General features: G+C 45.7%; 1 protein-coding gene across 2 annotated transcripts; it reads right to left on the minus strand.

Moving 5' to 3' along the window:
- Positions 1-37,453: 37,453 nt before the first annotated feature.
- Positions 37,454-41,039, minus strand: LOC140385532 (neuropeptides B/W receptor type 1-like). 2 transcript variants are annotated; one of them, XM_072467775.1, is made up of 2 exons: positions 40,857-41,039; positions 37,454-40,629 (listed from the first exon to the last, which is right to left on the minus strand). In XM_072467775.1, exon 2 carries the CDS (start codon positions 40,134-40,136, stop codon positions 39,135-39,137), a length of 1,002 nt encoding a protein of 333 aa, XP_072323876.1. In that variant the 5' UTR covers positions 40,137-40,629; positions 40,857-41,039; the 3' UTR covers positions 37,454-39,134. The 2 variants fall into 2 exon arrangements, with proteins under 2 accessions (XP_072323876.1, XP_072323877.1); XM_072467776.1 differs by lacking the exon at positions 40,857-41,039 and adding an exon at positions 40,749-40,847.
- Between the last annotated feature and the right edge of the window lie 31,050 nt (positions 41,040-72,089).

Consider the following 72,089-nt stretch of genomic DNA (forward strand, 5'->3'; position numbering starts at 1 on the left):
GGTTTTACAAATGACAGCATTGGCACATTGCACCAATGATGTGATACATTCCAATTTCTGGGACAGCATTGGCCCTTTATGTCCACAGTATTCATTAATCGTATTCATGCTCCACAAAATCCCCTGTTCCTTCAGCTTAGACCCAGCAAAAAATCTGGGACAAGGATAAACCTGACACAAAGCCTCGACTCCCAATTTTCTCTCACCCTTTGCACCATGTGCACCTGCTCCCCAACATATTAGAGTAAAATTTCTGCTTCCATGTCTCTTTACCTTTAGATGACAAATATAATCACCATATCAATACTGATGTGCAAATATGCTCTTACATTTATTGTCAAAAGGTGTCACCAGAGCTCTATTCATGATTCAGTTTACATTTTGGTTCAGTGCAGTGATAGTGCTCATTCCTAACACTTAGACTCACTAAGCTTCTAACTTAAAGGCACAAATGTTACCACTGAGGCAATACTGACTCCTGTAAAAATATTCTAAGGATAACGAACAAAACTATTATGCACAGGGATGTAAACTCGAAAGGATTTAGTATTAGGAAACTCATTTATGGAGTGGTATGGGATTGTAAAATAATGGATGGCAATGGTTACTCTAATTCTGCCCCTTTGATTGATTCAGATAGAAGACGCAATAATCAGGTCCACAATCACTGCTTTTATTCAGCTAACATAAGATATATTATCAGCTTGTATGAATGTATAAAATAAACCAAAGGAAACGTACTGGGGAAAGTGAGCATTCCGGTTATATTGTTCTTTTCTATATGGCCTAGATCAATGCAGTAAAAAGGGTGCTTTCTAAATATGAACTTTAGTGGTGATGGTGCATAACAGGCAGTGGGGGAGAGATTAGAAAATTAGGTTGAAAACCCAAAAGAACGTGACAAATCTGAGAAAAAATTCATCAATGTGCATCACTTCGGACAAAGTAAGAAAATCATGTCATCGCCAGGAAACTGAGCTAGAAATTACCTCCCAGTTTGCCCTTGGGTGTTAAGCTGACTGCAACCCTGACACAAACCGTGACTTGATTGTATCAAACTGCCACAGGACATGAATCTGCACTTGGCAGATGTGTCAAGCAGGGGACTTACATGTTATTTACTGAGGTAAAACTTTCATTGCTTTCCTCCCGAACAGAATAAACCAATCCTTTGGATGGGGGAGTTCTCCACAATCATGGAACATCATGAAAACTTTCAGTTCTTACACATAACCACATTACCTACAAAAAATGCAAGGATTTACAAGCACCAGCAATTTTCAGCCTCCGATGTATGATTGGCAGTAAGGTAAATAGAGAAGCGGAAAGCCTTAGATTACAGAACAAATAGATGGGCTGGTTAGATGGGCAGAACAGTGGCAAATGAAATTTAACCCTGAAAAGTGTGAGTGATGCATTTTGGGAAGACTAACAGGGCAAGGGAATACACAATGAATAGTAGGACTCTGGGAAGCACAGAGGGCCAGAGGGAATTTGGGGTGCACGTCCATAGATTCCTGAAGGCAACAGGATAGGTAGATAAGGTGATAAAGAAGGCATCTGGGATACTTGTTTTTATTAGCCGAGGCATAGAATATAAGAGTAGGGTGGTTATGGTTGAGCTGTACAAAACGATGGTTAGGCCACAGTTATCAAGTGCTGTGTGCAATTCTGGTTGCCACACTATAGGAAGGATGTGATTGTACTGAAGGAGGTGCAGGGGAGATTTACCAAGATGTTGGCTGGACTGGTGAATTTCAGATATGAAGGGAGGCTGGTTACTCTGGGGTTGTTTTCCTTAGAGCAAAGAACAAAGAACAAAGAACAAAGAAATGTACAGCACAGGAACAGGCCCTTCGGCCCTCCAAGCTCATGCCGACCATGCTGCCCGACTAAACTACAATCTTCTACACTTCCTGGGTCCGTATCCCTCAATTCCCATCCTATTCATGTATTTGCCAAGATGCCCCTTAAATGTCACTATCGTCCCTGCTTCCACCACCTCCTCCGATAGCGAGTTCCAGGCACCCACTACCCTCTGCGTAAAAAACTTGCCTCGTACATCTACTCTAAACCTTGCCCCTCTCACCTTAAACCTAGTAATGACCCCTCTACCCTGGGGAAAAGCCTCTGATTATCCACTCTGTCTATGCCCCTCATAATTTTGTAGACCTCTATCAGGTCACCCCTCAACCTCCGTCGTTCCAGTGAGAACAAACCGAGTTTATTCAACCGATCCTCATAGCTAATGCCCTCCATACCAGGCAACATTCTGGGAAATCTCTTCTGCACCCTCTCTAAAGCTTCCACATCCTTCTGGTAGTGTGGTGACCAGAATTGAACACTATACTCCAAGTGTGGCCTAACTAAGGTTCTATACAGCTGCAACATGACTTGCCAATTCTTATACTCAATGCCCTGGCCAATGAAGGCAAGCATGCCATATGCCTTTTTGACTACCTTCTCCACCTGTGTTGCCCCTTTCAGTGTCCTGTGGACCTGTACTCCTAGATCTCTCTGACTTTCAATACTCTTGAGGGTTCTACCATTCACTGTATATTCCCTACCTTCATTAGACCTTCCAAAATGCATGACCTCACATTTGTCCTGATTAAACTCCATCTGCCATCTCTCCGCCCAAGCCTCCAAAATATCTAAATCCTGCTGTACCCTCTGACAGTCCTCATCGCTATCCGCAATTCCACCAACCTTTGTGTCGTCTGCAAACTTACTAATCAGACCAGTTACAGTTTCCTCCAAATCATATAGATATACTACAAACAGCAAAGGTCCCAGCACTGATCCCTGCGGTCGCAGCCCTCCAATTAGAAAAGCATCCTTCCATTGCTACTCTCTGCCTTCTATGACCTAGCCAGTTCTGTATCCGCCTTGCCAGCTCACCCCTGACCCGTGTGACTTCACCTTTTGTACTAGTCTACCATGAGGGACCTTGTCAAAGGCCTTACTGAAGTCCATATAGACAACATCCACTGCCCTACCTGCATCAATCATCTTTGTGACCTCCTCGAAAAACTGTATCAAGTTAGTGAGACAACCTCCCCTTCACAAAACCATGCTGTCTCTCACTAATACGTCCATTTGCTTCCAAATGGGAGTAGATCCTGTCTCGAAGAATTCTCTCCAGTAATTCCCCTTCCACTGAAGTAAGGCTCACTGGCTTGTAGTTCCCTGGATTATCCTTGCTACCCTTCTTAAACAGAGGAACAACATTGGCTATTCTCCAGTCCTCCGGGACATCACCTGAAGACAGTGAGGATCCAAAGATTTCTGTCAAGGCCTCAGCAATTTCATCCCCAGCCTCCTTCAGTATTCTGGGGTAGATCCCATCAGGCCCTGGGGACTTATCTATCTTAATATTTTTTAAGACGCCCAACACCTCGTCTTTTTGGATCTCAATGTGACCCAGGCTATCTACACACCCTTCTCCAGACTCAACATCTACCAATTCCTTCGCTTTGGTGAATACTGATGCAAAGTATTCATTTAGTACCTCGCCCATTTCCTCTGGCTCCACACGTAGATTCCCTTCCCAACCTTCAGTGGGCCAACCCTTTCCCTGACTACCCTCTTGCTTTTTATGTACGTGTAAAAAGCCTTGGGATTTTCCTTCACCCTATTTGCCAAGAACATAAGAACATAAGAACTAGGAGCAGGAGTAGGCCATCTGGCCCCTCGAGCCTGCTCCACCATTCAATGCGATCATGGCTGATCTTTTGTGGACTCAGCTCCACTTTCCGGCCCGAACACCATAACCCTTAATCCCGTTATTCTTCAAAAAACTATCTATCTTTATCTTAAAAACATTTAATGAAGGAGCCTCTACTGCTTCACTGGGCAAGAAATTCCATAGATTCACAACTCTTTGGGTGAAGAAGTTCCTCCGAAACTCAGTCCTAAATCTACTTCCCCTTATTTTGAGGCTATGCCCCCTAGTTCTGCTTTCACCCGCCAGTGGAAACAACCTGCCCGCATCTATCCTATCTATTCCCTTCATAATCTTATATGTATCTATAAGATCCCCCCTCATCCTTCTAAATTCCACCGAGTACAGTCCCAGTCTACTCAACCTCTCCTCGTAATCCAACCCCTTCAGCTCTGGGATTAACCTAGTGAATCTCCTCTGCACACCCTCCAGTGCCAGTACGTCCTTTCTCAAGTAAGGAGACCAAAACTGAACACAATACTCCAGGTGTGGCCTCACTAACACGTTATACACTTGCAGCATAACCTCCCTAGTCTTAAACTCCATCCCTCTAACAATGAAGGACAAAATTCTATTTGCCTTCTTAATCACCTGTTGCACCTGTAAACCAATGTTTTGCGACTCATGCACTAGCACATCCAGGTCTCTCTGCACAGCAGCATGTTTGAATATTTTATCATTTAAATAATAATCCCTTTTGCTGTTATTCCTACCAAAATGGATAACCTCACATTTGTCAACATTGTATTCCATCTGCCAGACCCTAGCCCATTCACTTAGCCTATCCAAATCCCTCTGCAAACTTCCAGTATCCTCTGCACTTTTTGCTTTATCACTTATCTTAGTGTCATCTGCAAACTTGGACACATTGCCCTTGGTCCCCAACTCCAAATCATCTATGTAAATTGAGAACAGTCGTGGGCCCAACATTGATCCCTGAGGGACACCACTAGCTACTGATTGCCAACCAGAGAAACACCCATTAATCCCCACTCTTTGCTTTCTATTAATTAACCAATCCTCTATCCATGCTACTACTTTCCCCTTAATGCCATGCATCTTTATCTTATGCAACAACCTTTTGTGTGGCACCTTGTCAGAGGCTTTCTGGAAATCCAGATATACCACATCCATTGGCTCCCCGTTATCTACCGCACTGTTAATGTCCACAAAAAATTCCACTAAATTAGTTAGGCACGACCTGCCCTTTATGAACCCATGCTGCGTCTGCCCAATGGGACAAATACCATCCAGATGCCTCGCTATTTCTTCCTTGATGATAGATTCCAGCATCTTCCCTACTACCGAAGTTAAGCTCATTGGCCTATAATTACCCGCTTTCTGCCTACCTCCTTTTTTAAACAGTGGTGTCACGTTTGCTAATTTCCAATCCGCCGGGACCACCCCAGAGTCTAGTGAATTTTGGTAAATTATCACTAGTGGATTTGCAATTTCCCTAGCCATCTCTTTTAGCACTCTGGAATGCATTCCATCAGGTCCAGGAGACTTGTCTACCTTTAGCCCCATTAGCTTGCCCATCACTACCTCCTTGGTGATAACAATCCTCTCAAGGTCCTCACCTGTCATAGCCTCATTTCCATCAGTCACTGGCATGTTATTTGTGTCTTCCACTGTGAAGACCGACCCAAAAAACCTGTTCAGTTCCTCAGCCATTTCCTCATCTCCCATTATTAAATATCCCTTCTCATCCTCTAAAGGACCAATATTTACCTTAGCCACTCTTTTTTGTTTTATGTATTTGTAGAAACTTTTACTATCTGTTTTTATATTCTGAGCAAGTTTACTTTCATAATCTATCTTACTCTTCTTTAAAGCTTTTTTAGTAGCTTTCTGTTGCCCCCTAAAGATTTCTCAGTCCTCTAGTCTCCCACTAATCTTTGCTACTTTGTATGTTTTTTCCTTCAATTTGATACTCTCACTTATTTCCTTAGATATCCACGGTCGATTTTCCCTCTTTTTACAGTCCTTCCTTTTTGTTGGTATAAACCTTTGCTGAGCACTTTGACCGCTTGTTCCCTCGTAGGTTCCATTACATACTGTTCTAGGAAACTATCGCGGATACATTCTATAAACTCCTCCTCAAGGCTGCCTTGACCGACCTGGTTAAACCAATCAACATGTCGATTAAAATCCCCCATGATAACTGCTGTACCATTTCTACATGCATCTGTTATTTCTTTGTTTATTGCCTGCCCCACCATAATGTTACTATTTGGTGGCCTATTGTTTACTCCTATCAGTGACTTTTTCGCCTTACTATTCCTGATTTCCACCCAAATGGATTCAACCTTGTCCTCCATAGTGCCGATGTCATCCCTTACTGTTGCCCGGATGTCATCCTTAAATAACAGAGCTACACCACCTCCCTGACCATCCACTCTGTCCTTCCGAAAAGTTTGATACCCTCGGATATTTAACTCCCAGTCGTGACCATCCTTTAACCATGTTTCAGTAATGGCCACTGAATCATAGTCATAGTCATAGCCAATGACTTTTTGTGACCCCTTCTAGCCCTCCTGACTCCTTGCTTCCGTTCCTTCCTACTTTCCTTATAATCCACACAGGCTTCGTCTGTTCCCAGCCTTTTAGCCCTGACAAATGCCTCCTTTTTCTTTTTGACGAGGCCTACAATATCTCTCGTTATCCAAGGTTCCCGAAAATTGCCGTATTTATCCTTCTTCCTCACAGGAACATGCCGGTCCTGAATTCCTTTCAACTGACACTTGAAAGCGTCCCACAAGTCAGATGTTGATTTGCCCTCAAACATCCGCCCCCAATCTAGGTTCTTCAGTTCCCGCCTAATATTGTTATAATTAGCCTTCCCCCAATTTAGCACATTCACCCTAGGACCACTCTTATCCTTGTCCACCAGCACTTTAAGATTTACTGAATTGTGATCACTGTTCCCGAAATGCACCCCTACTGAAACTTCTACCACCTGGCTGGGCTCATTCCCCAATACCAGCACTGCCCCTTTCCTAGTTGGACTGTCTACGTATTGGTTTAAGAAGCCCTCCTGGATGCTCCTTATAAACTCTGCCCCGTCTAGGCCCCTGGCACTAAGTGAGTCCCAATCAATATTGGGGAAGTTGAAATCTCCCATCAGCACAACCCTGTTGTTTTTACTCTTCTCCAAAATCTGTCTACCTATCTGCTCCTCTATCTCCCGCTGGCTGTTGGGAGGCCTGTAGTAAACCCTCAACATTGTGACTGCACCCTTCTTATTCCTGATCTCTACCCATTTAGCCTCACTGCCCTCTGAGGTGTCCTCCCGTAGTACAGCTGTGATATCCTCCCTAAGCAGTAGCGCAACTCGACTACCCCTTTTACATCCCTCTCTATCCCGCCTGAAACATCTAAATCCTGGAACGTTTAGCTGTCAATCCTGCCCTTCCCTCAACCAGGTCTCTATAATGACAACAACATCATAGTTCCAAGTACTAATCCAAGCTCTAAGTTCATCTGCCTTACCCGTAATACTTCTTGCATTAAAACATATGCACTTCAGGCCACCAGACCCACTGTGTTCAGCAACTTCTCCCTGTCTGCTCCGCCTCAGAGCCACACTGTCCCTATTCCCTAGTTCTGCCTCAATGCTCTCACCTTCTGACCTATTGCTCCCGTGCCCACCCCCCTGCCATACTAGTTTAAACCCTCCCGTGAGACACTAGCAAACCTCGTGGCCAGGATATTTATGCCTCTCCAGTTTAGATGCAACCCGTCCTTCTTATATAGGTCACACCTGCCCTGGAAGAGCTCCCAGTGGTCCAGATAACGGAAACCCTCCCTCCTACACCAGTTGTTTAGCCACGTGTTTAGCTGCACTATCTTCCTATTTCTAGCCTCACTGGCACGTGGCACAGGGAGTAATCCCGAGATTACAACCTTAGAGGTCTTGTCTTTTAACTTTCTGCCTAGCTCCCTGAACTCCTGCTGCAGGACCTCATGCCCCTTCCTGCCTATGTCGTTAGTACCAATATGTACAACGACCTCTGCCTGTTTGCCCTCCCCCTTCAGGATGCCCTCTACCCGTTCGGAGACATCCTGGACCCTGTCACCAGGGAGGCAACATACCATCCTGGAGTCTCTTTCACGTCCACAGAAGCGCCTATCTGTGCCCCTGACTATAGAGTCCCCTATTACTATTGCTCTTCTGCGCTTTAACCCTCCCTTCTGAACATCAGAGCCAGCTGTGGTGCCACTGCTCTAGCTGCTGCTGTTTTCCCCGGATAGGCTATCCCCCCCGACAGTATCCAAAGGGGTATACCTGTTCGAGAGGGGGACAACCACAGGGGATTCCTGCACTGACTGCCTGCCCTTTCCGGTGGTCACCCATTTCTCTGCCTGCAACTTGGGTGTGACCACATTTATATAACTGTGATCTATGATGCTTTCCGCCACTTGCATGCTCCCAAGTGCATCCAATTGCTGCTCCAACCGAACCATGCGGTCTGTGATGAGCTCCAGTTGGGTGCACGTTCTGCAGATGAAGCCATCCGGGACGCTGGAAGCCTCCCGGACCTGCCACATCTCACAGTCAGAGCACTGCACCCCTCTAACTGACATTGCGTCAATTAATTAGTAAATTAAAATTAAAAGTTTCAAAAAATTTTTTTTTTAAAGTTACTGTTAACTAACTGTTTCGTAGCACTAGATTTCTACTATAAATGTGAAAGCTAAATATAGTACTCTCCGATCTCTGGATTAGATACCCCTCTAAATTATAATTAAGTAATGTTGAATTAGTTACCAATGCTTAATTTTTAAAATTTAGTGTAGATTCTCAACCAGCCACCCAGGTCACAGCTTTTCTGTGATGTCACTTCAGATTCCCCCCCCACACACACAATTTGAAAAGGTAATAAAAGTAAAAATGAGTAAAAATCACTTACTGAGGTGAGGGTCTTAGATGTTCTCAGGTTCTCTCCCTGACAGGGACTGCTCCTCCTCCTCCGCACGGCTCCCAAAACTAGGCCACGATCTTTTTAAATCTCCTCTCCGACTCGCAGCTCCCGCTCTTTTAAAATCTCCGCTCCGACTCGCAGCTCCTGCGCTTTTTAAATCTCCGCTCTGACTCGCAGCTCCCGCGCTTTTTAAATCTCCTCTCCGACTCGCAGCTCCGGCTCTTTTTAAATCTCCGCTCCGACTCGCAGCTCCCGCGCTTTTTAAATCTCCGCTCTGACTCGCAGCTCCCGCGCTTTTTAAATTTCCGCTCCGACTCGCAGCTCCTGTGCTTTTTAAATCTCCGCTCTGACTCGCAGCTCCCGCTCTTTATAAATCTCCGCTCCGACTTGCAGCTCCCGCGCTTTTTAAATCTCTGCTCCGACTCGCAGCTCCCGCACTTTTTAATTCTCCGCTCCGACTCGCAGCTCCCGCGCTGTTTTCAATGTCCCGGCTGTCTCTCCTCTCGCGCTGTTTTCACTGAAAAAGCAGAGAAGACTGAGGGGAGCCTGATTGAGGTGTACAAAACTATGGAGGGACATGGATACGGTAGATAGGAAGGAACCTTCTCCCTTTGTAGAGGGATCAAAAGCAGAGGGCATAGATTTAAAATATGGGGCAGGAGATTTAGAGGGGATGAGAGGGAAGGTTTTTTCACCCAGAGGGTGGTGGGAATCTGGAAGGGTGGTAGAGGCGGTCACCCTCTCAATATTTAAGAAGCATTTAGATGAAATACCATAACATACATGACTACGGACCAAGTGCTAGGAAATATGATTAGAATAGAAAGGTGCTTGATGGCCGGTACAGCCACGATGGGCCGAAGGGCTTCTTTTTGTTCTGTGACGCTCCATGACCCTATCTGCTCCTATCTCCTCCAACCATGCCTCTGTTGCTCAACACTCCTTTTTTATGTTGAGTGTCTTCATGGGAGAAGACCTTTGCGTAGTAATGAGCCAGATTTACTGGCCCTGACACCGACAGGCGTTATTGTGGGTGGGATGGTAAAATCTGGAGAGCTGTTGGCAAGGATTTTCCTATGTTCATCGTGGTGGGCTTAATGGCAGGTGGGGGGGGGGGGGGGGGGAGGGGGGGTTGGAGGATGCTTCGAGAGATCGACAAACTGATCTCACAATGGCATTAAATGTCATGGTGGGTCACATTTCCCACCAGAGGCACGGTGTGAAGCCGATTCAAATTCTCCACTAAGATGCACATGAAAGACCTACCACAATCGTCCCCCCCAACCCCTCCCCCTCCATACCCCCATCCCTAATCATCCGCAACACGTGCAAGAAATCTTGCTGGGCCAGAACATGTCTGGATTAATGTGCCTTGTAAAAGTCAGGACTTTCTTGAAGAAAACCTTGGACAGCTCATGGAGATCCGATAAGTGGATGCAGATCTCCAGTGATAGGATCCTGGAATACCATGTGCAGCACTGGGTGGATGGAGCATCAACCACGTGGATCTTCTCCATGCAGCAGCATTCAGGAAATGATTTTCTGATAATCTTTATTATTGTCACAAGTGGGCTTACATTAACACTGCAATGAAGCTACTGTGAAAATCCCCCAATCGCCACACTCCGGCACCTGTTCGGGTCCATTGAGGGAGAATTCAGAATGTCCAATTCACCTACCAACACGTCTTTCAGGACTTGCGGGAGGAAACTGGAGCACCCAAAGGAAACCAACGCAGAGACAGGGAGAATATGCAGATTCCGCACACAGTGGCCGAAGCTGGGAATCGAGCCTGGGACCCTGGAGCTGTGAAGCAACAGTGCTAACCACTGTGCTACCACAGTGCTGCAGCTTTGCCTGGGGATCAAACCATCATCCAGGGACTTTGCCTGGACATCAGACCATCATACAAGGAATATTTCCAGGGATCAGATCCTCCACCTATAGGTGGCAGGCTGCAAGAGGTACTGTTGGACACATGAGAAGGGTCTGTTGGGGGAGTGTGAAGCAACAAAGAAGGTTAGGAGAGGAATGAAGAGGTTGTGCGGGGATTCAGGCTAGAGGGAAGCTGTGGAGGTTGAGGGTGCTAAGGGAAGAGGGAATCAGGGGGTTTCTCAATTTTATCTGGAATGGAGTGGGAGGGTGGGAAGGGCAGTGGTGGGTTGCGGGTAGTGGGCACATGGGGGGTGGTACTTGTCCAGGTCTGAAGAGGTATGAAGGGTGCAGAGGTCTGAAGAGGTTCAGAGCAAGGGGTTGATGGAGCCAATGGGGAAAAACTGAGGATATCCATGGAAGGAGGCTATGGTGAGGAATAAAGGGGGCAGAGGGAGCCGGTAGGGTAGGAGGGTGAGGGTGTGATGTTGTCGCACGATGGGGCGCCAAGGGTTCTTGGTGGAAACATTGAGATGGACACGCATTTGGGGGGTGGGCAGGATGAGAGTGGGCAAGTGAATGCTAGCAGGAATGGGACTCTTCTGGAGGAAGGGGGCATTCGCGTTAATTTGCACATTTCCCAAGGTGATGGAGAGAGTTGAAAGGTGATGGTGGGAGGTCAAATATTATGAATGGCGGGAGGGTTAGTGCTTATGGGGGTAGGGTGTGGGTGACTGGGTGACGGGGAAAGGTGTCCAATCTATAATAGAACATCATTACCACCATTAGTGGGATGGTCACAATTATGCGTAGCCTTATGGCGGAGATCTTGAGGCTTTATGGGAGTTGGGCCGTAGGAGTGGACAAAGATGCAGGTCATCTCAACTGGAAGACTGAAAGGCATCCCCTGCATATATCCTTCACAATGGTAGAGCCCTGGGGCACATGAGAAGGCCAAAGGCTCAGCGTACAAGGGAGAGTGCTTGCTCATAGCATGCAAAGGACCTGGTAAATTCCTTTGCTTGCCTGCAGATGCCTCATTCTAGGGATGGGGTGTTGCCAGGAAGATGAATTCGGGGGGAGGGAGTGCGATAGAGAGCACTGAGCCGTAAGCACCACAGCTAAAAGAACACATTGGAGATTATTAAATTGGAAGTGACTTTATTGACAAAAGTTTTATATTTGTCGCATTCAATTGTACACCCATGCAACCAGTTGTGATTTTAGTATTTCATAATTCTCCATGATGCCTTAATCCTGACACTCGACGGTTCCTCACCGCGTCACGGTGCACCCCCCGGCTGATTGAAGGTTATTTGAAGCGACTGTGGCTGATGACACAATTCCAGAGTCCAAAGACAACAACACCCATGCAGCGACAACGGTATGATCAAGATGTCTGGACCGCTCTGGAGGGGCCATCCAGTATAGCGCCAGAAGAGTATCCACATCGTGGTAGCCTGCTGTGTCCTCCACAACATCACGCGGCAGAGGGGTGAAGTGCTGAAGGAGAATGAACAGCAGGCCTCGTCCCACGAGGAGGATGCCAGGGAGGGTGAGGGTGAGAAGGACATGGAGCCCGGTCAGGCACGGGAGGCTGCACAACGCGTGCATCTGGCCCAGCACACACCGGACGCTTTAATCATCTCCAGGTTCACCGACCAGGGTTCATTTAAATATATGTTCACTGGGTTCACCTGGTGCCCAGGACTCAATGGCCGTGTTAGTGCGCCATTTAGTACTTGTCCTCAAAAACGTGGACCAGGCCTAACGGCACCTGGGGGGATGTCTCCAGGCGATTGGAGACCACCGGGTGGTCGGGGACGGGGTCAAGGCAGGGTGCCATCCTGGCTCTCCTCCTGCCGTCCAGGCACCTTGGCACTGCCAGACTTGCAGGGGCACTACGAGCATGCCAGGCTGTAAGTGCCAGGGTGTACGGGTGCCAGGTTGACAATGTCGGGGATCGGGCCCGGGTGATCATACCTGGTAGATGGGAGCTGAGGGAGGTTCTCAGGGGCCTCCCTAAGGTTTGGAGAGTGATAGGGGGTTGAAAGCGGGACAGGGTCTGAGGGTTGGGGGGGGGTGGAGGGGAAAGATTGGGACAGCCTTCAAAAATGGCACGCCAATCTGCGAGGAGCCTTTCCTGCTGGCGAGCTTCAGCTCGCCCGTAGGAAATTCTTCTAAGTGCTGCCTCGGTGGAGAGAATCTGCCTGAGGCCAAAGAAAAGGGCAAAGTGCCGTCGGGTGTTGAGATGTTTCTCGACACTGAAGGCGTGTTTCTCAGTGGCTGGAGCCACTGTTGGCCAGCGGTGGGATCTTCTGGTCCTGCTGCTATCAATGGGATTTCCTATTGATCCCGACCCCAAACCACCAGGAAACCCACAGCAGTGGTGCACTATTGGTAGGATCAGAAGACCCAGTTGGCATGAAAAGTCTGAATATCTCACCCACTTACACTATATATACCTTAGAGGTTTGTATAGCGTTGTTATAAGCACTTGTTCAGGGGACTTCTGGAGGTGGCATATAGGAGTAGTCGCACACTTTATTTTTAGCCCTTTCACAATTTTGGGGTGATGTTTGGATTTAAACTTGAATAATTCAATGAGATAAGGTACCCACACAAGAGAAATGCCCAGAAGGTCCATGTCAAAGAAGCCAGCAAGTAAAGGATCATCAATGGATTCGGAAACCTCTCAAGGCTCTTCTGCCAAGAAAATGGCAGAGGCCACTGGTGCGACTCAGGTCACTTCACTGACGATCAAGATGCTTACAGGCACCATGGCAGTGGAATTTAATAAACAGCGGCAGGCTGCCTCCAAAGTCCTCCACAATTCAATAGAGGTGGCCCTAGCTCCCATTCGGTTAGCTCTGGCGAAGACTGATGAGACAGTAAAGGCACCTGGTGCAGGGGTACAGGGCGTGGAGGCAACTCTCTTAAAGCAGAGCGATCAAATTGTCTCTGAAGGCTGAGATGTCAATGGTGGCCTGTGATAATAAAACACTTGGGCCAAGGTGGATTGATTTGGAGAATCGCTTCAGGAGACGGCACCTTAGAATTGTGGGGCTGCCGGAGGAAGTGGAGGACCAAAATCGGACTGATTTCAACCCGAAGATGTTTTGGAAGATGGTGGGGGAGGGTGGATCAACGTACCCTCCTGAGTTGGATCATATCCACTGATCACTGAGGCGGTAGCCCCGTTCCGATGAGCCACCACAGGAAATCATTGTAAGGTTCCATAGCTGCCAGGAACAAGTCCTGAGGTGGGTGAAGGATCACTGAGACTACAAATGGGAGGGTTACACCATCAGGCTCTTGGATGTGGGGGCAGAGTTGGCTAAAAGACAGGTGGCATTTAACAATGGCAAGGCTGCATTATATAAGAGTGGAGTGTGGTTTGGGGTGGTATACCCTCTACAATTCCAAGTGACTTATGATTCAAAAAACTATTATTTTGATACGCTGGAGGAGACTGATGCTTTTGTTAGAAAGCATGGGCTGGGGCCGAATTAATTGGAATTCGTATGGGGCCTTGGTATTATGGGGGAGGGCATGTGGTGATGGGGACTTGTTGGAGTTTCTTGTAACAGTTTTTATTTTATTTTTCTTGTGTGGGATGGGTGTTTTTTCTTTGTGTATTAAAGTTGGACATGGGCAGGGGGCTGGTTGTTATGGCTATTCATTTTATTTTAATCCAAGCGGAGACCGCCCTGCTAGCTGAAGAAGGTAGCTAACCGGATCAAAGTGGTGGGGGTAACTGCAGCTCATTATTTTAGTGTAGTTTTAGATCATGAGCTGAGGGCTTATATTTTGTTTGGGGTTAGGGGTAGTTGAGGTCAGGGTTAGGGATTTTTATTTGCCTTTTGGCTGTTTGTTTGTGTATGTGGTTGGGAGGCAGGGAGGTGGGAGTTCGGGGGCAGGGAGGGTTTATGGATGGTAACTACAACTTGTTCTTTGTTCTGTCTTGATGGGGGGGTTTGGTGGCCATCTTGGGTGGGCTTGATGCCTGTACTTTCTAAGCAGTTGTTGGATTATCTCTCTTAGTGGAAATGGTTGACTCGGGTACAGAGGATGTGGAAGGCCCGCAATTTGGCTGGTCACTTGGAATGTAAGAGGGTTGAATGGCCCAGTAAAAAGTCGACAAATTGTCCAGCAATGCCCGGTGCTAGGCCCCATACTAGATAATGTGGCGGACATGGTTCAGCTGAGGGTCCGTCTGGGTCAACTGTGGATGCGCGATGACATGACGGTAAAATGGAGGACAACGTTGACCTCCTCTCCTGGTGCCGGCATCGGTGATCTGGTGGGAAGGGGAAGGTGGCGCAATGCATCCGCATTGGACCTCGGCCTTCGCCAGGCAGACAATCTGTCCGGTCATGGCAGCTGGTTGGTGTCGGTCCATTCTCGAGCGAAAGCTCGTGGTGGCTTTCAGAGCCTCTGTTGCAGTGGCCGGCATCCCTGCAGGATTTGACCCATCATCAGGGGGAAGCCTCCTCCAGTCATGGAAAAGCCGAACGGCGGTTGGACGGGAGGCCCAAATGTAGGGCAGCCATGCCTGGGGTTGCTGGACACCCTGCTCTGCGCGCTCCCGGAAGATGGTGATCTCAACCGTTCGTTGCAAGAACAAAGAACAAAGAAAAGTACAGCACAGGAACAGGCCCTTCGGCCCTCCAAGCCCGTTCCGACCATGCTGCCTGACTAAACTACAATCTTCTACACTTCCTGGGTCCGTATGCCTCTATTTCCATCCTATTCATGTATTTGTCAAGATGCCCCTTAAATGTCACTATCGTCCCTGCTTCCACCACCTTCTCCAGCAGCGGGTTCCAGGCACCCACTACCCTCTGTGTAAAAAACTTGCCTCGTACATCTACTCCAAACTTTGCCCCTTGCACCTTAAACCTATGCCCCCTAGTAATTGACCCCTCTACCCTGGAGAAAGGCCTCTGACTATCCACTCAGATTATGCCCCTCATAATTTTGTAGACATCTATCAGGTCGCCCCTCAACCTCCGTCGTTCCAGTGAGAACAAACCAAGTTTATTCAACCGCTCCTCATAGCTAATGCCCTCCATACAAGGCAACATTCTGGTAAATCTCTTCTGCACCCTCTCTAAAGCCTCCACATCCTTCTGGTAGTGTGGCAGCCAGAATTGAACACTATACTCCAAGTGTGGCTTAACTAAGGTTCTACACAGCTACAACATGACTTGCCAATTCTTATACTCAATGCCCTGGCCAATGAAGGCAAGCATGCCGTATGCCTTCTTGACTACCTTCTCCACCTGTGTTGCCCCTTTCAGTGTCCTGTGGACCTGTACACCTAGATCTCTCTGACTTTCAAAACTCTTGAGGGTTCTACCATTCACTGTATATTCCCTAGCTGCATTGGGCCTTCCAAAATGCATTACCTCACATTTGTCCGGATTGGATTGGATTTGTTTATTGTCACGTGTACCGAGGTACAGTGAAAAGTATTTTTCTGCGAGCAGCTCAACAGATCATTAAGTACATGAGAAGAAAAGGGAATAAAAGAAAATACATAATTGGGCGGCACAACATATACAATGTAACTACAGAAGCACTGGCATCGGATGAAGCGTATAGGGTGTAGTGTTAATGAAGTCAGTCCATAAGAGGGTAATTTAGGAGTCTGATGACAGTGGGGAAGAAGCTGTTTTTGAGTCTGTTCGTGCGTGTTCTCAGACTTCTGTATCTCCTGCCCGATGGAAGAAGTTTGAAGAGTGAGTAAGCCGGGTGGGAGGGATTAAACTCCATCTGCCATCTCTCCGCCCAAGTCTCCAAACGATCTAAATCCTGTTGCATCCTCTGACCGTCCTCATCGCTATCCGCAATTCCACCAACCTTTGTGTCATCTGCAAACTTACTAATCAGACCAGTTACATTTTCCTCCAAATCATTTATATCTACTACGAATAGCAAAGGTCCCAGCACTGATCCCTGTGGAACACCACTAGTCACAGCCCTCCAATTAGAAAAGCACCCTTCCATTGCTACTCTCTGCCTTCTATGACCTAGCCAGTTCTGTATCCACCTTGCCAGCTCACCCCTGATCCCGTGTGACTTCACCTTTTGTACCAGTCTACCATGAGGGACCTTGTCAAAGGCCTTACTGAAGTCCATATAGACAACATCCACTGCCCTACCTGCATCAGTCATCTTTGTGACCTCTTCGAAAAACTCTATCAAGTTAGTGAGACACAACCTCCCCTTCACAAAACCATGCTGCCTCTCCCTAATATGTCCATTTGCTTCCAAATGGGAGTAGATCCTGTCTCGAAGAATTCTCTCCAGTAATTTCCTTACCACTGACGTAAGGCTCACTGGCCTGTAGTTCCCTGGATTATCCTTGCTACCCTTCTTAAACAAAGGAACAACATTGGCTATTCTCCAGTCCTCCGGGGCATCACCTGAAGCCAGTGAGGATCCAATGATTTCTGTCAAGGCCTCAGCAATTTCCTCTCTAGCCTCCTTCAGTATTCTGGGGTAGATCCCATCAGGCCCTGGGGACTTGTCTACCTTAATATTTTTCAAAACGCCCAACACATCGTCTTTTTGGATCTCAATGTGACCCAGGGTATCTACACACCCTTCTCCAGACTCAACATCCACCAATTCCTTCTCTTTGGTGAATACTGATGCAAAGTATTCATTTAATACCTCGCCCATTTCCTCTGGCTCCACACATAGATTCCCTTGCCTATCCTTCAGTGGGCCCTCTCTTTCCCTGACTACCCTCTTGCTTTTTATGTACGTGTACAAAGCCTTGGGATTTTCCTTAATCCTATTTGCCAATGACTTTTCGTGACCCCTTCTAGCCCCCCTGACTCCTTACTTAAGTTCCTTCCTACTTTCCTTATATTCCACACAGGCTTCGTCTGTTCCCAGCCTTCTAGCCCTGACAAATAGAACATAGAACATAGAAAAATACAGCACAGAACAGGCCCTATGGCCCACGATGTTGCGCCGAACCTAGATTAATGTTGTCCTAGATTAATCATAGATTATCATAGAATTTACAGTGTAAAAGAGGCCATTCGGCCCATTGAGTCTGCACCGGCTCTTGGAAAGAGCACCCTACCCAAGGTCAACACCTCCACCCAACACTAAGGGCAATTTTGGACACTAAGGGCAATTTATCATGGCCAATCCACCTAACCTGCACATCTTTGGACTATGGGAGGAAACCGGAGCATCCGGAGGAAACCCACGCACACACGGGGAGGATGTGCAGACTCTGCACAAACAGTGACCCAAGCCGGAATCGAACTTGGGACCCTGGAGCTGTGAAGCAATTGTGCTATCCATTTTCTTTTTGACGAGGACTACAATATCTCTCGTTATCCAAGGTACCTGAAATTTGCCATATTTATCCATCTTCCTCACAGGAACATGCTGGTCCTGAATTCCTTTCAACTTACACTTGAAAGCCTTCCACATGTCAGATGTTAATTTACCCTCAAACATCCACCCCCAATCTAGGTTCTTCAGTTCCCGCCTAATATTGTTATAATTAGCCTTCCCACAATTTAGCACATTCACCCTCGGACCACTCTTATCCTTCTCCACCAGCACTTTAAAACTTACTGAATTGTGGTCACTGTTCCAGAAATGCTCCCCTACTGAAAGTTCTACCACCTGGCCGGGCTCATTCCCCAATACCAGGTCCAGTACAGCCCCTTCCCTAGTTGGACTATCTCCATATTGTTTTAAGAAGCCCTCCTGGATGCTCCTTACAAACTCTGCCCCATCTAAGCCCCGAGCACTAAGTGAGTCCCAGTCAATATTGGGGAAGTTGAAGTCTCCCATTACAACAACCCTGTTGTTTTTACTCGTTTCCAAAATCTGTCTACCTATCTGCTCCTCTATCTCCCGCTGGCTGTTGGGAGGCCTGTAGTAAACCCCCAACATTATGACTGCACCCTTCTTATTCCTGATCTCTACCCGTATAGCCTCGTTGCCCTCTGAAGTGTCCTCCCGTAGTACAGCTGTGATATTCTCCCTAACCAGTAGTGCAACTCCGCCACCCCTTTTACATCCCCCTCTATCCCGCCTGAAACGTCTAAATCCTGGAACGTTTAGCTGCCAATCCTGTCCTTCCCTCAACCAGGTCTCTGTAATGGCAACAACATTATAGTTCCAAGTACTAATCCAAGCTCTAAGTTCATCTGCCTTACCCGTAATACTTCTTGCATTAAAACATATGCACTTCAGGCCACCAGACCCGCTGTGTTCCCTGTCTGCTCTGCCTCAGAGCCATACTGGTCCTATTCCCTGGTTCTCCCTAAATGCTTTTACCTTCTAACTTATTGCTCCGGTGCCCACCCCCCTGCCATACTAGTTTAAAACCTCCCGTGTGACACTAGCAAACCTCGTGACCAGGATATTTATGCCTCTCCAGTTTAGATGCAACCAGTCCTTCTTATACAGGTCACACCTGCCCCGGAAGAGCGCCCAGTAGTCCAGATAACGGAAACCCTCCCTCCTACACCAGCTGTTTAGCCCCGTGTTTAGCTGCTCTATCTTGCAGGTCCACATGTGTCTCAGCCAAAGGTTTGCATTGAGCTGCGGGATCCCGAAGGCCGCAGGCAAAACAGTCTCAGAGAGTCTCGTTTCACATGCCGCCAAACTCACAAGTTTCAACCAGTTTCCTTAACCGGGCCAAGAAATTGCTGGTCGATTTGCCCTGGGTCTGGGTGATGGTATGGAAACGAAAATGGTGAACGATGAGGGGGGTTTGGGGTGAAAAAGATAACCCTCAACGGCCACCAAAAAGTAAAAAGACAGGGTATCGAGTGCATCTTTGTGGGTCAAGTACTTGATAATGCTATAGGTTGGTCAGCCACAAGCCATGATCAAAACTAATTGCCTTTCATCCCCTATAATCACAGTAGTTCATCATAAGTTTGGTGTATTGTTCCCAGTCATCTGTACCTGCCTTTAAATAATTCCAGCTTCTCAATGTGGGGCATCTCTGCGGGTGGGTTGGAGGTCATCGGAGGCCTAAACGAGATAGTCCGGTTTCGCAGCACTCGGTGCTCCATTTTACCCTTGTCACCAGTGTAGTATCCACTCCAAGAGAATAAGCATGAAACGGCAAGTAGGATGCAAACGATACTCGTTTATTGACTATTCACAAATCTCCATTGCCCAAGAGGACTCTCACCCCCACCCCCCCCCCGACCTGCACACAGGTCAGGGTTTCTATGTGAGGGCTCCCCTCATTAAAGAGCAAACCCCGCCCCATTACCAGGGAATTTCATATTCTGTGGAGGTCACAGGGAATCCGAATGGTCCACAGCCGTGGCCTCCATGGAGGTTACAACAGGTCCTAACCAATTTAACAGCAGCCCAACATGGCACAAACTCAGCTTAGATCATTGGCATGCTAAATTTTTCAACACTATTCCTGCCTTGTACCTGCCTTAAATGTGCTCACTGAGCAAGTGTACAAGCTCTCTCTCACTATTTCCTGGTTTAGGTGTTTGAAATAGGTGGTGGTCTTTATATCATGAAGCTTGGCCAACTTGGTCTCTGAGCTATCGTTACCCTATGCTTTCACATTGGATCAACCCAAACAATGTTTGCCTGTCTTCCAGAATATGGAGCTTAATTAGCTTAAAAAATGTTACCAAATATCTCCTCATTAAATCAGAAATGCTACCTTACAGCAACAAAACAAGGTTAGTGGTATCCTGATGCTAATGCCATAAATGGAAAAAGTTAAATATGTAGCTCCACCATCATTGATTATGACCTGCATTTTGGTCCTCAGTAAGAAATCTTTACAAATTATCTTTAAATAACAACATAACCACATGAGGAACAAAAGAGAGTGACATTTATTCACACCTTGTCCACATTTGAGGTGGGAACATGGGGAGGAATTTAATTCCCTCCCAGGGAGCAGACTAGGGAATGGGGAAACCGTATTCAGGTAGGAAGGTAGGAAGGGAGAGCCTGTGTCCTTCCCACCCCTCCCGATTAAACAAGAGGCAGGGAAGGATGGCCTCCCTGCTGTGAGGCTGATTGAAGCCCTTGTATCACTGATTAATGGTCACGTAAGGGCCTCATCCCATTGCTGCTGTAATCTACAATGAAATGAAAATGAATGAAAATGAAAATCGCTTATTGTCACAAGTAGGCTTCAAATGAAGTTACTGTAAAAAGCCCCTGGTCGCCACATTCCAGTGCCTGTTTGGGGAGGCTGGTACTGGGATTGAACCCACGCTGCTGGATTTGGTCTGTTTTACAAGCCAGCTATTTAGCCCACTGTGCTAAACCAGTGACGGAATGGAGGGACCTCCGCCTGATCAAACACCCCGTTGTCCATGGAGGGACAGCTGACCAGGAAGCATCAGCTCTGCTGAAATATCTCCTCCTGCCTTCAAAACCGGCCCCAGCGAGCCCAACTCACCCACCTGTCCAGTGAGGCCTTCTCCATTGTTGCTATTCTGGGGCGTGCTGCAATACCAGCAGTGGCCACTGCTCTTGCTGGCACTGTTGGAACTGTAGAGCTGCCGGTTCTCTGATTGTCCGGAACACTTGGAGGCAGGATCTTCATGTTTAAGGGCATAGGAACCCTGATGGCAGGCAGTTAATTGCCTGATTGACATTTAAACACATCAAGGCTCCTGGAAATGGCTGTGATGATGTTCAAACTAGATTTCCAGTTGGTGGACAGGGTCACAGCGATGGTCATTAAATCCAGCCCATGGAATACAATGATTCTTCATCAAAGTAGGGCCAATGTACTCTGGATGCATCATGCTTGATGGGGACAAATGGAAATTTGGTGTGGCAGTAATTTTACTCATTCTAACTCATGTTATACTGGTTCTTCTTCATTCTCAGCTTATGATAAGAACACTTGATAAATCAACTGTGAATTGTGATATAAATGAATCGTATATGAAACTACAGAATCCAAATTTATGAAAATAAAACTTCAACTTTGTATGATCTGAGGAAGCTTAAAAACTAAGGTGTTGCTTAATTCATTCAATCTGAATTTCTTTGCAAATGTTAATGGAATGCCAACCAAAGAAGAGAATGACCATTGCTGTTCTATGCCTTGGATTCATGTATAGTCTATTGAAAAAGAGTATACATAGATACATAGAAGATAGGAGCAGGAGGAGGCCTTTTGGCCCTTCGAGCCTGCTCCGCCATTCATCACGATCATGGCTGATCATCCAACTCAATAGCCTAATCCCGCCTTCTCCCCATAGCCCTTGATCCCATTCTCCCCAAGTGCTATATCCAGCTGCCTCTTGAATATATTCAAAGTTTCAGCATCAACCACTTCCTGTGGTAATGAATTCCACAGGGTCACCACTCTTTGGGTGAAGAAATGTCTCCATATCTCTGTCCAAAATGGTTTACCCTGAATCCTCAGACTGTGACCCCTGGTTCTGGACACACCCACCATCGGGAACATCGTCCCTGCATCTACCCTGAATGAAAAATGAAAAAATGAAAATCGCTTATTGTAACAAGTAGGCTTCAATTAAGTTACTGTGAAAAGCCCCTAGTCACCGCATTCCGGAGTCTGTTCGGGGAGGCTGGTATGGGAATTGAATCGTGCTGCTGGCCTGCCTTGGTCTGCTTTAAAAGCCAGCCATTTAGTCCTGTGCTAAACCAGCCAACCTGTCTAGTCTGTTAGAATTTTATAAGTCTCTATGAGATCTCCCCTCATTCTTCTGAACACTAGCGAGAACAATCCCAGCCTAGTCAATCTCTCCTCATGTGACAGTCCCGCTATCCTTGGAATCAGTCTGGTAAATATAGTAATAAGATAACAGTTTATCAGCATCTTAAATGCTGCATTTACTTCTGTCTTATTAAAGATATATACTGTTAATGTAAACAATCAAACGCATACATTCCTGCCTGTACAGTTTCAGATGAGGGAGAACCTTATGGAGTATGTCTCATTGTAGAACGTGTTTTTTGGCATAAAAGAGAAAATTACTGGGCAAATATGTTGTGCCATAATTCCCTTGAACTTTGGTGCCACTGAACGTGAAGAGTTAATTCTCATCGCTGGGCGTTCTATTAAAATGAATGGGCCTTTGCAAATTCCTCAATCAATGTCTGTTTTCTTTCTGCTGCCATTTAGATTGAAAACTAAGGGTGGTCAAACATCAGGCAGCTGCATGATTTAACCCCTCTATACAGTTCTGTAGCCTGCAGTGAAAGTGTTAGTTGATTTTGACAGCACTATTATTGCCATGCCGAGGCAGATTTCTTGCTGCTCATGCTGTTAGATTAATAGAGAAGATATGGACAGAGACATGTTAATCCTTGGACTCAGGAACAGGATTTCCATCTGATCAAGGAATTAGAACAAATCCATTTCTGTAATCAGTTAGTGTTAACAGAATATCACTGTATTAATTATAAACCATGTCCTACAAGTGTATAATATGAAATGAGGGAGAAATTATGAAGATTCAAGAGACCACAGTGCTGGAAACAAGAACATTTTGATAAATGTTGTGCCTAATCAGAGGAAAATAAGATACAGGGAAATTGCAAATGATTGTGTGTGGGATGGGGTTGCAGGGGAGACTTTGCTCTTTCTGAAACTCAGAATAAACACCTTGGTGGCCTTGTCACATCAGATTTCTTTTTTACATAAAATTCAAGCATGTATTATATTCCTATATTGTTCCTGTCTAGTGATATTGTTGTTATTCTATACCATGTAAAGACTTAAGCATCAATAGTATGTGATGGGACTGAATAAAAGCATTTCAGGAAATATTTGCTGTTGGGGAACCAAGAATATGAATATTAATGCTGATGAAATCAACCTAATACACAGTTTGTATTAGAATAAGAGCTTAGATGCTTTATTATCTATTTCAACAAGTGTTGTGTTATGGGTCTGTTTGGTGTCTCATTGATGAGATCTTGGGACTTGAATGTTTAAATATGAACCATTTATTAGTAATCCTTAATTATATACAGATTCTGGTTGCTGCCATGCATGGAGCTGCTCCCATGCAGCTTACGTCTGGGATGTTATCTGAGATATTACCATGTTACTTTGGATTGGATTGGATTGGATTGGATTTATTGCCATGTGTACCAAGATACAGTGAAAAGTATTGTTTTGCATACAGACCAGGCAGATAATTCCATACATGAAAACCATAGGACATATGATAAATACACAATGTAAATACAGACATTAGGTGAAACATACAGAGTGTAGTACTACTCAGTGGAGATGATGTGTGAAGAGATCAGTTCAGTCCACAGAGGGTCATTCAGGAGTCTGGTTAGGGGCAGCACGGTAGCATTGTGGATAGCACAATTGCTTCACAGCTCCAGGGTCCCAGGTTCGATTCTGGCTTGGGTCACTGTCTGTGCGGAGTCTGCACGTCCTCCCCGTGTGTGCGTGGGTTTCCTCCGGGTGCTCCGGTTTCCTCCCACAGTCCAAAGATGTGCAGGTTAGGTGGATTGGCCATGATAAATTGCCCTTAGTGTCCAAAATTGCCCTTAGTGTTGGGTTGGGTTATGGGGATAGGGTGGAGGTGTTGACTTTGGGTGGGGTGCTCTTTCCAAGAGCCGGTGCGGACTCGATGGGCTGAATGGCCTCCTTCTGCACTGTAAATTCTATGATAATCTATGGTGACAGCGGGGAAGAAGCTGTTTTTGAACCTGTAAATTCATGTTCTCAGGCTTTTGTATCGCCTGCCCAATGGAAGAGGTAGGAAGAGAGAATAACCTGGTTGGGAGGGGTCTTTGCTTATGCTGCCCGCTTTCCCTACTAGCCAGATAGGATACTTTCTATATAAAAGCAAATTACTGCGGATGCTGGAATCTGAAACAAAAGAGAAAATGCTGGAAAATCTCAGCAGGTCTGGCAACATCTGTAGGGAGAGAAAAGAGCTAATGTTTCGAGTCCGATGACTCTTTGTCATAGAAAGGATACTTTCTCTGGTGCACCTGTAAAAAAGGGTAAGAGTCAATGAAGACATGACAAATTTCCTTCATTTCCTGAGCAAGTTTAGGCGCTGTTGTGCTTTCTTGGTCGACATGGGTGGACCAGGACAGATTGATGGTGATGTGCACACCTATGAATTTGAAGCTGTCAACCATCTCCACCTCAACACCATTGATGCGGAAAGGGGTGTGTCCGATACTTTGCTTCCAGTAAACAATGACCAGCTCCATAGTTTTGCTGACAAGGGAGACATTGTTGTTGTTATATCATGCCACAAGGTTCTCCATCTCCTTCCTGTATTCTGACTCATTGTTGTTCGAGATTAGACCCACTACGGTCATAACATCAGCAAATGTGTAGATGGAGTTCAAGCCAAATTTTGCCACACAGTCTTTTGTGTATAAGAAGCATAGTAGGGGGCTAAGCATGCAGCCTTGTGGGGCCCCAATATTGAGGACTATCATGGAGGAGGTCTTGTTGTTTATCCTTACTGATTGTGTTCTATGAGGACCTTGTTGCAGAGGAAGGAACCAAGTCCTAGGTTTTGGAGTTTGTTCTGAGCTTGGCTGGGATTATGGTGTTGAAGGACAAGCTGTATTCAGTCAATAGGAATCTGACATAGGGATCCTTGTTGTCGAGATGCTCCAGGGAAGAGTGGTAGGGCCAGGGAGATCAGGGAGATGGTGCCTACTGTCAACCAGTTGCGGTAGTATGCGAATTGCAGTGGATCAAAACATTCTGGGAGTATGGCGTTTAAGTGTCTCATGACCAAACTCTCAAAGCACTTCATAATGATAGATGACAAGGCAAACGGATTGTAGTCATTGCGGCTGTTGCCTGGTTCTTCTTTGGCACCGGTATGATGGAGTTCTTCTTGAAGCAGGTGGGAACCTCGGAACAGAGTAGGGAGAGGTTGAAGATATCTGCGAACACATCGCCAGTTGGCCCTTGCAGGATCTGAGTGCTCGACCAGAGACTCCGACAGGACCCGTTGCTTTCCAAGGGTTCACTTTCAAGAAGGCTAATCTGACTTTGGAAGATGTGACGGTGGCGTGTGTCCAACTCTGCCGGGGTAGATGACAACGGTTTGTTAGTTTTGTAGAACACCACCGATTCAGTCCCGGAGTCAACACTGGGGGGCCGGATTCTTCGATTTTGAGGCTATGTCTGGAGAATGTGTCTAGTCTTACGATGAACAGGTCGTTGAAGCCCCCGCACCGATGCTCCGCGCAGTGGGAGGCTAGCATCTACAACTCGTTCCCAATAGAAACAGCCGGAGAATTACTGGCTCCAGGGCCATGCATATGCACAGCGACGGCCTGCAGCCTTCAGGCCGTACAACATTCCGCCAGCTGTGCACAGTCCCGGCCTGCCAGATAGTGCCCCCTCACCACCCCCGGAACACCCCCCACCAGTCCCCCCAGAACCCGCCAAAGCCACCCCGGCTAGTGGAATGCCCCCCCCCCCCCCGCCCCCGCCGACTGTGGCGCCACTGGACACAGTTTGCAGCCACCACACGAGGTTGACGAAAACTCAGAGCACAAGTGACTCACGCCGTTGCGAAGTCGGCCCATTGGGGGCGGAGCATCGGGGAACGGTCTTCAGGTGACGTCCTGAGGCCGCCCCAACAGCATGCGGTGGCGTGCTCACTGAGGATGCTGTTTTGTAGGGGGCGGAGCATCTGAAAACAGGCGCCGCCCCAATTTTGGTATTAAAAGGGATTCTCTGCCCGATCGCTGAATGCGATTTTGGCATCGGCAAGCGGAGAATTCTGCCCTTAGTTTCTGAAAAGGAGAATTCTGCCGTAAGTGTTGACGCCGGGACAGAATCGGTGGACTTCTACGGCATTTCCTTGCCGCCCCCTGCTACTCCTCCTGGTCCTGGCAGAAGCCCCACCCGGCCAGCGGCACAGTGTCAGCACACAATGGGAATGTTGGGTACTTTCCGTACCCCATTTCTCTCCCTCAGCAACCTCAGAAACGCCTGTTTCCCAATTTTTGAAACCCCGAGTGAACCTCGCTGTCGGTAATTCCTCCCGGAGGTGGTACATCGTGGAGACCCCGGAGAATACAGGGTCTGACCTACAAATGATATGCCAACGGCGTTTACTGGACGTGTGGAATAGAATGCATTGACGCCGCTGTCGAAGCACAAGAGCATGGCATCCTAGCGGGCGCCCTCCACCGTCCAAAACTCCATGATTTTGGCTTCACAACCGGTTCGCTGCCCAATCGCCTTTCCCGACGGAGAACCCACCCAACAGCTCGAAAGATGACTCAAAATATTAATCATGTTTCTCTCTTCATAGATGCTGCCAGAATTGCTGAGTTTTTCCAGCAGTTTCTGTTTTTAGAACAAATAGAACACCTTTTGGGTATAAATATGGCAGTGAGACAAATGAAAGTGTGTCTGTTTCTTTCTGGTCAGTGAACGTATATGCAGCCATCAGGGATATGACAATGGAGCAGGAGGACTAAACTCCAGGAGAGCAGAAGGCAAAGGAGGGGCATAACTTCCTGTTGCTCTCCAAAGCTTTTGAGCTGTCTTTTTTTTGTAAAATTGCGTAATCTGCACACATCAGGTGTTGCACCTTTGCAATAATAATAATTTCGCTTTACAATTCGCTGGAACCTTGTTCCTGGGTGGGGTAGGTGTAATCTTATTAAAAGATAATAATTGCATGGCACTATCATTGCTCAAATGATCTCATGGACTCACTTTGATTCCAATTCAGAGGGGAATTTTCCAGAGGGGAATTTTCGAGATTTGTTTTCCCAAATTTTCCAATTAGTCTTCTGTCCACCTTGGGAGATCACCCAGTTTTGGGTGGGGTGAGAAGGCATATATTGCAATGTACCGGGCTTCTCAGTTGCGTGGGGCAGGCTGGTTAGTCCATGAGTCTTTACCTATCTGCAATTAAGAGTGACAGGATGGCACAGTGGTTAGCATTGCTGTCTCACAGCTCCAGGGACCCAGGTTCAATTCCAGCCTCGGGGACTGTCTGTGTGGAGTTTGCACTTCCTCCCCGTGTCTGGGTGGGTTTCCTCCAGGTTCTCCGGTTTCCTCCCGCAATCCAAAAATGTGCAGGTTAGGTGGATTGGTTATACTAAATTGCCCTTAGTGTCCGAAAGGTTAGGTGGGGTTACTGGGTCATGGGAATTGGATGGGGCATAGGCCTAAGCAGGGTACTTTTTCCAAGGGCTGATGAGCGGACCCAAGGGATAGTGCAGACTTGAAGGGCTGAATGGCCTCCTTCTGCACTATAGGGATTTTATGATTCTTCATATGTTTCCATTTGTGCCCTCCACTTTAGATTTTGCAATTTTCTGCTCACTTCTCCTGAGCTCCTTCTTGTATTTGACATGCATTTCACTGTTCCTGTCAAATGCTGCCATACTTCCTTGTTTGTTACATATATCGCAGCTGCCTCCTCTCTCCAGAAAATGTACAACTTGAGGCTTTATTGCTACTATCAAGGCCAGGTTGGTAAAATATGAGACATTTCCTATTATTATCTTGCCACTCAACAGCTGGAATAGTATATGTTTCTGGTATTTATATTGGTTAATAAATGCTGCCTCATGAGATATTGGAGAAACAGAAAAGCATGATTGCAGCAGGCATATCAAGAATGGCAATTTTCTTTTCATTCCTGCTAACAAAATAGAGTTAATAGAAACAAAGATTTCAAGCACATGAAGTCCTGTGATCTTACTGATCTTCTAATATTGCTATTCTAATGCATGCACAAAAGCATGCAACCCATTTGCAACAAATAAAAGGTCTACTCATCCCTCATATAGGGCGTGATTTAACGAAGGGAAAACACAAAGTCCTGTTGTGGGCGGGTTTAGCGGGGTGTTTGTAGCGCCGGGAATGACCCCGCTATCGAACGGGACTCTGTCATTTTTGGGGGGCCGAGGCATGGAAGGCCCCACAGAGGCTGCACTTACCTTCATTTACCTTCAAGGCTCCGCTCGTCAGCCCAGGAAGAGATCTTTAGAGATTTTTAAATGGCGCCCCGATCTCTCGATCCACCAATGCATCCCCGTTTACCAGCCACATCACGTCTAGTGTCGGGCAAGATGCAGTCGTTAGATCATGCCCATATATTCCCTTCATTATTTAATCCAAAGCGACTAAAAAAATAAAATCGAAGGCAGTGGAGAGAACTGTTGGCCGTCATTTCTGTGAATGGGTCAGTTTTAAAACAATCAAATGCCCTAAATTATTCTCTGGAATCTACTTTAAATGTAGCTCTTCTGCTAAAAGATGCGACATGACATTATACTTCATAGTTATGCAGATTAGGTTTATCAATCGAATATTACTACGAATGCTTTTGCTCGCAGGTGGCACAGTGGCTCATTGGTTAGCACTGCTACCTCACGGCACCGAGGACCCCGGGTTAGTGTGGAGTTTGCACATTCTCCCCGTGTATGCGTGGCTCTCACCCCCACAGCCCTATGATGTGCAGGGTAGGTGGATTGGCCATGCTAAATTGACCCTTATTGGAAAAAAAAATTGGGTACTCTAAATTTTAAAAAAATTGTTATTGATTGGATTGCTAGTTCTTTGCAATAAATATGGTTTATTTTTCTGGGACGTTGGAGGCAGAATTGATTTTGGTGGGCTAAAATTTCAGAAATGAATGTTTAATGGTAATGTGACGCCTTCCTGCCCATCGTTTTTCCCATCGTTTTTCCAAGGGATATGGTCAGAAAACCTTATGGGTGAAATGCCCAATCTATTAAGGCAATTAAAACACCAATAAAGAACCATTTGATTGGATTTGTTTATTGTCCCGTGTACCCAGGTACAGTGAAAAGTATTATTCTGCAAACAGCTCAAACAGATCATTAAGTACATGAAAATAAATAAAATAAACACAATGTAACTACATAGACACCGGCATCGGGTGAAGCATGCAGGAGTGTTGTATTAATCAAGTCAGTCCATAAGAGGTTACATAGGAGTCTGGTAACAGCGGGGAAGAAGCTGTTTTTGAATCTATTTGTGCGTGTATCTCCTGCCCAATGGAAGAAGTTGGAAGAGTGAGTAAGCCAGGTGGGAGGGTTCTTTGATAATGCTGCCCACTTTCCCCAGGCAGCAGGAGGTGTAGATGCAGTCAATGGATGGGAGGCAGTTTTGTGTGATGGACTGGGCTGTGGTCACGATTCTCTGACATTTCTTGCGGTCTTGGGTTGTGCGGTCTTGGGCTGAGAAGTCACCTTCTCGCATGCTCTGTCGGCATACCAGTAATGTAAGAAAGACATTGGCACATCAAGTCATTAGCATTGCAGAATTATTGGTAAATTGGTCAGCCACAGTGCAAGACAATGCTGATGGGAGCATCTCCTTGAAACAGTCTTACAGTGAGGGGCTTGGCTTCATAGCACCCAGACACTTTGGAGAGATAAAGTGTGGCATCAACATTTAAAACCATGGCGGGATTTTATGGAGCCGGCAAAAGTAAGAAATGTGTGGTGTGATCGAATTATGTGGGATATAAAATTTCAGTTTTATAATGATAGGTTGAAATGCAGAGACCAAGTCAACTGTGTGTTTGCGACATGTCAGGCCTCAAACCAGCCTAATGGTGGGTTCCTACTTGTAAAACATTTGCCAACTATGAATACTCATTCGCGTGAAACTGGTATGGTGGCACAGTGGTTAGCACTGCTGCCTCTCAGCACCAGGGATCCAGGTTTAATTCTGGCCTTGGGTGACTGGCTGTGTGGAGTTTGCACTTTCTCCCAGTGTCCGTGTGGGTTTTCCCCAGGTTAGGTTGATTGGCCATGATAAAATTGATCCATAGGTTAGATGGGATAACGAAGATAGGTTGATGGAGTGGGGATAGGTAGGATGCTCTTTCAGAGGGTTGGTGCAGTCTTGATGGGCTGAATGGTCTACTTCTGCACTACAGGGATTCTATGGTTCAAGAAGCACAAGAATCTCGTGCCACACAGTTCATTTAAAGGTGTTAAGCTCCACAGTGCCCTTCCAAAGATTGCCCCATTGGCATACGTGCAAGGTTAGTCTTGGCCGTGAGATTGGGAATCAACTGCTGTGCCTTTGCCAAAGGGGTCACGTGAAGGACCATGGCCTGAGGGCACATTGAGGAGATCCCCAATACAATCAACTCTTGCCTCTCAGGGCCAACCCTCACCTCCCTGCTAATTATATGGATGAGCACATGGCTGCACTTACAAACATACATTTAAATATAAGAATGAAATGAAATGGAATGAAAATGAAATGAAAATCGCTTATTGTCACGAGTAGGCTTCAATGAAGTTACTGTGAAAAGCCCCTAGTCGCCACATTCCGGCGCCTGTACGGGGAGGCTGGTACAGGAATTGAACCGTGCTGCTGGCCTGCCTTGGTCTGCTTTAAAAGCCAGTGATTTAGCCCAGTGAGCTAAACCAGCCCCTAAGAAAAAAATGAAGTTACTGTGAAAATCCCCTAGTCGCCACATTCCGGCACCTGTTCGGGGAGGCTGTTACAGGAATTGAACCGTGCTGCTGGCCTGCCTTGGTCTGCTTTCAAAGCTAGCGATTTAGCCCTGTGCTAAACAGCCCCTGAACCTCTCAAGATTGGTTCCACCATTTGGTAAGATCATGTCTGACCTGATTGTGGCCTCTACTTTCCTATCTATCCCTTTGCCTTTTAATAGTCTTATCAGTCAAGATGAATGTACCAGGACCCCAGATCCCTCTGTCTCGCAGAGTTGTCCAGTCCCTCTCAATCTAAATAATATATTCCATTTAGTTGTGGTGCTCAGCCATCAAGTCAATTGCTTGACCCATGTTTCTCTCAAGGTAGCTGCCATTGTTATATAGCTACCATCATGGTCTTGCCTGATCTTCTATGAGGTTTATCACTCTTTCAAGGAAGGTGGTAGTTTTGGCATTTTTCCATATTCTGTGCTAGAGACCTCACTGCACCTGGCAATTCTGACAGATGGTCACATATTTCCTTTTGCTGCTTAACAAGTACATGTTTAATGTATGATCCTTGACGTTCAGCACCCATGTTCTGTTGAGCATAGCTGGATGCTCCATTAGGCCCCTAGTGGGGACTCTCATATTTGAAGTTTTTCTAACTTATGCCACTCATTCCATCTGTGATGTTGGATCACATGAGGTGAGTGTATCAATGCTGGTGGAGGGTGTGCATGAATCATATGATAGTTCTCCCCCCCCCCCCCCCCCGAGTATTGCTCATCCTCAAATGACTGCATTTCTTCCACCCTGATCTTTCGTTGAGCCTCTGGTAATGTCTGTGCAGTAGATAAAAGACAATAGTCAACACAGCACACAACTGACAGAGAGGTGAAGTACTTGCAATTCACTAACTTTGTTTCTCCTATTACTGAACAGGACTCCACATTGGTTACATGTCAGAAACAGCATCATACGTAATGTTTTCACCCGCTCACTGCAGCACATCCATCTCTCAGCTTTAATGTCATTGAACTTCAAGGGTAGGTGGTTAGATTCTCTCGGGATGGTCATAGCCTAGCCATTGAATGGTGTGAATGTTTCTTTCCACTTACCAGTCCAAGCCTGAATGTTGTCCAGATCTTGTTGCATTGTGCAATCATCTGCAAACATCTCCACTCCTGACCTGTAGAGCTAAGGTCATTGATAAAGCAAGTGAAAGTGGTTGGTGTGTTCACATACAATATTGAGGTTTACGAAATTATTATATTTTGGGCGGTATGTTTAAATTTAGGGTGAATGCCGGGGGTCTCCTAAAGTCCCAGAAAGGTGTTGTAGATATTTGATTTGAAACATTTATGCTTTAAACTGTCCATTTTCCTCTAAGAAGAAAGGGAGTTGAGGTTCAAGAATAGCTAATCAACATTTCTACCCCGATGCAAGGTTAATGTGTTCACATTGTCATGGGAAATATGGCAGTGGAAGCCATTTATGAGATCAGGCTACTGGCTTCCCTACATATCAGACAGCAGCTCTCTATGGTCAGCCGAGAAAAAGGCTGCATGGCTTTGCCAGGTACCACAGTTGGATGCAGAAGGGGACAGTCTTGTAGAAGAGATCCTGAAGCCTTCTAAGGATTCTGAGTTTTGTTCTGGCATGACTAGGGGAAAGCAGAATCATTGGAACAGGCTTTACTGTTGGTGATAGATTTAAGAAACTCTACAAAATTTGACGAAAGTGCATGGAGATGGTCATTTGAAGTTACTGCTCAGCAAAATTAAGATACAGGAGCCCATTGGAAGCTGACAGCAACTGTGGACTGTTTTCTAAAAGGGCTGTAATTCTATGGACAGTGCAATGGTCGATAAGTCTAAAGGGGGAATGTCAATTTGTGTCATTTAAAGTATAAATTGGCCACAAAATAAATAACGTTTAGTCAATAGTTTATTTTAGCCATTTATTACAGTATAGGTTTAAAAAATGAAACCTCGTCATGTCATTCCTTCAGCTTGAAATTGTAAGTTCAAAACTCTTTTTAAAAGTTATCAATCTCTTTGTCGATCATTACAACTAATAGAAACATAAAGTAAACTCATTTGACAGGGGAGTGGGTTGCAGAGTGGAAGTACAGTCAGGAGTCATGCACAGCTAAATATAGAAGGTTCTGAATTGGGAAAGGCCAATTTTAAGTGGATAAGACAGGATCTCGCAAAGTGGAGTGGGAGCAGCTACTTGTAGGAAAATTCAAAGCAGTGGGAGTCATTGAAAAAGGAAATAAAGAGAGCAAAAAGCCATCATCTTCCTGTAACATTAAAAGGTGGGAACAAAATGCCCAGAGAGCCCTGGATGTAAAGGGAATACAGGATTGGATAAGGAATGGTAATGGCAAATACTGGGGGCAGATAATAATGGGTGCCTTAGAGGAGTATAGAAAGTGCAGGGAGGTAGGAAGGTATAAAGGAACAGAGGGATTTTGGGATGTATGTGCATCGGTCTCACCAGGATGTCGCCTGGGCTGGAGTGTGTCAGCTATGAAGAGAGGCTGATTAGGCTGGGGTTGATGTCCTTAGAGGAGAGAAGTCTGAGGTGGGACCTGATTGAGGTGTACAAAATTATGAAGCATACCGATAGGTAAGTAGGAAGGAACTCATCCCATTAGTTGAGGGGTCAATGACCAGGGGGCATAGAGTTACGGTAAGGGGCAGAAGATTCAGAGGGTATTTAAGGAAAATCTTTTTCACCCAGAGGTTTGTGAGAATCTGGAATCCACTGCCTGAAAGAATGGTAGATGCGGGACCCTCACAACATTTAAGAAGCATTTAGATGAGCACTTGAAGCATACAAGGCTATGGACCAAGTGCTTGAAAATGGGATTAGAACAGATAAGTGCTTGATTGCTGGCACAGATACAATGGGCTGAAGGACCTCTGTGATTCTATGACTCTATAACAATTACCATCATTGAGTCTCCTCCTGACTCATGTCCTGATGCTCCAAAGCCTGACCACCATCAAGAAAGCACAAGTCAGGAGTGCGCTGGAATGCTCCCCACTTGCCTGGACGAATGCAGCTCTAACAACACATGCAGGTCAACACCATCCAGGAGCAGTCTGCTTGATTGGCACCCACTCCAACACTGTAACTACTGGTGCACAGTGGCAGTAGTATATATTGACAGAATTAATAATCACATAGAAAAAGGTAGGTTGATGAAGAAGAGCGAGCATGGATTTATTAAGGGAAAATTGTGTTCAACTAACTTGCTGGAGTTTTCTGATGGTGTAAAAGAGAAGGTTGATTTTGGCAGTGCTGTTGATATAGTGGACAAGGACTTCTAAAAGGCATTTGATACAGTGCCTCACAAAAGACTTGTGAGAAATGTTTTGGCTCATGGAAGAGGGGCAGTTGGAATGTAAATATAGAATTGGCTGAGTAAGAGGAAACAGTGATTAATGGTCATTTTGTGGGCTGGAGGAAGGTTTTAGGTGGTGTTCTCCAGGGATTTGTGTACAGACTCTTGTTTCTCCTGATATTTGATTATGATCTAGACCTTGGTGTGCCGGGGACAGCTTCAAAGTTTTTAAATGACACAAAACTTGGAAGAATTTTAAACTGTGAGAAGGATGGTGTAGAGCTTCAAAGGACACAGACAAGTTGGTGGAATGGGCAGATAGGTCGCAGATGGACTTCAATACTGATAGTGTGAGATGATTAATTTTGGTAGGAAGGACATGGAGAGACAATATAAAATCAGGGGTGCAACTCCAAAGGGTGTGCAGGAGCAACAGACATGAGTATATATGTGGGAGGAGTTTGAGTTGCCGGGTGGGAACGGGTTTCGGTACCTACAGGTGCGAGGCTTTCTCCGGAGGCAGGTTCCAAGCTTTCCTCGCCTCCCCCTGAGGGGACTACATGATAAGGTAATGTCAAAAATGGGGTTTGGGAGGTGAGGGTCTAAGGAGTTGATGGAGTGGGAAGGGGTCCCTATCAGGGAGGTGAAGGGGAAGTGGGAAGAGGAGCTGGGAGGAGAGTTGGAAATCGAATTATGGGAAAAGGTTTTGAAGAGAGTTAATTCATCCTCGTCTTGTGCCAGACTTAGTCTGGTTCAGTTCAAGGTGGTTCATAGGGCTCACATGACGGTATCCCGGATGAGCAGGTTTTTTGAGGAAGTGGAGGATGGGTGCGGACGCTGTGGGGGAAGCCGGGTGAATCATGAACATATGTTCTGAGCGTGTCCGAAGTTGAGGGAATTCTGGCAGGGATTTGCGGACGTTATGTCAGAAGTCCTGGAAGGGAGGGATACTCCGAGTCCAGAATTGGCAATATTTGGGGTATCGGAAGATCCGGGGGCCCAGGGGGGAAGGGAGCATGATGTTCTGGCCTTCTCCTCCCTGGTGGCCCGGAGATAGATTTTGCAGGGATGGAGAGACTCGGAGCCTCCAAAGTCAGGAGTGTGGGTCAGCGACATGGTGGGGTTTCTCAGGCTGGAAAAGATTAAGTTCGCCTTGAGAGGCTCAATTCAGGGGTTCGTCCAGCGGTGGCAACCGTTCATCGACTTCTTCAAGGAAAAATGAATGTCAGCAGTAAGGTGGGGGGGGGGGGGAGGTGGGGGAGGAAAATGGGAGGCATGGTAGTGTAAGACAAGGACAGAGAACTTAGTATATGATAATTAGGAAATAGGGCAGGGGTAGTAGGGAATGTTGTTTTTAGGTTTTTTGCATGCATTGGCCCGCTAGCTTGTTTAAGGAATGTTAAAGTGTTAAACTAAACTGTGAAAATTACAAATGCTTCAATAACATTTTTTTTTTAAAATGAGTGTATATGTGCATAAGTCATTAAATGTTTCAGGACAGGTGGAAAGAGCAGTTAATAAAGCATACAGTATCCCAGGCGTTATTAATAGCAACATAGAGTACAAGAGTAAGGAGGTTAGGCTGAACTTATACAAGACACTAGTTAGCCGTTAGGAGTATTTTGTACTGTTCTGGGTGCCACACTTTAGGACAGATGTGAACAGACTGATTTGACATTAGTGTTCGAAAACATGAGGGGACTGGACGGAGCAGATAGGGAGAAACTGTTCCCGCTCATAAAAAGTTGGAAAATGAGAGGGAACAGATTTGAACTGATTTGCAAAATAAGCAAATGTGGACTGGAATTCTCCAGCTGTTCGCTGGCTGAGGGATTCTCTTCTCCCGCCAGCAGTGCACCCCTGCCCGTGGCTTTCCCAGCAGTGTGGAGTGGCTTCAATGGGAATTCCCATTGACAGCGGCGGGAACAGAGTATCTTGCTGTCAGCAAATGTCGAGCCGTCTCCCGCCACCGAGAGACACGCAGCTGGGAAGGCCAGGGAATCCTGTGCATGGTTTGAGCTGAAACGTTTTCACACAATGAGTGATTCAGGTCTGAAATGCACTGTGTGGAAGTGAGATGAAGGCAGGTTCAATCAAAGCATTCAGGAGGGCATGAGATGATTATTGAATGGAAACTATGTGCAGGGTTAAGGAGAAAAGGCAGGAGAATGGCACTAAGTCATAATGGCTGAATGTGTGGCTGAATGGCATTCTTCTGCACCATAATAATTTTATGATTTTGTACCATCTACAAAATGCATTTTAGTAACTTGCTCCTTCCAAACCCATAGCATCTAGCACCAAGAAGGACAAAGGCAAAGGCAGCAGATGTATTGGACTGCCACTGCCTGTAGGTTTCCTTCAAAGCCACGCACTATCCTGACTTTAAATTAATCACTTTTCTTTCACTTGCAGCTGGCTCCAAAACTCCCATCCTTACAGCACTTTAGATGTACTTATGGATGACAACAAATGCTGGTCTCGCCAGCCAGGCTCAGATCCTGTGAATGAATTTTTAAAAAATAATGCATTCCCCAGCCTTGATCATCACGTAAGGTCATTTAATACTTTACAACACTGATGCCAGGTGTTCGGGGCCATATTCCTCACCGGCAACTTGTTCTCATTCCTCATTCAAGTGCCCTTTTGGGTCTGCTGGCCCACTATGGAAATGTGGCCTCTCTCCATACGTTGATCTCCATGGCTAGGCCTCCCTCCAGTGTCACGATTGTGAACATACATCCTCCCTCATCTTTGGTGCTTCATTTGTTTTATTTTCTTTCTCACAGACAATCACAGTACTGGTGTCAGCAGCAGCTCCTTTTCAGTCAGTGCAGCTCCCCATTAAGAGGGGCAGGCTGGGGGAGGATATCTGGAACATATGCTCACCCCGTAAACTGTTATGCTTTCTGTTGAGCTTGCAACCAGCTTGTGGCAATGCATGTGAGGAGGCAGTGCAAAGTTTGGTTGCTGTTTCGCTCAACGGGACCAGGCATGGCTAAACCATAAATCGCAACCGCTACCGCCCCCCCTCCCCCCTCCGTCACAAAAAATGGGAGCCGATTAATTTTTATTCCTCAAAGAACATAACACATGAGTATACTATGTTCTGTGTAGTTAGATATTTTGCATTTAATAGCATACAGCAGGTGGCTCCAAAGAAACATACATGAGAAAGCCACATGGCTCATTACTAATTGCAAAAACACTACAAAAGATTTCCAAGTGAAACATATTGTGACGTCTGTAGACAATCCTTAGAAGTATTTGTCCAAATTTTAAAATATCCTGAACCTTTTAGGCTTTTTTCTCCCAAATGCAACAGAATTATCATCCAACTGAAGGATGATCATGCACAATGCATTATCATTGAGAAAATAATCCCATGTGAAAGAGAAGGTGGGAACATTTCTATTTGGACTGACCTTAGTTCCAAGTACCAATTTGGTGAGAAAAATTACATGACTTAAAGTAGAGCTTTGAGGTCAGGTCTCATGAAAATTATTATGGAGATGTGTGAATACCAGTTAAAAAGGTACATATATCGCAAAAAGAACAAACATACTTCTGTTTCAAGGGAAATCTCAGGTTTAGAAGGAGAAAATTAATTTTGCATTCGAAGACGCACTTGCAATGAGGCTTCACGGAATTAGAGGGGAAAATAATGCACACCTCCCAAAATGATACCCTGACAATTTATCTGAACTTCCATCACATAAAACATTTTTTGTTGCACCAAAATCACAAGTCATTACCTCCAACTTTCAAGCTTCTCGAACAGTGAATGACAAACTGAAGAGTCAAATTGTACATTTTTGAGTCCATTATTTATCATGATCATTTACTTAGAGTCAAGGGCAGGAAACTTTCGTCCCTTTGCCTTCAATTTGAATCATAAATGTAAAGGTGAAAAAGAAACTGCCACCAATCTGTCTCAAGTTTATATTTATTAAACAAAATTGCACTAATTTAGAAACAATTTTATGATTTACTCAAACATAACTATTTGAAAAAATAATCGTGTATTTGTCACAGCTCATTTGAAACTACCTCTGTTATCAACTCCAAAGCAATGGAAGATGGAACATGATTGCATTGAGAAGCATTCTATTTTCTGATAGTGATTACAGAATCTCCTTAGTGTATAAAGGAAACAGCAGCCAAAACGATAAGTATCAAACACTTGCAAAAAATCTTATTATCAAAGAGAATGCAAATTGGGGCATTGATTTATAATGAGCATTTTAAAATTATCTCTGAAAATTTAGTGAGGGAAGCTCTACTTTCGGTGATATTTAACACCAGCTCAGTTTTAAAATTTACTCAATTTATGTCTTGGTCAGAACGTTTTGACCTTAAGCCTGTAATAAACGTTTCTGAGTGAAAAACACATCATTGTTGCAAATGTACTGAGGGAAGAATGACTATTTTCAAACAAATTTTGAATTTTGTCTAACATCTAAATTGCTATTGCTATATACAAGTGTAAAGGCCAATACACAACTGTTATCATGAGCAGACACTCATTCAATGTTATATATTAGTGTGTCAATTACAGTACAGAATATAATACAATAACATTGCAAACCATTCACATCAACTTTACCCTGATCTTCATGTTAAATATAAGTAATATTTCATAGCATGCACATTTACAGGTTACATACATATCACACCAGAATTCTAGACACAATTTAGATTCCCCGGGTATAAACATCTTCTTAAAAGTCTTTTCGATCTAACAAATGAGCGTCTCTGAAGATATTTGCACTTGAAACAGATGATAGTTTAGAGAAACATGCAATATTCAGAAATTGGGGGTATTCACCAGACTCTAATGTTAGGGTGCTGTTCTGCATTCTAACAGTTTCCGAAAGCTTCTTCTGAAACTATCATCGAGAAAGGCATAAAGGAAAGGATTAAGACAACTATTAGCATAGCTTAAGCTGGTGATAAAGTAGGAGATTCCAATGATAAGTGTGGTCTGTTGAATATCTGTTGTTAAAGCCACTATTGTGCTCAAATGGTACGGTGTCCAGCAGAAGAGGCAGACTGCTAGGATAACCATCACCATTAATGTCACCTTCTTCTTTGCTTTATCCAGGGCCTTTGCGTTGGTGTTCAAGCGCATGTTTCTCAACCTGAGGAGCATCATTGTGTACAGGATACAAATTGTGGACACTGGGATGGTGAATCCCATGAGCAGAGTGTAAATCCGACTGGCTTTCCACCAGAGAATCTCAGGAGAGGGGAACACGTAGACACATTGCAGCCTGCCTTGGTCATCGTGGATTTTGCCAAAAATTGTGAAGGGCAGTATAATGATGGTGACGAAGAGCCAAACGCAGATGCTGACTATCTTAGCTGCCCTGTAAGTGCGATAGGACATCTTCTTGGACCTCGCGGTGGCAAGGACCACTAAGTAGCGGTCAATACTCATGACAGTCAAAAAGTAAATGCTGGAGAAGGTGTTGTATTGATCAATGGAAATGATTAATTTGCACATCAGCTCGCCAAAGGGCCACTGGAGCAGAAGGTAGTCGGCGATGTTTATGGGCAAAACCAGCGTGAAAAGTTCATCGGCGATGGCGAGATTCAGGATGAACATATTTGTCACTGTTTTCATTTTCGGGGCTTTGAGGATGACATAGATGACGGCGGTGTTGCCCGTTAACCCTACAGCACATATGACAGAGTATATGATGGGGATGGCGATGTAAAAGTCAGGGTAGGGACCTGGCCCTGTCGAATTGGTCCCATTGCCACCTGGAGGCAAACAGCTGCCCCCCTGGCCCCTGCAGGAAATGTTGGGAGATGCTGGATTCCAAGGCAGATTGTCCATGTTCTCGGTGCCAGTCCGGCGGAACGGCTCGCAGTTTTGCTCAGCGTGAGGATGAGAGCAGAGAGAAAGCTGTGCGCCTTAGACAGAGCAGACTGCTTTGAGGACCTCATTTAATTAGACATCAGTCGTTTCAACTGAACATACAAATCCAAGTTTCACGGTAAAGCTAACCCAGATACACAATACTTTGCAGGGAACCCCATTGTACTTTGAGATTAAATGAGAAGACGAACCTCTTTGGGGGAAAAAAGATGTTTTCCTTCTCGGGGAAAGCCTCAGTCCTTCATTTTCTTCAATCGGCCGAGGAGGGAATGAAATTGTTTACTAATATAAAAACATATTTGCAATCCTTCGGCCCTCCATTTAAAATTGGAGCGATCTGTCGCAGCCTCTGGCGCGTTCTGACTCTAAACTGGATTGCCTAATTCTATTTCCATTTACTGCGAAGTCACCTCATCTCTCTCAGAAGTCACCAACAGATGGAGGACGTTTACTAAATAGACCAAGAAATAAAATGCAAGCATTTAGCACCAAACGACTTCTGCTGTCAAAAATGCAATTTAACACAACAAAAATCAGGAGAGAAAAGACTTCAGTTGAATTTGCTCTTACCCCGGAGTAGAACTGCAATTGTGTTTGTCGCCAGTGACTAACACAACCGTTGCCTTGCTCATTTAAGCGTGTAGCATGCACAGTGCGATTCAATTGAAACTTACATACCTTGCTGCTTTGGTGGAGCGGGAGCTTGCTACAAACAGTTAATCCGCTCTTTGAACTAACTTGCTTTGCTGACGATGATGAGATGGTACTGGTGTAGGAATTGCTTTCTGATGTCAGAGTCAGATTTGCCTGCCGCTCCTGTGATTCTCTGCGGGTTTGAGCTCAGCCGCAAATCATAGACGCCAAGACCTTTCACCATAGGAACCAGGGATCAGGTCCACACCCCCTGCCCACACCGTTCAGCTCATTATTCTCAACTCATTATTCTCAACCTTTCAGTTGGAAGGGGGGGGGGGGGCTTAGAAGTTGGAAAGCCATAGGACTTTCTCTTTTCTCTTGATGTCCGCAGTTGAGTTCAATAAAGCATAACAGGTATAATGTGGCGATTTGAGGCGTCATCGTTGCAATTTTGTGGGTGGTCGGTTTGAAAGCCCGTGCTGCTGAGATCGGATCCGTGTTTTCTTTACGTTTGATCTGCAGTTTATATAATGCATGTCTTGGAGTTAGTAACGCTTGAGTGATCTGAATTTTGATGCCAGTTATAGCTAGCAATTGCGGGCAGAATACATGGAGACGATTCCTCTCTCGCAATCCCCTTACCTGCAGAAGAAAATCCAATTCTTCACGGGAGGATTCGGAAGAAGTCATTTTGGACTCAAAAGGTTAACACTGTCTCTCTCTTCTCTCTCCCTCTCTCCAGACCTGATGAGTTTTACCAGTACTTTCGCTTTTTATTTCAGGTCTTCAGCATCGGCAGTATTTTGTTTTTTTTTGGAGGGTGATGAATGAAATGAATGAAAATCGCCTATTGTCACAAGTAGGCTTCAAATGAAGTTACTGTGAAAAGCCCCTAGTCGCCACATTCCAGCGCCTGTTCGGGGAGGCTGGTACGGGAATTGAACCGTGCTGATGGCAGAATAAAGGCCAGCCCTGTCTAAACTCAAAGATGAGAACAAGATGCAGACTGGCACCGGGGGAAAAGGATGCAAAATGGAGATCAGAGTTCGTGGTCTGAAGTTGTTGAACTCAATATTGAGTCCAGAAGGCTGTGAAGTGTCTAATCAGTAGATGAGGTTGTGAAAAATCTCAGCAGGTCTGGTCGCAGCCTCAGAGAGAGGAACAGAGTTAACGTTCTAAGTTGTATATCATTCTTCATTAGAACTCCTTTGTGTTCTGAAGAATCAAATTGGGCTCGAAACATTAACAGTACCTCTGTTTCTCTCTCCACAAATGCTGCCAGACCTGCTGAGTTTTCCAGCCCTTTGTTTTTATTCCAGGGGACAGTGGCAGATATATTAGCATAGATATATTAGCTGGTTTAGCACAGGGCTAAACAGGTGGCTTGTAATGTAGAACAAGGTCAGCAGTGCGGGTTCAATTCCTATACCAGCCTCCCCGAACAAGCGCCGGAATGTGGCGACTAGGGGCTTTTCACAGTAACTTCATTGAAGCCTACTTGTGACAATAAGCGATTATTGTTATTAATGAGCACATAATTCAACTTCTGGATTGGTGAAAATCAGAAATATAAACAAAAAATGCCAAAAGCACTCAGCAGGTCAGACAGGAATTAGTGAGAGAAACAGAGGAGTGGGGTGTCTCCTTAAACACTTCAGATCGATGACCTCCCTGAAATTAAACTGTAAATGAAAGCATTTAAATGAGAATGAGTATTTTTATGTATAGAATGGGGTGGCACGGTAGCACAGTGGTTAGCACTGTTGCTTCACAGTGCCAGGGTCCCGGGTTCGATTCCTGCTTCAGCCACTGTCTGTGTGAAGTCTACACGTTTTCCCTGTGTCTGCGTGGGTCTCCGCTGGGTGCTCCAGTTTCCTCCCACAGTTAAAGATGTGCGGGTTAGGTGGATTGGTCACGCTAAATTGCCCCGTAGTGTCCAAATGTTAGGTGGGGTTGCTGGGTTATGGGAATAGAGTGGAGGTGTGGGTTTAGGTGGGGTGCTCTCTCAGGGGCCGGTGTAGACCCGATGGGCTGAATGGCCTCCTTCTGCACTGTAAATTCTATGATACTATGATATAGTCTCAGGACTGTAAGAAGTTTTACAACACCAGGTTAAAGTCCAACAGGTTTGTTTCGATGTCACTAGCTTTCGGAGCGCTGCTCCTTCCTCAGGTGAATGAAGAGGTATGTTCCAGAAACATATATATAGACAAATTCAAAGACGCCAGACAATGCTTTGAATGTGAGCATTAGCAGGTGATTAAATCTTTACAGATCCAGAGATGGGGTAACCCCAGGTTAAAGAGGTGTGAATTGTGTCAAGCCAGGACAGTTGGTAGGATTTCGCAGGCCAGATGGTGGGGGATGAATGTAATGCGACATGAATCCCAGGTCCCGGTTGAGGCCGCACTCATGTGTGCGGAACTTGGCTATAGGCTTCTGCTCGGCGATTCTGCGTTGTCGCGCGTCCTGAAGGCCGCCTTGGAGAACGCTTACCCGGAGATCAGAGGCTGAATGCCCTTGACTGCTGAAGTGTTCCCCGACTGGAAGGGAACATTCCTGCCTGGTGATTGTCGCAGGATATCCGTTCATTCGTTGTCGCAGCGTCTGCATGGTCTCGCCAATGTACCACGCTTCGGGACATCCTTTCCTGCAGCGTATGAGGTAGACAACATTGGCCGAGTCGCACGAGTATGTACCGCGTACCTGGTGGGTGGTGTTCTCACGTGTAATGGTGGTATCCATGTCGATGATCTGGCACATCTTGCAGAGATTGCCATGGCAGGGTTGTGTGGTGTCGTGGTCACTGTTCTGAAGGCTCAGTAGTTTGCTGCAAACAATGGTTTGTTTGAGGTTGCGCGGTTGTTTGAGTCTCAGGACTGCAATTGTGGGAGGCTTCATTACCTCAATAAAGTGGTGATATTAATTGCTCAGAACACATAATTCACCTTGGAGTGTTTATGTTGAGAACTATAAAGTACTTTGCCTAATGCTTTACAGTCAAGTCTTCATGTAAAGACAAGCTCCCTTTTCAGTAACATGGAGTGCCATTGGCACTTGTAGTATACATTCAAAGTACAAAATGAAGCTAAATTTTGCTCTGTGGTAAAGGAAGGGCTACCTGTTGTATCTCCACATTTCTTCAGACGTTCAATGGATTTTGCATTGACATTTGCTGTAATGGAAGATTCATAAAGTGCACCATCTTGTGCGAACAAAGTAAGCAACTGGGGTGTCGCCTTAAACAATCAGATTTTAACCTTTGTGAGCAGAAGGAAGTGTAAGTTAGAAAGTAAATTTAGTGCCAACCTTTACTGTACTGTATTTAGCTTTCACATTTATAGTAGAAAACTAGTGCTAGAAAACATATAGTTAACAGTAACTTTAAAACAATTTAATTTACTAATTAATTGACGCAATGTCAAATAGAGGGGTGCAGTGCTCTAACTGTGAGATGTGGCAGGTCTGGGAGGCTTCCAGCGTCCAGGATGGCTTCATCTTCAGAAAGTGCACCCAACTAGAGCCACTCACAGACCGCATGGTTCGGTTGGAGCAACAGTTGGATGCATTTAGGAGCATGCAGGTGGCGGAAAGCGTCATAGATAGCAGTTATATAAATGTGGTCACACCCAAGGTGCAGGCAGAGAAATGGGTGACCACCAGAAGGGGCAGTCAGTCAGTTTAGAATCCACTGTGGTTGTCCCCCTCTCGAACAGGTATACCCCTTTGGATACTGTTGGGGGGGATAGCCTATCAGGTGAAAACAGCAGCAGCCAGAGCAGTGACACCACAGCTGGCTCTGATGTTCAGCAGGGAGGGTCAAAGTGCAGAAGACCAATAGTCATAGGGGACTCTATAGTCAGGGGCACAGATAGGCGCTTCTGTGGACGTGAAAGAGACTCCAGGATGGTATGTTGCCTCCCTGGTGCCAGGGTCCAGGATGTCTCCGAACGGGTAGCGGGCATCCTGAAGGGGGAGGGAAAACAGGCAGAGGTCATTGTACATATTGGTACTAACGACATAGGCAGGAAGGGGCATGAGGTCCTGCAGCAGGAGTTCAGGGAGCTAGGCAGAAAGTTAAAAGACAGGACCTCTAGGGTTGCAATCTCAGGATTACTCCCTGCGCCACGTGCCAGTGAGGCTAGAAATAGGAAGATAGAGCAGCTAAACACGTGGCTAAACATCTGGTGTAGGAGGGAGGGTTTCCGTTATCTGGACCACTGGGAGCTCTTACGGGGAAGGTGTGACCTGTATAAGAAGGATGGATTGCATCTAAACTGGAGAGGCAAAAATATCCTGACCGCGAGGTTTGCTAGTGTCACACGGGAGGGTTTAAACTGGTATGGCAGGTGGGTGGGTACATAAGAACATAAGAACTAGGGGCAGGAGTAGGCCATCTGGCCCCTCGAGCCTGCTCCACCATTCAAAGAGATCATGGCTGATCTTTTGTGGACTCAGCTCCACTTTCCGGCCCGAACACCATAACAATAAATCCCTTTATTCTTCAAAAACTATCTATCTTTATCTTAAAAACATTTAATGAAGGAGCCTCTACTGCTTCACTGGGCAAGGAATTCCATAGATTCACAACCATTTGGGTGAAGAAGTTCCTCCTAAACTCTGTCCTAAATCTACTTCCCCTTATCTTGAGGCTATGCCCCCTAGTTCTGCTTTCACCCGCCAGTGGAAACAACCTGCCCGCATCTATCCTATCTATTCCCTTCATAATTCTATATGTTTCTATAAGATCCCCCCTCATCCTTCTAAATTCCACTGAGTACAGGCCCAGTCTACTCAACCTCTCCTCGTAATCCAACCCCTTCAGCTCTGGGATTAACCTAGTGAATCTCCTCTGCACACCCTCCAGTGCCAGTACGTCCTTTCTCAAGTAAGGAGACCAAAACTGAACACAATACTCCAGGTGTGGCCTCACTAACACCTTATACAATTGCAGCATAACCTCCCTAGTCTTAAACACCAGCCCTCTAGCAATGATGGACAAAATTCCATTTGCCTTCTTAATCACGTGTTGCACCTGTAAACTAACTTTTTGCGACTCATGCACTAGCACACCCAGGTCTCTCTGCACAGCATGTTTTAATATTTTATCATTTAAATAATAATCCCTTTTGCTGTTATTCCTACCAAAATGGATAACCTCACATTTGTCAACATTGTATTCCATCTGCCAGACCCTAGCCCATTCACTTAGCCTATCCAAATCCCTCTGCAAACTTCCAGTATCCTCTGCACTTTTTGCTTTACCACTTATCTTAGTGTCGTCTGCAAACTTGGACACATTGCCCTTGGTCCCCAACTCCAAATCATCTATGTAAATTGTGAACAGTTGTGGGCCCAACACTGATCCCTGAGGGACACCACTAGCTACTGATTGCCAACCAGACAAAAACCCATTAATCCTCACTCTTAGCTTTCTATTAATTAACCGAGCCTCTATCCATGCTACTACTTTCCCCTTAATGCCATGCATCTTTATCTCATGCAGCAACCTTTTGTGTGGCACCTTGTCAAAGGCTTTCTGGAAATCCAGATATACCACATCCATTGGCTCCCCGTTATCTACCGTACTGTTAATGTCCTCAAAAAATTCCACTAAATTAGTTAGGCACGACCTGCCCTTTATGAACCCATGCTGCGTCTGCCCAATGGGACAAATACCATCCAGATGCCTCGCTATTTCTTCCTTGATGATAGATTCCAGCATCTTCCCTACTACCGAAGTTAAGCTCACTGGCCTATAATTACCCGCTTTCTGCCTACCTTCTTTTTTAAACAGTGGTGTCACGTTTCCTAATTTCCAATCCGCCGGGACCACCCCAGAGTCTAGTGAATTTTGGTAAATTATCACTAGTGCATTTGCAATTTCCCTAGCCATCTCTTTTAGCACTCTGGGATGCATTCCATCAGGTCCAGGAGACTTGTCTACCTTTAGCCCCATTAGCTTGCCCATCACTACCTCCTTGGTGATAACAATCCTCTCAAGGTCCTCACCTGTCATAGCCTCATTTCCATCAGTCACTGGCATGTTATTTGTGTCTTCCACTGTGAAGATCGAACCAAAAAACCTGTTCAGTTCCTCAGCCATTTCCTCATCTCCCACTATTAAATCTCCCTTCTCATCCTCTAAAGGACCAATATTTACCTTAGCCACTCTTTTTTGTTTTATATATTTGTAGAAACTTTTACTATCTGTTTTTATATTCTGAGCAAGTTTACTCTCATAATCTATCTTACTCTTCTTTATAGCTTTTTTAGTAGCTTTCTGCTGCCTCCTAAAGATTTCCCAGTCCTCTAGTCTCCCACTGATCTTTGCTACTTTGTATGTTTTTTCCTTCAGTTTGATACTCTCACTTATTTCCTTAGATATCCACGGTCGATTTTCCCTCTTTTTACCGTCCTTCCTTTTTGTTGGTATAAACCTTTGCTGAGCACTGTGAAAAATCACTTGGAAGGTTCTCCACTGGTCCTCAACTGTTTCACCATAAAGTCTTTGCTCGCAGTCTACCTTAGCTAGTTCTTCTCTCATCCCATTGTAATCTCCTTTGTTTAAGCACAAAACACGAGTGCTTGATTTTACCTTCTTACCCTCCATCTGTATTTTAAATTCCACCATATTGGGATCGCTCCTTCCGAGAGGATCCCTAACTATGAGATCCTGAATCAATCCTGTCTCATTACACAGGACCAGATCAAGGACCGCTTGTTCCCTCGTAGGTTCCATTACATACTGTTCCAGGAAACTAACGCTAACATTCAATAAACCCCTCCTCAAGGCTGCCTTGACTGACCTGGTTAAACCAATCGACATGTAGATTAAAATCCCCCATGATAACTGCTGTACCATTTCTACATGCATCAGTTATTTCTTTGTTTATTGCCTGCCCCATCATAATGTTACTATTTGGTGGCCTATAGACTACTCCTATCAGTGACTTTTTCGCCTTACTATTCCTGATTTCCCCCAAATGGATTCAACCTTATCCTCCATAGCACCAATGTCATCCCTTACTATTGCCCAGATGTCATCCTTAAATAACAGAGCTACACCACCTCCCTTACCATCCACTCTGTCCTTCTGAATAGTTTGATACCCTCGGATATTTAACTCCCAGTCGTGACCATCCTTTAACCATGTTTCAGTAATGGCCACTAAATCATAGTCATTCACGATGATTTGCGCCATCAACCCATTTACCTTATTCCAAATACTACGAGCATTCAGGTAAAGTACACTTATGTTGGCTTTTTTACCTCTGTTCTGAATCTTAACACCTCGATCAGTAACCTCTCCTAAGTTATATTTCCTCTTAACCTTTCTCCTAATTTTCCTTGTCGTTGACCCCATATCTTCATGTAACAACTTGCCGCGTCACTTACCATTAATGTTTTGACTTCCCATTTTATTCCTTTTAGTATTCCTGGTCCTATTCACTGAGCTCCCCTCAGTCACTGTACCTTGTACTGTCACCCTTTTTGATTTTTGACAATGGCTTCTCTGCCTTACACTTTCCCCCTTACTGCCTTTTGTTTCTGTCCCTGTTTTACTATCTTCCAACTTTCTGCAACGGTTCCCATCCCCCTGCCCCCGGAGCAATAGGTCAGAAGGTGAAAGCATTGAGGGAGAACCAGGGAATAGGGCCAGTATGGCTCTGAGGAAGAGCAGACAGGGAGATGTTGCTGAAAACAGCGGGTCTGGTGACCTGAAGTGCATATGTTTTAATGCAAGAAGTATTACGGATAAGGCAGATGAACTTAGAGCTTGGATTAGTCCTTGGAACTATGATGTTGTTGCCATTACAGAGACCTGGTTGAGGGAAGGACAGGATTGGCAGCTAAACGTTCCAGGATTTAGATGTTTCAGGCGGGATAGAGGGGGATGTAAAAGGGGTGGCGGAGTTGCGCTACTGGTTAAGGAGAATATCACAGCTGTACTGCGGGAGGACACCTCAGAGGGCAGTGAGGCTATATGGGTAGAGATCAGGAATAAGAAGGGTGCAGTCACAATGTTGGGGCTTTACTACAGGCCTCCCAACAGCCAGCGGAGATAGAGGAGCAGATAGGTAGACAGATTTTGGAAATGAGTAAAAACAACAGGGTTGTTGTGATGGGAGACTTCAACTTCCCCAATATTGACTGGGATTCAATTAGTGCTAGGGGCCTAGACGGGCCAGAGTTTGTAAGGAGCATCCAGGAGGGCTTCTTAAAACAATATGTAGACAATCCAACTAAGGAAGGAGCTGTACTGGACCAGGTATTAGGGAATGAGCCCAGCCAAGTGGTAGAAGTTTCAGTAGGGGAGCATTTTGGGAACAGTGACCACTATTCAGAAAATTTTAAAGTGCTGGTGGACAAAGATAAGAGTGATCCTAGGGTGAATGTGCTGAATTGGGGGAAGGCTAATTATAACAATATTAGGCAGGAACTGAAGAACCTAGATTGGGGGAGGATGTTTGAGGGTAAATCAACATCTGACATGTGGGAGGCTTTCAAATGTCAGTTGAAAGGAATTTAGGACCGGCATGTTCCTGTGCGGAAGAAGGATAAATACAGCAAATTTTGGGATCCTTGGATAACGAGAGATATTGTAGGCCTCGTCAAAAAGAAAAAGGAGGCATTTGTCAGGGCTAGAAGGCTGGGAACAGATGAAGCCTGTGTGGAATATAAGGAAAGTAGGAAGGAACTTAAGCAAGGAGTCAGGCGGGCTAAAAGAGGTCACGAAAAGTCATTGGCAAATAGGGTTAAGGAAAGTCCCAAGGCTTTTTACACATACATAAAAAGAAACAGGATAGCAGGGAAGGGTTGGCCCACTGAAGGATAGGCAAGGGAATCTATGTGTGGAACCACAGGAAATGGGCGAGGTACTCAATGAATACTTTGCATCAGTATTCACCAAAGAGAAGGAATTGGTGGATGTTGAGTCTGGAGCAGGGTGTGTCGATAGCCTGGGTCACATTGAGATCCAAAAAGACGAGGTGTTGGGCGTCTTGAAAAATATTAAGGTAGATAAGTCCCCAGGGCCTGGTGGGATCTACCCCAGAATACTGAAGGAGGCTGGAGAGGAAATTGCTGAGGCCTTGACAGAAATCTTTGGATCCTCACTATCTTCAGGTGATGTCCCGGAGGACTGGAGAATAGCCAATGGTGTTCCTTTGTTTAAGAAGGATAGCAAGGATAATCCAGGGAACTACAGGCCGGTGAGCCTTACGTCAGTGGTAGGGAAATTACTGGAGAGAATTCTTCGAGACAGGATCTACTCCCATTTGGAAGCAAATGGACGTATTAGTGAGAGGCAGCTTGGTTTTGTGAAGGGGATGTCATGTTGATAGAGTTTTTCGAAGAGGTCACAAAGATGATTGATGCAGGTAGGGCAGTGGATGTTATCTATATGGACTTCAGTAAGGCCTTTGACAAGGTCCCTCATGGTAGACTGGTACAAAAGGTGAAGTCACACGGGATCAGGGGTGAGCTGGCAAGGTGGATACAGACTGGCTAGGTCATAGAAGGCAGAGAGTAGCAATGGAAGGGTGCTTTTCTAATTGGAGGGCTGTGACTAGTGGTGTTCCGCAGGGATCAGTGCTGGGACCTTTGCTGTTCGTAGTATCTATAAATGATTTGGAGGAAAATGTAACTGGCCTGATTAGTAAGTTTGCAGATGACACAAAGGTTGGTGGAATTGCGGATAGCGATGAGGACTGTCAGAGGATACAGCAGGATTTAGATCGTTTGGAGACTTGGGCAGAGAGATGGAGTTTAATCCGGACAAATGTGAGGTAATGCCTTTTGGAAGGTCTAATGCAGGTCGCAAATATACAGTGAATGGTAGAACCCTCAAGAGTATTGCTAGTCAGAGAGATCTAGGTGTACAGGTCCACAGGTCACTGAAAGGGGCAACACAGGTGGAGAAGGTAGTCAAGAAGTCATACAGCATGCTTGCCTTCATTGGCCGGGGCATTGAGTATAAGAATTGGCAAGTCATGTTGCAGCTGTATAGAACCTTAGTTAGGCCACACTTGGAGTATAATGTTTAATTCTGGTCGCCACACTACCAGAAGGATGTGCATGCTTTAGAGAGGGTGCAGAAGAGATTTACCAGGATGTTGCCTGGTATGGAGGGCATTAGCTATGAGGAACGGTTGAATAAACTCGGTTTGTTCTCACTGGAACGACGGAAGTTGAGGGGTGACCTGATAGAAGTCTAAAATTAGGAGGGGCATAGACAGAGTGGATAGTCAGAGGCTTTTCCCCTGGGTAGAGAGGTGAAGTACTAGGGGCATAGGTTTAAGATGTGAGTGGCAAGATTTAGAGGAGATGTACGTGGCAAGTTTTTTACACAGAGGGTAGTGGGTGCCTGGAACTCGCTGCCGGAGGAGGTGGTGGAAGCAGGGACGATAGTGATATTTAAGGGGCACCTTGACAAATACATGAATAGGATGGGAATAGAGGGATACGGATCCAGGAAGTGTAGAAGATTTTAGTTTAGACGGGCAGCATGGTTGGCACAGGATTGGAGGGCCGAAGGGCCTGTTCCTCTGCTGTGCTTTTCTTTGTTCTTTGTTTGTTCTTTCCACAGAAAACTAAATAGGGAGGAAAGAAAGATGGAATTAAGAGAAAGAGAAACAAAACGGGCAAAAAGAGCAACAAAACTCCAACTTAAAATCCGCAACACGAACTAAAATACAAAGGAATGCTGCTCCAAACTTCTAAAAGTTCATTTTAAGTGTCAGGGATGTTATTTGGTAGTAACTAAGGCTCACTACACCTTTCAAAGGGCAGTTACACTGAAATGGACAATCACTAACCTTTCTGCAAGTTTAGTAAATACATATCTAGTAAGTATCAATCATGTGAGTGTCCCTTTAAGAAACGTTTACAATGTGACTTGTCGCACATTGGGCTGTGACTGTTAGGTGAGAGGGTATTTTTTAGGTTTCAGTCTCAGTTTGACTGCTTTGGACTACAGAAGGAGAAAGAAGTGTTCTCCCTGTTTTTCTCTGTTTTCATTTTAAAAGCTGTTCCAGTTGTGGCTAACTGCCTTGGTAACTTTAAAGATATAGTTCCTTTCCGGAAGGAGTTTGAATCTGCTGGTTGGTACTGGATCAGAATTTCAGTCCCATTCAAGTGAGAATACAGTGTGCTGGGCCACGGCCTTAAAAGGCGGTTTTGGTTTAATTGGATTTTGTTATTGAATTGGAACAGCTATTGGGTGTCATTAGGTGTTATATACATAGATTACTGTAGCTGTGTGGTGTCTTTATGTTTGTAATTGATAACAATTCTTGCTGTGTTTTTATATATAAATATATATATATATAAACTATATTCTTAGAAAAAACCTTGTTTTGATTATAGCACCTAGGAAGTCTAATGAATCAAACCTGAAGTGCAGGCTTTTGTGCTCATCCTAGCCAAATTCAACAGAATAGGTCAGGTGAACTTCATAATATACTTTGGCGTTTCTAAGCCCTGGCCCATAACAATAAGGTAAAGGTAAAGTTGCCATAGTCCCAGGTGATCATAGGCTGCTTTTCTCTTTCAGGGGAGAGCTGACTGGTGGTCATTTAACCTGAGGATCACCACACCTGAGACAAGGGACACGGTTGAGAAGGCGGGCCTTCATGAATAATCTCAGCCAGTGGGAGAATTGAACCCGTGCTGCTGGCCTCATTCTGCATCACAAACCAGCAGACTAGCGAACTGAGCGAAACTGGCCCCCATCTTACTTAAAGATAAGTATCAATATCATATATCTTTTGGTGGAGCGCAGCATCCAGGTCAGTATTTTCTTTCTTTCTTTATTTCTGCAAATATGCAGAAAAAATGCAAATATGCAGTACCACACATATCTTTTTAGTTCGTTCATGGGATGTAGGAATCACTGGCAAGGACAGAATTTATTGCCCATCCTTAATTGCCCTTGAATTGAGTAGCTTACTTCAAAGGGCAGTCATGAATCAACAGTATTGCTGTGGGTCTAAAGTCTCATGTAAATCAGACCGGGTAAGGGTGGTAGATTTCCTTCCCTCAGGAGAAAGAGTGAACTAGTTGGATTTTTACAATAATCAACAATGGTTTCATGGTCACCATTACTAGCTTTGTATTCCAGATATTTGTATTAATTAACTGCATTCAAATTCTACATGTTGGCATAGTGCGATTCTCATCTGTGTCTCACAGTATTATCATGAGCCTCTGGATTACTGTCTCTCCTTAAATAGAACTTGATAATGTGGGTACCAATCCCATTACCTCTCTCACGCAATGTAAGCATTTTGCAAAATGAGCTATTTGAGCTGATTCTCCATGCTCTGCTGTTGGGGCTTGAGGATGAATAGCAGTGTGCGAGGAAATAGAGGAAAAACATAAAGGATGGACAGGCACATGGAATCTCCTACTGCATTGGCCTCTGGAATTGAATACCTGATCACAATTTAACTGAAGGGCAGTGTGACTGGAGGCTCCACTTCACAAAGGAGACTTTAATGGCACTATGTCATTTGTGACAGCTGTGGAGAAAATGCTGTCATTTAATTTTTCTGAAGCCTACTGTGTTCTGTAAACCATATTGTGGTGTGACTAATATAATTAATCTGTGGCCTAAGTGCGGATAAAAGTAAGGACAAAAAAAGATTAGGTTTGAAAGACAGGCATTTGAAATGAATGGGGTCGAGTTGGGTGTTCTACATGTAAACATAACATGGGTAGAAATTTGCATTATAAGATAAGTGAGGATTTGGGTTTTTAGGTGTTGAATTTTAAAGGAGGTAAGGAAGAATTTACAATTTTGACAAAGTCATCAGTAAGTGAGGCACCATTATTAGATTTTGTGTTACCTGGAAGTGATGGCCAAAAGGAGAACATAAAAGGTCTTCATCATCTGGGAAAGGTAAATTTCAAAGAAGGATAAGGACAATTGGGAAACGATTAAATCAGAAAACCATATTTAAATAGAGGTTGGAGCTGTGTTAGGTGCGGCCATGTAAGATCCCCTGAAGAGAGTGCTCTGAGGTGGGACAGAACCAAGAAGAAGTGAAGTGAGTAGCCTTCAGCCACCCCAGAGAACTATCTGGCTGTTCCAGAAAGCAAGTCTTGAACTTCCATATCTGAGTGAGAGAGATGAAGAGAGAGAAGCCGTTGCAAATATTGCCTCTACAATAACAATGGGTTGTGCCTTGTGGTAATATTACTGGAAATTTATAGATTGACTATCAATAAGGACTGTTGCTGAAAGGGGTGTTTATTTGTGAGTCTAATCAGGTAAGAATCTTTTGGGGAGAATGTTCTGTGAGACTCATTTTAAATGTGTAAAATGTAATCTTGGGTGTTCCGAGTTTTTGAAAAATAAAATGTTTTATTTTAATATTTAAAATCTCCAAAATATGTGTACTGAAGTCAGGAGCCACAAATTCATGCTCCTGACTTCAGTACACATATTTTGTTGTGGTAAAATAAGTATAAAAACAGATATGATTGATTGATTTTCTATTTTGGGATTTGTCTCGCACTGCACTTACCGCCTGCTAGACCATAACACAGAAACATCTGTAGTCCAGCATCAAGGCATGTACAATAATACTGGTGGCTTTAAAGGGTGATTATAGTCCTGAATATATGGCTGGGGTTTGTGTTCAGTGAGCAGGTGTCGTACTGATGCAGAAGCAGATGTATCCTGTCCAGTCCTGTGGCCCTGTAACAATTTAACATCTGTTGGTACATTAATTATGTTGAGGTGAAGGGCGGCATGGTGGGACAGTGGTTTGCATGCTGCCTCACGGCGCTGAGGACCCTGGTTCGATCCCATCCCCGGGTCACTGTCCGTGTGGAGTTTGCACATTCTCCCCGTGTCTGCGTGGGTGTCACCCCCACAACCGTAAGATGTGCAGGGTAGGTGGATTGGCTACGCTAAAATGCCCCTTAATTGGAAAAAAGAGAATTGGGTACTCTAAATTTAAAAAAATGTTTTTTTTAAATTATATTAAGGTAAGATTTCTACCTGTAGCTGGAGAGAAAGTCCCACCTTTAAGACCTGCCAGTCAATCGGATGGTTAGCAGCTCTCTGGTCCCAACAGCTGGCTGGCAAGTCCTGTTGAGGAAGTTGAGGTGGCTTGGAGGTGGGGTAGAAAGGGTAAGGGAGGGGGAAAATACTGGGATGTTTGGAGCTTGGGGTGGATGATAACCCAATTGAAACTGGGAGGCACCTCCCAATGTCCCGCTCAAAACCCGAGCTGTGTTTGCCAGATTTCCAATCCGTCACTGGCATCAGCCCGCAATCAATGAAATAGTGATAGAGGTAGGAAGTGACCCTCAAGCGGCCATTAATTGGTCACTTACAGGACTGAGTTGGCACAGGGGTAGATGGATGACTGCATACCTCCCTCGCCACTTACAAAATTGCAGCGGAGCAGGGGAGGGCAGGTAGATGTTGTCTGATTTCCTGTGAGTAACAATGAGCACTATTAGCCTCAACACTACTTCTCTCATAAAATCCAGAACATTGTACAGATTTCAGCTTGCAGCCATAGTTTACGAGCCGGCGAGAACCCCAATTTGCTTCATTTTGGGAAGGCTCACCACAGTGACTGGGGAATAACATGCCATGTTATCCTGTTTCTTGCATGTATGCAACAAACAAAGAAACAAACAAAAAAATAATAAGTTCAGCTTACAGACACGTAATTGAAGTTCAGGCCTTGAACTTCTTTTGACAGTCCCCAGCAGCATTATGATTTTTTGACACTATGATTTTTTCACTAGAATAAAAAAGTTGGATTATCTCAATCCTCTTTCCTCCGAGGCAGCCATTGCAACATCATTCTACAAGAGCTTTGTACGAACTTTTGACCCTTCAGCTGTTCATGTATTTTGATGGTTTGTCGTTTCCTTTGTGACAACACAATTTCCTGACTTATAACCAATTCATTGTGAAGTGTCATAGCAGCCATTCACTGTAATGAACTGAAAATCATGGGACCGTATGCTTGAGTGGCAGGTATGTGCTGGAAAACTGTGAACGTGTTCCTAACATGTATCCCAGTCCAAATCGCAAAAAATGAATAAAAGAAAAGATCACCAGGGATAATTACATTACCAGCTGGCCCTGGTGAAGTCAGAATCAAAAATGGAAAGTCTCACCCATTCAAAAATTAAGGGGGGGATTCTTCGTCGGCCGATGCCGAAATCGGGAGAGGCGATTTGGCGGAAAATCAGTAATGAGGACAAAATCATGGCCAGAGCTGGGTGCCCGGCAGAAAGACATGTTCCGGTGCCTCGGCAGCAGTGTCAATGTATTCGACTCCGCAGGTACAGTAAAGGCCGTCCGCATATCATTCACAGGCCTGTCACAGTATTCTCCGGGGCCTCCGCAATGCCCCGCCTCAGCCAGGAGGAATTACCGACGGTGTGTTTCACTTGTGGTTTAAAAAATTGGGAAACAGGCGCCGTGGTCATTGAGGGACATAGAGGAGTAGGATATGCAGAGGCACGACCATCGGCTGTCGGGGAGGGTGGGTGGGCGTCTGATAGGGACCGGGGGAACAGCGAAGAAGATGGGGGGGTGATCAGGAGATGAGACCGGTGTGTCCAGGCGTGGATCACCTTTGCCGAGGCCCGCAAGGCAGCCTCTTGCTGCGCACCCACTCACTGTCCATTGTGGCTCATGGAAGTGTGGAGTGAAATTAAATGAAAATGAAATGAAAATCGCTATTGTCACAAGTAGGCTTCAAATGAAGTTACTGTGAAAAGCCCCTAGTCGCCATATTCCAGCACCTGTTCGGGGAGGCTGTTACGGGAATTAAACCATGCTGCTGGCCTGCCTTGGTCTGCTTTCAAAGCCAGCGATTTAGCCCTGTGCTAAACAGTCTCTTGTGACACCCTGTGTGGGCGTACTCACCCCCCATCCCGCGCAGCCACCCTCAGAATCCACCCCACTATCCATGCACAGTCCAACTCTTGCATCCCAGTCCCAGAGACCCACGCCCATCACCACCAGTGCCTCGATGCTCACAGCCACGGAACATGAGGGAGTAAACCACCTCCCTCTGGGACTGTGTCACATCTGTCAATGACTGCGCCACCTTCCTCTGGGTCTGTGCCATGTCACCCAGTGACTGTACCTCCTCCCACTGTGAGTGGCTCAGGTCAGCCAGTTCCTGGGCAATGCCGCCAACGGCCTTGGCCATGATCCGCTGAGACTGGGCCGCGCTCTGGAGTGCAGCTGAACTGTCCAGGTGGCCCTGGTACAGAGATGCCTGTGATAGGCAGTCCTATCCTGGCTCTCGGCCACCGCACACACAGAGCGCCCCAGGCTTGGGATATCTTGACCCATGGCAAACACCTCCATCCCGAAGACTTCCACCATGGATACCAGCTACGTGGCTTTGGCCTGGGTGGCATGCATGTTCGGCACCATCTCCTGCCCTTGCAGGTGGTTGGACCCCTCCACCTGCACCAGCAGGTGCTGGATGCTGTTGACAACCCTTCATGTAGGCCCTGGCTCTGCAACTGCATCTCCCCTAATCATGGGACCACCCTTTCCAGAAGCCCCAAACCCATCCAGACCGCAGCTAGTCCCTGGGGTTGGGCAGCCCTCCAATCATCCGCCCCTCGGGGGTTCCTACACCCACCTAATGGACCACAGGACATGTGTGGTGCGCACCAGATCGTGCCCCAGGAGCCTCTTCACTAAAGTGCCCAACCAATGTGAGTTTCTCTGGGATGGTGGAGGGTGTTGGACACAGTTGTGTCAGGAAGTATGTGTCATACCTGGATTGGTGCTTTGGGTTTCTCGGTCTGCGGTTCGAGGGCTCTCGTCACTGTCCATGTCCTCTTCCTCGCTGCTATCCACTTGAGGTTGTAATTGTGGTTGGGGTCGGGGTGGGGGACACCAGAAGGACCCATCTCATTGCCAGGTGATACTGCAAGACACAAGACATAAAGCATGATTGGATCGTGGGTTGGCGTGGTGGGTGATGGTCGAGAGGGGTTGTGCGGGTGGATGTCATTGGAGGAGGGTGTGGGGGGGCGGGGTGGTAGAGGGGAAGTGTGGGGGTGGTGTGGGTGCGGGGATGGTGTTGGAGGGTGGGTGTGGAGATGGTGTGGGGAGGGTGGGGGTGTGGGTGTGGTCTGGTGGGGGATGGTGTGGAGGTGGTGATGATTAAGACGGGGTGTGGGGGTAGTGGGGGTGGTGATAAATGTGCCATGGGATACCATGCAACTCAGTGGGGTCTCACTTGCTCGCTGGATGCCGACCTCTGCCTCCTCTCTCCGGGCCCACCGACCAGATCCAGTGCCCACTGCTCCTCTGCGGTAAAATCATAGAATTTACAGTGCAGAAGGAGGCCATTCAACCCATTGAGTCTGCACCAGCTCTTGGAGAGAGCACCCTACCCAAGCCCACACCCCCACCCTATCCCCATAACCCAGTAACCCCACCCAACACTAAGGAGCCGCAAGTCCGGCTGTCCTCCTCCAGTCTATTTCCTCTCCCTGCCATTGTAGGCCGCCTTCTTCTGGGGCGGAGACAGAGAGTGCAGAGTGTTAGGCAGTCAGATGCATGCAGCACAAGGCCATGGTTGCCGCTATGTAGTGCAGGGTCAGGAGCATGCACACTGCCGGCAGGTGAGGTCCGGTTGTCCTCCGGGTGGATGGAGGGCAGGGCTACGGGTGTGTGGCACGGGGTTTAGTGCCAGGGGCACCGTGCTGGCTAGTCACCCTGGCCGTCCTGACAATGTTGTGCAGGCTTTTGTTGCATTGCTGGCTGGTCCTGGCGGTGGGCCCCATGGCGCTCATGGCCTCTGCCACCTGCGCCCAGGCCCAGTGTACTGCAGCGGGTGGCAGCCTCCTTCCCACCCTGGTACAGGGTAGCCGGCCTCTCCTCCACAGCATCCAGCATAGTCTCCAGCTCCGCATCAGTGAACCGGGGTGCTGCTCTCCATCTAGTTGGATGAGGTGAGTGTGTGTGGGGAGCAGAGTGCTGATATGCGGCTGCAGCTTGACAGTCTCTGAAGTGTCATAAGAACATGAGAACTAGGAACAGGAGTAGGCCATCTGGCCCCTCAAGCCTGCTCCACCATTCAATGAGATCATGGCTGATCTTTTGTGGACTCAGCTCCACTTTCCGGCCCGAACACCATAACCCTTAATCCCTTTATTCTTCAAAAAACTATCTATCTTTATCTTAAAAACATTTAATGAAGGAGCCTCTACTGCTTCACTGGGCAAGGAATTCCATAGATTCACAACCCTTTGGGTGAAGAAGTTCCTCCTAAACTCAGTCCTAAATCTACTTCCCCTTATTTTGAGGCTATGCCCCCTAGTTCTGCTTTCACCCACCAGTGGAAACGACCTGCCCGCATCTATCCTATCTATTCCATTCATAATTTTATATGTTTCTATAAGATCCCCCCTCATCCTTCTAAATTCCACCGAGTACAGTCCCAGTCTACTCAACCTCTCCTCGTAATCCAACCCCTTCAGCTCTGGGATTAACCTAGTGAATCTCCTCTGCACACCCTCCAGTGCCAGTACCAGTGCCAGTACGTCCTTTCTCAAGTAAGGAGACACACTTCTTGCACGTGAAGGAGCCAGGGACAGTGGACGTGTCCCTGAGCTCCCACATCGCACACGAGGAGCATGACACGGATCTGGGATCTCCTGCCATGTCTTAAACCTTCGGTTAACTTCAACAATTACAATTCCCCCCCCCCCAAAATAAATAAATAAATAAACAACGAAGAAAAATACAAATAAATATACCAATGAAAAGAAAAAGAAAACAGAAACACTATTTACCAGTCACTTACCAGGGAGAAAAAGCACTTCCTCCCCACCCAGCTTCGAATTCCCACCTAGATTCAAATTGCCAAAATCACTCTTGGTTCTGTCTCACTCTGTCTGTGTCTTTTCTGGCTCACTGGGAGAACTCACTGGGAGTGAGGTTACAAGTTGCTCTTTTTAAATTGTCCTGAATTGATTCCCCTTCCCCTCCTGCTTTTAGATCAAGGTAGATTTAAGTGACTGACACTTAACTGCCAACCAGTTATGTGAGTGGGTGGGGCAGCCCTTGTTAACCTCGTCCCGATCCCGACGAATCCGACATAATTTTTCATTGGAATCGATCGTGTCCCACCTGGTGCCAGTGGTAGCCCATTAACAGTTGACGAATTGCTCCAGGAGCGGCACCAATTTTGTTTTGAAGGAGCCCACCGATTCTATCCCGGCATCAACACTTCTCTGAAACGGAGAATTTCTCCCGAACGTTCTTGGGCACTTCTGCTGATATTACAGTGGTTGCTCAGAAGATGCTGGATGGAAATGCATCCCCATTAAATTTAGTGGCCATTGAGAAAGGGTTTTTCAGCCCATTTAATTACCCACTAATTGTTGTTTCCTTCCTGCCACAAAGAATGGAATTTATTAATCCGTTCGCTTCTCGTCCACAGTTTTACTCACTATTCCCTTACCACGTATGTCAGTCCAATGTTTATATCTTTAACAACAGCAGCCTTTCAGAAATATGGCCTGATACGGCCTGATTTGCCCCTCTCAGACAGATGTGAAAAATTGCATGAAACTAGTTAAAGAACAGGAGGGCAGCTGTGCAGATGTCCTGGCCAATATTTATCCCTCAACCAACATTACTAAAGAAACAAAATTCTGGTTTTTGTTTTAGTGGAACCTTGTAAATTGTGCAAATTGGTTCCTGCATCTTCTCCATTATAACAATGAGCACACTTCAGAAATGCCCCATTGGCTGTGAAATATTTTTAGATGTTCTGAGTTTCGAAACTCTCTTTCTGTGGCTGGGATTCTCTGGTACGAGTTTGCCCTGCCACCGCTGCCAGTGAGAACGGAACTCAGCCGAAACTCCATTTAGTGCAGTGGGTTGGAGAATCCCACTGGTGCGAACGGACAAAGAATTCTGGCCTACATCTACGTGCTGATGTATTGTTATAACAGGTAATAGTGTTACCATCAGCTATTCTGAATATTGGGCTTTTCAAAATCTTTGTTGTCCTAATCTCCAGAAACTTTACACAATCCATAGCTCAACGTACAAATTCTGACAGTTCTGACATTGGAAGTGGTCACTCTGCTTGAGAAGTGTTAAAGTGGCATTATCATAAGACCTACTCCCATGATTGGATATCAGTTGTTTATTCCAGAAAACTGTCTGAAAAATTGTGCATTTCACAACTGCATGTTCTGACAATTTTATTATTTGTGGGTCATAAATTGCCAAAAATATGCATTTCTATCATTGTTTAAAAATAAGAGGAATGTACATATAAAATCCATCACAAAATGCTCAAGCATCCTGATCAATCACGTGAGAAAATTGGTACTTAGTTAACATTTGATAAAGTTTGGTGAGCTGCCAGAACCACTTGTGCTGTCAATTAGCTGCTCTTTTGATTGTGGATGCCAGCAGTATCATTTACAGGTCGCTCCCCAGCGTTTCCCCTCTCCACCCGCTGCCCTTTCCAGCCTGCTCCTGCCGCTGCCACAGTGTCACAAGTGGCAAGGGAGGTGTCCAGTTTCTTTCCTCACCTTTGTGCCAAATGAGACCAAAATATTAACTTCCTACCTCCACCATTATTTCATAGGTGGTGGTCTGAGGCCAGCGGCAGATTGGAAAACTGGCAGCTCAGTATCCGGGCTTTGAAGGGTGCAGTCACAATGTTGGGGGTTTACTACAGGCCTCCCAACAGCCAGCGGGAAATAGAGGAGCAGATAGGTAGACAGATTTTGGAAGAGAGTAAAAACAACAGGGTTGTGGTGATGGGAGACTTCAACTTCCCCAATATTGACTGGGACTCACTTAGTACCAGGGGCTTAGACAGGGCAGAGTTTGTAAGGAGCATCCAGGAGGGCTTCTTAAAACAATATGTAGACAGTCTAACTAGGGAAGGGGCTGTACTGGACCTGGTATTGGGGAATGAGCCCAGCCAGGTGGTAGCAGTTTCAGTAGGGGAGCATTTCGGGAACAGTGACCTCAATTCAGTAAGTTTTAAAGTGCTGTCTTCAGGGGATGTCCCGGAGGACTGGAGAACAGCCAATGTTGTTCCTCTGTTTAAGAAGGGTAGCAAGGATAATCCAGGGAACTACAGGCCAGTGAGCCTTACGTCAGTGGTAAGGAAATTACTGGAGAGAATTCTTCGAGACAGGATCTACTCCCATTTGGAAGCAAATGGACGTATTAGGGAGAGGCAGCTTGGTTTTGTGAAGGGGCGATTGTGTCTCACTAACTTGATAGAGTTTTTCGAGGAGGTCCCAAAGATGATTGATGCAGGTAGGGCAGTGGATGTTGTCTATATGGACTTCAGTAAGGCCTTTGACAAAGTCCCTCATTGTAGACTAGTACAAAAGGTGAAGTCACACAGGATCAGGGGTGAGCTGGCAAGTTGGATACAGAACTGGCTAGGTCATAGAAGGCAGAGAGTAGCAATGGAAGGATGCTTTTCTAATTGGAGGGCTGTGACTAGTGGTGTTCCGCAGGGATCAGTGCTGGGACATTTGCTGTTTGTAGTATATATAAATGATTTGGAGAAAATTTAACTGGTCTGATTAGTGAGTTTCCAGACGACACAAAGGTTGGTGGAATTGCGGATAGCGATGAGGACTGTCAGAGGATACAGCAGGATTTAGATTGTTTGGAGACTTGGGCGGAGAGATGGCAGATGGAGTTTAATCCGGACAAATGTGAGGTAATGCATTTTGGAAGGTCTAATGCAGGTAGCAAATATACAGTGAATGGTAGAACCCTCAAGAGTATTGAAAGTCAGAGCGATCTAGGTGTACAGGTCCACAGGTCACTGAAAGGGGCAACACAGGTGGAGTAGGTAGTCAAGAAGGCATACGGCATGCTTGCCTTCATTGGCTAGGGCATTGAGTATAAGAATTGGCAAGTCCTGTTGCAGCTGTATAGAACCTTAGTTAGGCCACACTTGGAGTATAGTGTTCAATTCTGGTCGCCACACCACCAGAAGGATGTGGAGGCTTTAGAGAGTGTGCAGAAGAGATTTACCAGAATGTTGCCTGGTATGGAGGGCATTAGCTATGAGGAGCGGTTGAATAAACTCGCTTTGTTCTCACTGGAACGACAGAGGTTGAGGGGCGACCTGATAAAGGTCTGCAAAATTATGAGGGGCATAGACAGAGTGGATAGTCAGAGGCTTTTCCCCAGGGTAGAGGGGTCAATTACTAGGGGGCATAGGTTTAAGGTGCGAGGGGCAAGGTTTAGAGTAGATGTACAAGGCACGTTTTTTACACAGAGGGTAGTGGGTGCCTGGAACTCGCTACCGGAGGAGGTAGTGGAAGCAGGGACGATAGTGACATTTAAGGGGCTTCTTGACAAATACATGAATAGGATGGGAATAGAGGGATACAGACCCAGGAAGTGTAGAAGATTTTAGTTTAGACGGGCAGCATGGTCGGCACGGGCTTGGAGGGCCGAAGGGCCTGTTCCTGTGCTGTACTTTTCTTTGTTCTTTGTTCTTTTAATGTGAAAGTTGCCTGTCCATCCTGTCCTCTTCTTCTTTCTTTTCTTCTACACCGCTATTCATCTTCATTCTCAAGCTTCAACAACAGGGCCTGGCAAATGAGCTCAAATGGTAGCATGCTCACTATATATGTGAGAAGCAATCAGACCGCATTCTCCAATTCATTCAAGAGACTTGGTGGCAGAGTGATAATGTCAATGGACTGAATTCCAGAGGCTCAGTGCATGGGGGCATGGGTTTAAATTCAATTAATAAAATTTGAATTTAAAGATAATGGTGACCATGAAACCATTGTTGATCGATGTTTAAAACCCATCTCGTTCACTAAAGTCTTTTAGGGAAGGAAATCTTCCATTCTAACCTGGTCTGATCTGTAGTGATCTCTGTATATGTAAATACATGAAGGGTTAATGTGCAGTCAGTACAGTCAGATGATCACTAGAGGGCAACACTAACAGGGAGTATACAAACAAGCTCAATCTGTTTTCCCGCTATCTTCATGTATGTTGTAGCTAGAGAACAGAAGTATAGCAAGCTCAGAGTGTCGAGTATTATAATCATTGTTCATCTAATTCCATCTTGTTTAATTTGACTACTCGTAAAAGTATTGAAGAGCTAGCAGGTTGCTGGCACATCAGCTGAAGAAACAGGAGGTGACGAGAGAAATAGGGAAAATAAAGGATATGAGGGGGAAGTGATGGACCCGGCGGTGATGAATGAATGACATGTTCTGTGAATTTTATAGCTGGCTATATGAGTCTGAACCCCTGGTTGGGCAGGAGGGCATGAATCAATTCCTGGGGAGGCTAGAGTTTCCGAAGGTAGATGAGGAGCTGGTGGAAGTCCTGGGGTGCCCGATTGGGCTTGGGGAGGTGATAGACAGATTGGGGGCAATGCAATCGGATAAAACCCCGGAACCTGATGGATTCCCAGTGGAATTTTATAAGAAGTTTTCTGGGTTACTGGGGCCGCCCCTGGTTAAGGCTTGTAACGAGTCCAAGAAGCTGGGAGTATTCCCCCCAATGTTATCACAGGCATCAATTTCTCTCATCCTGATTTGAGACAAGGATCGGGAGTGCTGTGGATCGTACAGGCCAATTCCCCTTTTGAATGTAGATGCTAAATTTTTGGCAAAGATCCTGGCCACTCGAATAGAGGATTGTGCCCCGGAGGTAATTGGGGAGGATCAGACGGGATTTGTAAAGGGCAGGCACCTGAATCCAATATTAAACAGCTTCTCAATGTTATAATTATGCCAGCGGAGGGTTGAGATGGCAGTTGCCATGGACGCGGAGAAGGCTTTTGACTGGGTGGAGTGGAAGTACCTATGGGATATTTTAGGCAAGTTTGGGACTTGGGCAGGGATTTGTGGAGTGGGTCCGGCTGTTGTACCATGCTCCGGTGGCAAACGTAAGAATTAACCAAGTTCGGTCGGAATACTTTAGTCTATGTCGGGGGACAAGGCAGGGATGCCCGCTCTCCCCATTACTGTTTGCCCTGGCCATTGTGCCCTTGGCAATGGCCCTGAGAGCAGCGAATGCCTGGCGGGGTATAGTGAGGGGGGCTGTTGGAACTCAGGGTCTCTCTCTATGCGGACGATTTGCTGCTCTCTGTCAAAGACCCGGTGGGGGGATGACCAAAATCATGGAGGTATTAGGAGAATTTGGGCGATTTTAAGGTTATAAGTTAATCATAGAATTTATCATAGAATTTACAGTGCAGAAGGAGGCCATTTGGCCCATCGAGTCTGCACCAGCTCTTGGAAAGAGCACCCTACCCAAGGTCAACACCTCCACCCTATCCCCATAACCCAGTAACTCCACCCAACACTAAGGGCAATTTTGGACACTAAGGGCAATTTATCATGGCCAATCCACCTAACCTGCACACCTTTGGACTGTGGGAGGAAACCGGAGCACCCGGAGGAAACCCACGCACACACGGGGAGGATGTGCAGACTCCGCACAGACAGTGACCCAAGCCAGAATCGAACCTGGGACGCTGGAGCTGTGAAGCAATTGTGCTATCCACAATGCTACCGTGCTACCCATATGGGAAATATGGGAAAGAGCGAGATGTTCGTGATCCAGGCATGAGGACAGGAAAGGAGACTGAAGGAGTTACCTTTTAAAGTGGTTGGGAGGAGTTTTAGATATCTGGGGATTCAAGTGGCTAAGGATTGGGGGCAGCTTCATAAGTTAAATTTGGGCAAAGCAGTGGATCGAATGAGAAGGGATTTCTGTAGATGGGACATGCTTCCACTGATGCTGGCGAGGAGAGTTCAGACGGTGAAGGTGACGGTCCTTCCGAGACTGCTTTTCTTTTTTCAATGTCTCCCGATTTTTGTCCCAAAGGCTTTTTTCAGAAGTATGAACGTGGCGATATCGAGGTTTGTATGGACGGGTAAAACCCCGAGAGTAAAGAAGGCACTCCTGCGACGGATCCGCAGGGAGGGGGGCTTGGCCCTCCCGAGCTTTATTAACTATTACTGGGCAGCCAATATATCGATGGTCAGGAAGTGGGTAGTGGGGGAGGGGTCGGTCTGGGAGCGGATGGAGGCAGCTTCCTGCAAAGGTACGAGTCTGGGGACTTTACTGATGGCGCCCCTGCCGTTCTCGCCGGCTCGATATTCTACAAACCCTGCAGTGGTGGCAGCCCTAAGGGTGTGGGGGCAATGGAGGCAGCACATGAGACTGGAGGGGGCATCAGTGTGGTCTCCGATCTGTGACAATCGCCGGTTTGCCCTGGCGGGGCTGGATGGGGGCTTTATGATATGGCAGCGGGCAGGGATTGAGAGGTTTGGGGACCTATTCATCCAGGAGAGCTTTCCGACCTTGGAGGCATTAGAGGAGGAGTTTTATTTGACGGGTGGGAACGGGTTTCGGTACCTTCAAGTGCGGGACTTGTACCGAGGCAGGTTCCAAGCTTTCCTCGCCCCCCCCTGAGGGGTTTACAGGATAAAGTGCTATCAAAAACAGGGGTTGGAGGTGGGAAGGTTTCGGAGATATACAGGGAATTGATAGAGTGGGAAGGGGCCCCTATCAGAGAGGCGAAGAGGAAGTGGGAAGAGGAGCTAGGAGGGGAGCTGGAAACTGAACTGTGGGAAAAACCTTAAAAAGGATAAATGCATCCTCGCCTTGTGCTAGACTTAGCTTGATCCAGTTCAAGGTAGTCCACAGGGCCCACATAACGGTAGCCCGGATGAGTAGGTTCTTCGAGGAGGTGGAGGACAGATGTGGACGGTGTGGGGGTAGTCCGGCCAAACATGTACATATGTTTTGGGCATGTCCGAAACTGAGGTAATTCTTTTTTTTTTCTTTTTTAAAATAAATTTAGAGTACCCAATTAATTTTTCCAATTAAGGGGCAATTTAGCATGGCCAATCCACCTACCTTGCACATCTTTGGGTTGTGGGGGCCACGCAAACACAGGGGCGAATGTGCAAACTCCACACAGACAGTGACCCAGAGCCAGGATTGAACCTGGGACCTCGGCGCCGTGAGGCAGCAGCACTAACCACTGCGCCACCGTGCTGCCCCCAAACTGAGGGAATTCTAGCAGGGATTTGCGGATGTTATGTCAGAAGTCCTGGAAGGTAGGGTAACTCCGAATCCAGAATTGGCAATATTTGGGGTTTTGGAGCAACCGGGGGCAAAGGGGGGGAGGGAGGCCGATATCCTGGCCTTCGCCTCCCTGGTGGCCCTGAGACGGATCTTGATGGGATGGAGGGACTCGGAGCCCCCGAAGTCAGGAGTGTGGATCAGCGATATGGTAAGGTTTCTCAGTCTGCAGAAAATCAAGTTCGTTCTGAGAGGATCAATACAGAGATTCGCCCGGAGTTGACAGCCGTTCATCAATTTCTTCAAGGAAAATTGAACGTCAGCAGTAAGGGGGGGGGGGGGGGGAGGGAAAAGCGGTGGGGGGAGGAAAACAGGAGTCATGGCGATGTTAGATAAGGGCAGGGAACTTAGTATACGGGCACTTGGGGCCAGGGCGGGAGAAGCGGGGGTCGTGGTTTACTGTTTCTTGTTCTTCTAGGGGGTTTTGTGTGTATTGGCCCGCGCGGTTGTTTTAGAAGTGTCAATATGTTAAACTGTAAAAATTACAAATGCTTCAATAAAATATTTTCTAAAAAAAAAGTATTGAAGAATCAAACTCACAAGTAAATTTATTAGTTAACAGATAATTGGTTATCACTGGAAGACCTTGAGTATTCATCAGCAAAGTTAAGTTTAAGTTTAAGCATAAACAAATGAGTAACATATATTACTCCCAAGTAATATAACATGGCCTACATGTGAGTTCAGACACGCAGTAATGTGATTGACTCTGAATTACCCTCTGAAATGGCATACCAAGCTATTCAGTTCAAGGGCAATTAGGGATTAGCAACAAATGTCTGCCTTGCCAGAGATACTCACAACACAGCTCAGAAAATTGTCTGTCCACCCTCTAAAATCACTATTCGAGACTCACTTGGTTGTAGCTGAGGATCTTCCCAGATAATGGTCTTTCAGTTCTCTTCCTGACTGTTGATGCCAACAATTACTGTCTGTTTAAGAAACAACAGATCTGAATTACATAGAATTTACCGTGCAGAAGGAGGCCCATTCGGCCCATCGAGTCAACACCAATGGTCCAATTTTAACAAAGGCACAGGACGCTAATTTAATATTTTCTTTAGGCATGACTGGAATGACTAAACATTCCCAATACTTTCAGAGAAACTCAGTCACAGGAAGTCATGACCCAAAACTCAGCTTGTTAAAGTCAATTTTAAGGTAAAAAAACCAACCAGGCAAAGCCAAATTATTCCTCTATAGCTTGCGCTTTTTTTCCCCATCATTTAAACTTGTCCATTTTTCTTAAGTATTGTTTTTGAAAAATTACACATTTCAGTCTTTCACATTTATGATTTATCCAGATTGTTACATTCAACAATTTGAATTTAATATGCAGTTTTAACATAGTAAGCCAACCGAAAGTGCTTCACAGGCGTGTTAACCAACTAATTTTGACACTGGATCACATAAATTGATATTCGGAGAAGTGATCAAAGGTTTGATCAAAGAAGTATGTTTTAAGGAGGAGAGATTGAGAAAGAAAGTTCCAAAGATTAGGGTTCAGGTAGCTGAAGAGATGGACACCAATAGTGGGGTGATAGAAGTTGCGAATGCAGCAGAGGTCAGAATTGGAGGACAGAAATTTTGGAGAGTTGTCGGGCCAGAGGGAGTGACAAAGTTAGGCAGGCACAAGGCTATGGACAGATGGAAAGCAGTCTGGTTTAGCCACATTAGTTGTCAGGATGGGGGATGGAATCGATATCGAGGGAATCATGCAGTGCCCAAACACAATAGCTTCAGTCTTCCCAATATTTACTTAGATTAAATTTCTGCTCATTCAATATTGGATATTAGACAAGCAGTGTGCCATATCAGAACCACTGGAGGGGTTCAAGAGGTAATGGTGAGATGGGGCTGAGTAACAACTTAAAGGGGATCTAACCTTCTTGTTTTTGATGATGTTGCTAAGAGGCACCATGTAGATCCAAATTAGGAGTGCAGACAAATAAACTTATGCTAATTAAAAATGGCCCAAAGGTACAGAACCTTCAACACATGCCAACTAACAATAATTATTGGAAGAAAAAGATGGTAATGTAGTAGAATATCCTATTTAATTATTGTGAACTACCCCATACCGTAAATGAAAATTATAATGAGTCTGACTTTAGCTTTGGAAAATATAAAGCCTAAAACACCTCCTACTGTGATCCACGAGATAACATTTAAAAAAAATCAAATTCTTCTAATTAACATTTCTGATTATGAGACATTGTTTTCACTTGAAAACTTAAAGTTAAGTAGCAGTTGCTTTGTTGCTATCACTACTTTTGATTTACTTTCCAATCAAAGACTAAATTCAAAGGATTTGACTGTAATTTGTACATTAAGGGAATGACCAAATTGATTCCCATTTTCTACAATTACATACTATTCTTAATCATAATCTCTGATCTAGAAGGACAAGGGCAGCAGACAGATAGGAACACCACCACCTGGAAGTTCCCCTCCAAGTCACTCACCATCCTGACCAGTCTAACTTGTGGGTCCTTGCCCAAAGCAACTGTTGGGCTGTTGGGGAGTGTTTAAACTAATGTGGCAGGTGGGTGGGATCTCATGTAGGAAGTCAGGAGGGAAGTAAAATGGGGCCAGAAACAAAAAGCAGTAAGGGGGAAAGTGTAAGGCAGAGAAGCCACAGTCAAAAATCAAAAAGGGCCACAGTACAGGTTACAGTGACTGAGGAGAGTGTGAAAAGGGAGGTGGCCAATGCAGGATTGAGGGTGTTGTACCTAAATGCACGCAGTATACGGAACAAGGTAAATGAGCTTGTTGCGTACATTGAAATTGGCCAGGAAGATGTTGTGGGCATCACAGAGACGTGGCTGCAAGGGGATCAGGGCTGGGATCTAAATATCCAAGGATATATGTCCTATCGAAAGGACAGGCAGATGGGCAAAGAGGGCGGGGTTGCATTGTTAGTAAGGAATGAAGTTAAATCGATAGCAAGGAGCAATATAGGATCAGAAGGCATAGAATCTCTGTGGGTAGAGTTGAGGAATCGCAAAGGTAAAAAGACTCTGATGGGAGTTATGTACAGGCCCCCTAGCAGTAGTCAGAATGTGGGGCAGAAAATAAATCAGGAGATAGAAAAGGCATGTAAAAAGGCAATATTACAATAATCATGCGGGACTTCAATATGCAGGTGGACTGGGAAAATCAGGTTGGTAGTGGATCCCAAGAAATGTCTAAGAGATTGTTTTTTGGAGCAGCTTGTGACAGAGCGTACTAGGGAACAGGCAATTCTGGATTTGGTGATGTGTAATGAGGCAGACTTGATTAGGGAACTTAAGGTGAAGGAACCCTTAGGGAGCAGTAACCACAATATGATAGAATTTACCCTGCAGTTTGAGAGGGAGAAGCTGCAATCTGATGTAACGGTATTACAATTAAATAAGGGTAACTACAAAGACATGAGGGAGGAGCTGGCCAGCGTTGATTGGAGAAGGAGCAAAGCAGGGAAGACAGTGGAACAACAATGGCAGGAGTTTTTGAGGGTGAGGAGGGAGGCACAACAGAAATTCATCCCAAGGAGGAGGAAACATGCTAAGAGGAGGACAAGGCATCCATGGCTGACGAGGGATGTCAAGGACAGCATAAAGGCTAAAGAAAAGGCATACAAAGTGGCGAGTATTAGTGGGAAACCAGAGGATTGGGAAGCCTTTAAAAGCAAGCAGAGGACAACTAAAAGGCAATAAGGGGGGAGAAGATGAAGTACGAGTGCAAGCTAGCTAGTAATATGAAGGAAGATAGGAAGAGATTTTTTCAATATATAAAAGGTAAGAGAGAGGCAAAAATAGACATTGGACCCCTAGAAAATGTGGCTGGAGAAGTAATAATAGGAAACAAAGAAATGGCAGACAAACTGAATTGTTACTTTGCATCAGTCTTCACGGTGGAAGACACCAGTGGGATGACAGAGCTCCAGGAGAACCAGAGGGTAGAGGTGAGTGCAGTGACCATTACTAAGGAGAAGGTTCTGGGGAAACTGAAAGGGCTGAAGGTGGATAAGTCACCTGGACCGGATGGACTACACCCCAGGGTCCTAAAAGAGATAGCTTGAGGAAATTGTGGAGGCATTAGTGATGATCTTTCAGGAATCACTGGAGGCAGGAAGGGTCCCAGAGGACTGGAAGGTGACGAATGTAACACCACTGTTTAAGAAGGGAGGGAGGCAGAAGACGGGAAATTATAGGCCAGTTAGCCTGACTTCAGTCATTGGTAAGATTTTAGAGTCTGTTATTAAAGATGAGATCGCGAAGCACTTGTAAGTGCATGGTAAAATAGGACTGAGTCAGCACGGCTTTGTCAAAGGGAGGTTGTGTCTGACAAACCTGTTAGAGTTCTTTGAGGAGGTAACAAGCAAGTTAGACAAAAGAGAACCAGTGGACGTGATTTATTTAGATTTCCAGAAGGCCTTTGACAAGGTGCCGCATAGGAGATTGTTAAATACGTTAAGAGCTCATGGTGTTTAGGGTAAGATCCTGGCATGGATAGAGGATTGGCTGACTGGCAGAAGGCAAAGAGTGGGGATAAAGGGGTCTTTTTTAGGATGGCAGCCGGTGACTAGTGGTGTGCCTCAGGGGTCTGTGCTGGGACCACAACTTTTTACAATATACATTAATGATCTGGAAGAAGGTACTGAAGGCACTGTTGCTAAGTTTGCAGATGATACAAAGATCTGTAGAGGGACAGGTAGTATTGAGGAAGCAAGGGGGCTGCAGAAGGATTTGGACAAGCTAGGAGAATGGGCAATGAAGTGGCAAATGAAATACAATGTGGAAAAGTGTGAGGTTATGCACTTTGGAAGGAGGAATCTAGGAATAGACTATTTTCCAAATGGGGAAATGCTTCGGAAAGCAGAAGCCCAAAGGGACTTGGGAATCCTTATTCACGATTCTCTTCAGGTTAATGTGCAGGTTCAGTCAGCAGTTAGGAAGGCAAATGGGGGGACTTCCGGTGGTGGCTGTAAAGGAATAAGTCACATATTTGTTGTCTCCCGCTCGGGTCGGACATTTGGACCTTTACCCCGATTTTCTACCGGACTTGAACTGTAAAACTGAAGACAGGGGCAATTGTGTACTGAATTCCCACATCGGTGCATGGAGAGAAGGACTAGAAGTGCTCGTAAGGGCAGC

The sequence above is a fragment of the Scyliorhinus torazame genome, chromosome 11 (assembly GCF_047496885.1).
Source record: "Scyliorhinus torazame isolate Kashiwa2021f chromosome 11, sScyTor2.1, whole genome shotgun sequence".
In the NCBI taxonomy this organism is placed as follows: domain Eukaryota; kingdom Metazoa; phylum Chordata; class Chondrichthyes; order Carcharhiniformes; family Scyliorhinidae; genus Scyliorhinus; species Scyliorhinus torazame.

What these genes read in the sequence shown, in the direction of transcription:
- LOC140385532 (XM_072467775.1), bottom strand. Translation starts at nt 40,136, where the DNA reads ATGGACAATCTGCCTTGGAATCCAGCATCTCCCAACATTTCCTGCAGG.